The 63,579-nt window shown below is 36.9% G+C and overlaps 3 protein-coding genes across 3 annotated transcripts; 1 reads left to right on the top strand and 2 right to left on the bottom strand.

Annotated features, from left to right (window-relative positions):
- The first annotated feature begins 5,560 nt into the window (after window positions 1-5,560).
- Window positions 5,561-14,623, top strand: si:dkey-229b18.3 (uncharacterized). The gene is made up of 7 exons (XM_007227733.4): window positions 5,561-7,738; window positions 8,925-8,998; window positions 9,105-9,339; window positions 9,546-11,815; window positions 11,908-12,108; window positions 13,315-13,417; window positions 13,611-14,623. The coding sequence occupies exons 1-6, from the start codon at window positions 7,399-7,401 to the stop codon at window positions 13,414-13,416; spliced, it is 3,222 nt and encodes a 1,073-aa protein (XP_007227795.3). The 5' UTR covers window positions 5,561-7,398; the 3' UTR covers window position 13,417; window positions 13,611-14,623.
- A 3,645-nt stretch (window positions 14,624-18,268) lies between these two features.
- acp6 (acid phosphatase 6, lysophosphatidic) lies at window positions 18,269-33,269 on the bottom strand. Its single transcript, XM_022665656.2, has 11 exons — window positions 33,146-33,269; window positions 30,947-31,179; window positions 30,360-30,488; window positions 29,179-29,309; window positions 26,203-26,282; window positions 25,046-25,133; window positions 22,208-22,340; window positions 21,449-21,549; window positions 20,995-21,087; window positions 19,744-19,909; window positions 18,269-18,906 (listed from the first exon to the last, which is right to left on the bottom strand). The coding sequence occupies exons 2-11, from the start codon at window positions 31,166-31,168 to the stop codon at window positions 18,748-18,750; spliced, it is 1,302 nt and encodes a 433-aa protein (XP_022521377.1). The 5' UTR covers window positions 31,169-31,179; window positions 33,146-33,269; the 3' UTR covers window positions 18,269-18,747.
- Window positions 33,270-34,863: 1,594 nt separating this feature from the next.
- gja5a (gap junction protein, alpha 5a) lies at window positions 34,864-51,000 on the bottom strand. Its single transcript, XM_007227731.4, has 3 exons — window positions 50,833-51,000; window positions 38,756-39,143; window positions 34,864-38,515 (listed from the first exon to the last, which is right to left on the bottom strand). The coding sequence occupies exons 2-3, from the start codon at window positions 39,129-39,131 to the stop codon at window positions 37,632-37,634; spliced, it is 1,260 nt and encodes a 419-aa protein (XP_007227793.3). The 5' UTR covers window positions 39,132-39,143; window positions 50,833-51,000; the 3' UTR covers window positions 34,864-37,631.
- Window positions 51,001-63,579: the final 12,579 nt, after the last annotated feature.

The following is a 63,579-nucleotide window of genomic DNA, read 5'->3' as shown; positions in this document are numbered from 1 at the left end:
TTCTGAGCTTCTTGGGCTCTAAAAAAGTACTTTTAGGACACTTTTTTTTTTTCTTTTTTTTTAGCAAAAATTGTCATTTAGAGCTGTATTCATAGTCATTTTGTATAATTTTTGGTTAAACATTTCTCTAGAACAGTATTTTGCATTAAACCATTTAAAATGACATGGTTTACAGCTCACATGATTGTGCCAGTTTGTTGACCTCAGCTCAGTAATTCAGTCTGTCTGTTTACGGAAAAGAGAAGCTGTGGCGGGACATTTAGAAATTGAAAACATTTCTGTAAATGTTTCACTTCTCTGCAGAATTCGGAGTGCTTGAAATTGCAAAATTTCTTGTATTTGTTAACTACAATATGCAACTTTGAATTGCATATGATCTGGCACACCCCTCACTGAGATGTTTAAATATATAAGAATTTAATCAGTTTGTAACACAAGAAGTAAATGATCCAGAATGTCATAATAATACTAATAATAATGCACTTCAAATATCTCCATATATCCAGAATTAAAGTAAAAAAATGATACTGGACAGATATATATATATATATATATCTCTCTTTATATAATATATAATGGGAAATAAGAACAGTGTGAATTTTTCTTTTCCTAAAAACAGTAAAAAAGTAGAATCCTGATGTGATAATTAGTGGTGGGTACCATATTTTAGGGTATAATATTGTTCATGATATTTAAAAATGTTGGCGATATTATTGCGTACAATACGATATGGCACAGCCATTTACTGTATCCTGGTTACCCAGCATCTCTTCTTTGTGATGCTGTTTAAAATGTTGGTCTTGAAGCCACTTATAAAAATGACCGACATTAAAATCATCATCACGTTCACATGAATGTGAAGCTTATTGCATGAAAAATGAGTCAACCAATCAGGTGAAGTGTTTGGTGTGAGAAGCATCAGTGACTCACGCTGACTGAATGAGGTGGGGGAGGGAGATTAATGAGCAAAAGGTAGTTGAGATGGTGAACATTGTGTTTCTGTGCGTATGCAAGTGTTTTCCTCTCTGATGAGTCAGTCAGGTGTTTGCCAGAAACGGCATCTGCAGTCAAAGTGCTGTTTCTCTCTGATCCTCTGATCATAAAAAACTATTATATTAGTTATTATTATATACCATATATTTTTTATCATTTTACTTTGGAACCACACTTGTGTCCTTTAAAACATTGACCATGGAAAATATTTTTTTAAACCATATTTTTTCCATTAATAGCTGAAATGTGTTGCTTTGAAGTAATAAAACAAACCAGTCTTGTTTCTAACCTGTAAAAACACTTTTATTGTGTAATTTCTTCAGCACCCTCTCAGGTTCAACTGTGTTATAGGTGAGGATAATGTTTTCATGTACTTTGGTGCGCAGACACACCACAATATGCAGATTAGCCAGCCAATAATACTGCCTCTCCCTGCTGACGTCCAATCATCTGCCTCTTACTCAGAAGCACGCTGCTGCAGCTCAGCCAATCAGCTCTGCCTCCTGTCCCACTCCTAAACCCATACATCACCAAGTGCCTCGTCCAAACTACCCCTCCCATTTTTAAGCCTTTTTTTTTTTTTTAAATCATTTTCAGGTAGACGCCAAAGGTAAGTGAACCATATTCCACAAACTAAATCAGTCCTTGCTGTCACAAAAATCTAACTTTGTTTAACTGTATTTACCTCAGCATTGCTGAATAATGCGTTCAACCCTAAAGACTGCTGTGCCATAATTGAAAAGAAGATTAATTTACTATACATAATGTATAGTTAAAAGAAAAGTAAGACTATTATATTACTTATATTACTAATTTAAACAATTATAAGATAATTCAAAATGCAATCAGTATAAAAAAAATCAGTCATGTGTCAACCCCTTACAGAAACACTAATGTATTCTCTGAGCCAAAGCTCATTTAAAATGAACTCATGCAAAATGGAAAATTGTGGTCTGTGGTTAGAATTAAATTATAAAAATTAAATAAGCTTTGGTCCACAGCTTTTCTGGATTGTGTTGATGTGTGCCTTTTTTTTTAGCATGATACAGCTTTTTAATTTACATCTGTGTAAATCACTGTGCTCCCAAACAGTGATTTCTGGAAGTGCTTGTTTTTAATGCAGGGCAACCTGAGGGCCCAAAGATCACCAACATCCTATATTGACTGTCAGCCTTTTCCCTTAAAAACACAGATTGGGGAACCTCTGTTCATTCCTTTCTTCTGACACTTTGTCTCTCTAAAACGTTCATTTTATACTGGGTCATGTGATTTAGTTTTAAATTACTCCTATTGCAGCTGTTTATTAGTTGTTCCACTTATTTTTTTTATCCTTTTATTGCACTGTCCTAATTTTTTGAGATTTGTTCTGAATATCTCAAGTTCTAAATGAGTTAATGTTTTCCAAGAAAAGGTAAAATATCAAATTTTCAACAACTGATATGTTTCCTATTGTGTTCTATTTTGAATGTGTTATGATCTAGTCAAGCCTGGCAAAGCAGTTAAACATGACAGCCACTTTCACGAGAATGTGGTGGTGTTGACACGTTTAACACTAGTACAGGCCTCGTGAAACACACCTCAGGACCACAGCTTTTCCTGAGTCAGTGTCTGCAGAACGGATGCTGAAAGGTCAGACTTAGCGCCTGACAAAGCAAAGACTGAGGGAGCTAATGGGCATCTAGGCTAGGCTAAATGCTAACACTAACCTACCAAATTTAACTACTTTTTAGCAACCGGACTACTAAATTAAAAAACTTTAAATGTGGAAAAAATAACAGATTTCTTTGCTGAAAAGACGAGACTAAAAATCTGCGAAAGTGAGCTGGTGCAAGACTTAAAACTAGGCAGGCTACAATATCTTAATTTTTCTAACAACACACTAGGATGTTGTGACCAGGTAGGCCTTAAAATTGCATAACCATGACAGTGTATTTGTGGACATCTGTGTGGAAACTTTAAAAACCTCCTTCCCTCAGTAACAGCACTGAAGATGGCTTATGGCTGGGTCTTCCAGCATGACAATGACCCGAAGCACACAGTCAGGACAACTAAGGAATATCTCAATGTTGCCCAGCGACAGTCCAGAAACCTGCAAGATCTGGAGAAGTATGCAAACTTGGTCAGAAACAACAAGAATTGTCTGATTTTATACATTTTTTAGATTCCTCTAACAGATGAAATGTACCTACGATACAAATGAAAGATTCTTTGTAGGTGGAAAAACTTGGCAGTGTATTAAATACCTAATTCTGCCACTGTATACTTAGGTGTATAATCTATGTAAGGTCTAACTGTGTGTATCGGCATCATCATCATCATTGGCAGATATATACAAGTTTCATATCGGATATTGGCTTCGGCCCATAATTTCCACATTGTTGCATCCCTAAATGGAACTATATAAATAAAGATAAGTATATAAACATTTACTCATTTACCAAGCCTATATTGCTGAATCATCTTCTTTTATTTCAGCTAGAGTGTCTTACAAATAAATTAAATTACAGTTGAATAAAAGCCAAAAACCTATTTTACTTTTGCATGTTTATTTTGATATCAATCCAAAACAAATAGGTACTACAGTTTACAGCTGAGACTGGTTGGTTGCAGTACATTAAACCTCTTAGAGTATGGAAAAATTTGTAGACACTAGTTTATTTTTTACTTTTTTTTTTCAGTTAAAAGTCATATTTCCAAAAAATTTAACACAAAAAGATAAATAGAAGCTGGACAAACGCAAACATCTCCTTTGTAAAAATAACAAACACATTTTTTCTCTGTGACAATGAAGTGAAGCACTATTGTCTAATTGTCTCAAAGGCCAAACTGCAGGTCTGGGTTTGTGTCTATAGAGGGGCAGACAGTGGCAGAGGGGCCCATGCAGGCGTACCTGTCGTACATACTGGACCAACCACTGAAGTTTCTAGTAAAAATCTTTTCCTAGTTTTAAACATGTCATCAATAATGATTTGTTTGACATACAGTCAGTTTAAATTTACAGTGATACACCATACCATTCAGTACATGTTAAAAGCCCAGTAGGTATGTCTGCTTGATGTTATATTTAGTTTTAAATAATGAAAGTCATTTCTATACATTTTCTTACAGGTTTACGTCAAATTAAACAATCTAGTAATGAAGACAAAACTATAGATAAGTATACATGTCTGCCCATAATTCAAAAGCACAGGGTATCTGTTGGTATGGGGAATTAAATGTCAGACTTTTACAAACTTTATAATAACACTTAGAAACTAAACTAATTAAGAGCACACAACACCAATACTGAGTACAGATTATTCAGTATTCTTTCATTTAAAAAATAATATACTAATCTGCACAAGCAAAATAAAACAGTTTGTACACTGAAAATAAGCTTCAGTGCAAGAATAGCAGCTATCCATCCATTAAATCTACACTTCTCTATGATTAAAACCTACATGAATTTGGCACATTTATATTATGAAATAATGATGTTGATTTGTGTGTAATGTATTATTTAAAGGTCTCCTTTCACTAAAATCTACTGGTTCTTTGTGAAATAAAATAGGTCTTTCTAAACTGTATGATGCTGCTCATGAAACTGTTCTTTAACCTCCGTTGTCTGCAGTACCTAGTAAAAGAAAATGCATAGAAAAAGGAACCGATCAGAAAAAGCATTGTGTCTACAGTACATCAACGTGTGAGTTCATGGCATTAATAACATTTCTTTTGGCTCGCTTTGGGGCAGAGAAATGCTAAGAGTCTGACGTTAAGCAAAGTTAAGGGTTTAAAACTTTATATCTTTATAACTAAGGTAAGGTAAGGTTGTATCTCTGAACACATTTTGTCCTTTAGGTTTTAGAGCTGTAAAATTGACTGTGGGGGAAGGCAGATATCGTTTCGGCAAGAGCAGAAATCCTGTCTTTCATCAGAGACCACTAATTCAGTGAACCAAAGCAGGGCTAAAAAGAAACACCTGAGCACTTTTTTTGTTTCACAAGAAAACACAGAGGCACACATGGCATTTATTTAAAATCAATCAAATCAAATTTAATCAAATCAAATCAAAGAGCAGCTACATGTAAAACGATGACACTGATTTAATGTTAAATCATGAAACAAATCTGACTGGCGAGAACAACATTTGTTTTAAAGCATAAGAGATGGATAAATGAAGGTTGATTCAACATACTTTGCTCTCTGTGAGGAGATTATTATTATTTGGGAGTGTACTATGTGGACAATTAGGTAAAATCATGCAAAATCAGGTGAAATCAGACAAAATCAATCGAAATGATATCAAATCAAGCAGCTAAAAGCCCTGGAAACGAATTGAACCCAACACATGCTTCTCCTTTCTCCAGTCCGTAATGATAAACTTAACAGGGCTGGTTCACTTGGTAAAGCAGCGAGCAGCGCTGACGTCAACAACCTATCTTGATCTAGGAAAAAAAAGTGGAGGGGGGCGGGAGGAAAAAAAGAGGAGCCTGATTGACAGGTGAGCAAACCAATCAGAACGCGGGTAGCAGCGGCTCTTTAAAGAGTCTACTAATAGAGAGTGAGTGGGGGCGGGCGAGGCGCTGGGCGTCGAGGAGAGAAGTTAGGTTGACAAAAAAATGGTAAGCAGCAGAAGGTTAGCTACGAGTTACAGCCGAACTGGAGTGTTTTTGATCTTTTGAGTGGATTTTAACGGGCTACGCGGCGAAGGAGAGGAGCGCGGAGGGTCGACGGTGCTTCTGTTGACGATCTGTTGTGTTTTTGGCGGGGTTTTTTTAGATGCTGGAGAATAGAGAGAGAGCGCGATAGTGAGAGAGTAAGTGAGGGAGATAGGGAGCAAGTGAACAAGGGATCAAGTGAACGAGGGAGCAAGGGAGCGAGTGTGAGCGCGGAGGTCGTCGGGCTGGCGATGCTTACGACGGTGCTCTGTATGGATGCATGTAGTTAGCAGCTAGCTAACCTAGCTAGTTTATTTATTAGTTAGCTAGTTAGCTAGCGAGTTAACTAGCTAACAAAAAAAGACAAGAGCTGGACTTGGACACAGACGCACTTCTTCACTTAAACACGAGGATTATGTGCTGTTTTGCTTGTTGTGTAGATGGATAAACGCAAGCGTTAACCTGGATAAAAAACGTAACGCTAGCTATCCACAGACGCATTTACGCACACTGAAAGACAGAGAGACACAGCACGCGGCTGATGTAATTGAAGCTGACAGAAAAAAACAGGCGGCCAGCACGAGCTTCAATCTCTAACGTATTTGGTTGTTGTGTTTCAGCCTCGCCTGGTGGAGTTAAAAGTGCTAAGCTAGCTAAAGCAGGAGCTCTCTAACTTATATTGATAAAGTAATACAATACACGAGACGTTTCATCCATCTGCTAAAGCTGGAGATGCAGCTTTAGTCCCACGCCTTTTGGTGTGGTTGCTGGGGAAACCTCTAACCCAGCTAACTAGCTATTCTAGCTAACTAGCTAGCTAAACTGGCTAATCTCAGTTTAACTTATTACTCATCTAGTTAGCTAGCTAGTTAAGTAGCCAGCACGTGTCTTTTTCACATCTGTGCTGCTCTAGTCTGTAACTAGCTAAGCTAACTTTTAATAGGTTAGGTTACTCAGCTAAGTTAACTAGCTAACTTTAGTTACCCCACCAGCCTTGGTTAGCTTAGGGTTCTTAGAGCAAAGTGTGCAGACCTAACCTAGCGTTAGCCTCTTAACTTACAGCTGACTTGTATCAGGTGTGCTTTAGTAGAACCAAACACAAACAATTTAGGTAAGATATATATCTAGCTAAATAGAAGAATCTGCCCCTTCAGGATTGGAGTTTTTGCTCAGCCTTGAACTAGAACATAGTGAACATAGTAAACATAGTTAACATGTTCATTTAAAGGGTCCTGCAGCTGCTTCCTAGCTGCTAAAACCACTACTACTATTAAAACGTTCTAACATAGATTTTCTGAGTCTTGCTACGATGCTACAATGGGACAGTGCTGAGGAGCATCGTGGTCTCCAGAGCAAATGGAAAGTGCAGAGCAGCATCATTGGAAGTGGGTCTGCCTGCTCAAAGCTGTTGATTATTAGGTAGATGTGGATTATTTTTTAGCTAAAACTCTCCTAAAACAACAACCACAACGAGGAGCTCGTCCTCTGGATAGCAGAGCCTGCATGAACAGCTTTGCTTTGAATCTAGGATTAATCTGCTGCACTTTTACTGAACTTCTAGACTCTCTAATAAACTGGACTTTTTGCTGCAGGATTATGGGACGTTGTTTGGGAGCATCCCTGTTTTGTTTTTCTTAGCCTGTGATCTACCCTGTGTTGTTGGATCCTGATGTCCCCTCCCCTGATCTCTCTGTGGAATCGAATATAGACCAAGTTACTTTGCTTTAAAGGATAAAGGCTTAAATAAGGAAGCCGGTGGAGGAGAAATATGGCCGGTGAGTGCACATATAACCCGCAGTGTACCGGCGATGACACTTTGTGCACTGGGAAACACACCGCGGGTTACCTCAATGGCGTCCACGCCGCCAAAAGCTACTCTTCTTCCTCATCCTCATCATCCTCCTCCTTCTCTTCACCCTTGTTCGAGAGCATTGGCGGCTCCATGTACCGTAAAAAGTTGGAGAAGGGCTGCGTGCACTACCGCGAGGTTCTGGCTGAGGACAAGAGGCTCAAGTCCATAGAGGCTTTTCACTCCAGGACCAATGGAAAGCCTCACCACACCCTGGAGGACACCTACAGATTGGTAGCTGAGCATTACTGGTGGGAAGGTATGTAAAACATAATTATAGCTGTATTATGTATGTATATGTCCAGTATTATATTGTCTGTTATATTTCAATATCAACAACAATACCTTTGCTGTTGTGGCAGCCAACATTTGAAGCAAATAAGTCATCTTCTGGATGAACCACTTGCTCAACTTTTCCCTTGAACACTTATATAACGCCTTTCTAGAGTTACACTAAGTTACTAACTAAGTTACACGTTTTACACACAACCATTCATACTTACTCATCCACACACTGGTGAGAAGCTGCAGCCAATAGCACACAGCGTACTCTTAACCGGAAATGACTGTCCACCTGGAGGACTGCATTGGTCTGCACTACAGCATTTTACAATCCATATCTGGGCATACAGTCATGCATACATTTTATATACACACAATACAATCCTATAAGTACACATGCAAAGCTTATTACATTTTCTGGGCAGTTTAGAGTATCCAGTTCTCTGATCTCCATGTTTTTCATAATATTGTAGCTAGTCAAATAGACTAAGTCATCTTTTTCTTTGACTGTCATAGGATGTTAACTGTGTGCTGTAACCTTACTAGGAGGTTAGCAATGAGCAAAGATAACAGGCAGTTGTCATGCCCCTTACTCTTCTGTGCACCACATACGTCAGGGCTCAGGATTCAGGATTTGTGCAGAAGTTACTTGGCACAGTTCACTAGTCTTACAAAGTGCCTTTTGGGACTTGTCTTTCCAGTGTGATCAACTTTTCCTTTCAGTTTGTTGCACTGTGACAGTGTGTGTAAATTACTTCTCCTTTAGACTTTACATTTTGTGAGTCATTTGTGAACAATCTGTAGGTTATATGCTGTTCATGGTAATATAGAAAACTAACATTTAAAGTAACTTACAAATGTGTTTAAAGTCTTCATTACATTACATTTGGTAGACACTTGTTCAAAATGACCTACAGTAAAAATGTACATTTAGCAATAGAGGGTGTAGAACATTTTTAGACAAGTCCTTCAGGAAGTCAGATGGGCATCAGTGGTATGAAGAAAGTAGTTCATAGAAGTAATGAGTTTGTTAGAGGTGTTAGGAGAGTATGTGAGCTTTGAAGAGCTATGTATTGAGCACCTTTAACTTTAAACTCCTCTCCAGACATTGATTCAACATAATGTATTTTTTATTTTTTTTTGGTTTGTGTGTTTGTTTTTAGGGATGTACTTTCAGGTCCGGGACTTTGTTTTAAGCTGTGATGAATGCCACCTATCCCTGACTAAAAGAGCAGAGGTAAAATATTGACTTTTCTAACATTGCTTCCTGTCTAGCTGGTCTAGTTTATAGGCATATACAATTGTTTATGTTCACTCTCTCTCTCATTTTCTCTCCCATATAGCGTTTGGACGCAGGGAACATCTCTAGGATGGTGAGATCACACAGCCATGAAGTTCTCAGCAAGCTCAACAGCCAACGAGAGGCAGGGATGTTTTGTGACATCACACTGAAAACAGGCAATGGCCACTCATTTGTTGCCCACAAGGCAGTTTTGGCAGCTGTAAGCGAGTATTTCCAGGAGTTATTTACTGAAATGGACTCTGCCACTGACCCTCAGCCTCAGGTTGACCTCACAGGTGAGCAGTTTTTATACAACAGTCAGTTTTTTTTTAAGACATTTCATTGAATGGTGTGTATGTTCTAATAAATCCATGCCATGTCTTTCTCTGATCTTAATTTTTAAAACCTGAACTGGTGTCGAAGACCTATGATTTGGAAATAAATGTGTCCAGAAATTCATTCATTTTAAGGTGATTTATCATTCTTCATTAATGTTTTGTAGGTTTCAGTGAGGAGAGCTTGCTGTCTTTGCTTGAGTACTGCTATACTTCCACACTGACTCTGACCCTGGACACTCTGACGGAAGTAGCTACAATGGCTCGCCACCTCCGTATGTGGCATGCTTTGGAAGTCTGTTCTGTTATCCAAAGGGAGCAAGAACCTGGCCATCAGAGCTCCAAAGCACAGAAGCTCCAAACGCACTCAGAAATGCCAGGATCTTCCTCAGTGAACAACTTGAGAGACAGGTTCTCTCTTTCAGGAAGGACAGTGGGATTTAAGAGGAAGCGAGAGGAAGAACCAGGGGCAGTCTCAGGGCCTTCCTGGAATAGCCCCATGCTGAGTAAAGCACATTCTTTAGAAGGGACAGATGAATCTGGCGTTGAGGGTTTTGACTATCCAGTATCAACTCAGCACCAAAGCCAGGTTCTTTCCAGCCTTCATTCAAAAGATGAAAGCTTTCCTTGCAGCCCAACACGCAGGATGAAACTCATGGACTTTAAATCTCCATCCAGTAAAAGGAAACTATCCCCTCGCCCTTCATCAGTCATCTCAAGTTCTCCCTCCACTTCCACTCGATCTTCTTCTCCGTCCCGTCGGCTCCTTCGCTCCAGCCCGGGAGCTGCACTCGCCCTACGTAGACTCCTGCCCAAAATCGACCTCACTACCAAGAGGAAAAGGAAGTGCTCCTCTTATCATCGGATATACAGGGCAAAATCTGATTTTTCCTCAGCTCAGTCTCAGGTGACTCATGCAACACCTGTGAAGATAAAGCAGGAGTCAGCGGAGGACGAAGTGCGTGGTGCTGTACCACAAGATGAAGTACACAGTCCTCGTGCTCAGGAGAAATATCGGCTCCTGAGCTTTCTAGGCTTGCAAAGAAAGTCTCTAGTTCCTGGCCCAGAGGAGATGTCAGGCTGGGGGCAAAAGAAACGTCTTAGAAAGTTAAAAGTTAGCGACTACTCATTAACAACCCGACGCAAACCCCGTGCACAAGGAATAGGGGGCTATGCATCTGGTCTAGGAGAATTTGTGGGAGTCAGCTCCTCTTTGTCTCTCTGTGACATGACCAGAATGGATCTTCTGAAGAAAGTAATAAAGTCAGAGCCCCAAGAAGCTCCTCTGGATAGGAGGATGAAGAGAAAGAGGGATGCAATTGGACAGATGGAGCCTTTGAGTATTAGAACTACTCGTAGCCAGTCATCATTGCAGGCAGATTCTAAAGCATCTCCTAGCGATCGTCCACTGAGAAGACAAGCTGGCGAACCAAGCAAACCACTAGGTCGACCTCCAGCCAGAGATAAAGGCACAGTACAAGGAGCCCACGCTGCTCAAAAGAAAGCTACACTAGGGAAAGTAACCCCAAAACGCGAACCAACCAAATCTGTCATCACGAGTCAGCCAGCTGTGACTCCTACCAAAACCAAATCAAAACCTGTCGGGAAAAAGGGTCCACCAGTTGAACGCCAGTTAAGAATTACTGCCACAAAGTCAAAGCGCACCTTGCGATATGATATTGCACCAGCTACAACAAAGAAATGCAAAAGTACGAGACTGAACAAGCCAGTCAAAGAAAATACTAAGCATAGCTGTAACCGTCCGTCAGCCAAATTAGAACCTCAGCAAACTAAAGTAGGTAGAAGAGATCAGGTCCATCAGGACAAGAAGAACTTGGCACGTGGAGTAAAGAGAATGGAAGAAAAAGCTAAAGTTCTTCAGGGTGCAAGAAGTTGGAGTCTTTCTTCTACCAATCACCAGCACTACCACAACAATCCTCTGTATAAAACCATCAAAGAAGAGCCAGCAGATCCTCTACCCCTGACACAGCCCTTCCCGACCACAGATGTTTCTGATCTGGGTAAACGTCAGAGCAAACCTCCCGTCAAACTTTTGGACCAGGGCTTTCTCTTTGGACTTTGCCGTCCTCCGGGTGGAATCAAGAGAGAAGATGAGAGCGTGGATATTTGTTTGACTCGCTCTTTCTCCCACAGCAGTGCTGCATCTCCTAGCAATACGTCGCCTGACCGACGGGACAGAATAGCGGCTAGACTTATGCCAGACCGGACTGGTCTAAATGGCCCTCACTGGGCTGGGCTTGGCAGCAGGTCGCCTCCTTTTTCTCAGAGGACTCTGGTACGAGTGAAGAAGGAGGAAGAAGAAGGCACAAGGGTGTCCCAGCGGTCTAAAGTTCAACAGAAGTCCAACAAAAGTTCCACACAGCACAAAGTCAGCAAAAAGAACTGCAAAGTTAAGAGAGAGCCACCAAAGACAAAGGTATTAGAGACTATGTTCCTAGAGTACATTACTAAATTCCCAAAGTTTGGTATCAATTATATAATCAATTGTTTTTTTTTTTTTCTTTAAAGAATGTGAAGAAATTGTATCCCAAGAGCAGCCGACGCACCGTTATTTTGGAATCTATCCGCCGGGTTCGCCTCAAGCAGATGAAGGGTGCCCGGTCTAGTGGAGTTCACTCGTGTCTGCAGTGTAGAGCATCTTACAGGGACTGTGATTCCCTCCTCATGCACCGTATGAGGCACATTGAAGGCAAACACTGGCCATGTCCGGTAAGTTAATAAGCTATTTAAACACTATTTATTTTGCAGTGGACCTCCTGGTTGGCGAACAGACCCTAGCTTGCCAATTCTGTGATACTCCTCAAACTATTAAAAATATCTTAGTAGACTGTGCTGCACTTTTAACCACCAGAAATAATTTTTATAGGGTTACAAATATGAAAGAACTTTGAAAGGATTCCACCAGCTAAAATACTTCATTTTCTGGAAGTCCTTCATATGAAGACACTGATTTAAGTCTGTGATTTTTCAAGTCATGAACATTGTTGATGCAATAAAATAGCCAACATGTTGCTGATATGTTACAAAACACAAGAAAATAAAACAAAAAGTGCAGTGGGCCTCTGTATTATACACAGACATGCCAGAAGTCAATGTAGAGCTAGATAAAAAAATGATCACGAAGTGTTACCTCAGGGAAACAGCTTGCAAATGAGCTGATTCTTAGGTCACAGTATCACATAGTCTGAAAATAAGATCATAGAAATTAACACCCATAGTGCACAGCGCAGTGATGAAGTTCAACTTGTATAGCGCCTTTTTAGAAACCCAAGGACGCTTTACAATTTACATGTGTCACACGCAAACATTCGTACTCAGTACTCATCCACACACCGGTGAGAAGCGTCAGCCAATACCGCACAGCATACTCTTAACCGGAAATGACCGTCCACCTGGAGGACTGCATTAGGCACTACAGCATTTACCCAGGACAGAGTGCCAATTAATACCTGGGCACAGTCATACACACATTTACACACATACAAACTTGCATGCATACATACATACATACATACCACACATTTTACACATGCACACCAAATCAATTTAGAGTATTGGGTGGGTGGGTGGTAATAGCCATGACCAGTGATGTCTGGTAAGAATTATCTCCTCATTCAGTGCAGATGCCCTACAGTCCTACTTGCCATACCTGCAGGACACCGCAGCATTTTTTTTTTTTTTTTAGCTTTAATGGATCATGACAATCATGAAACTACTACAGTACTACTCTCCTGGCATGCCATTACACTATACTTATCCTCTTGTTACAATACAGTACAATACAATACAGTCAGTGAAAGTTTGTTCATATACTGTTAATTCTGGCGGTGTTAAGCTCCTGGTTTCTGTATTATATTTGCTTTAGTATATTTTTTTGACAATTAACTTACCATCATTTACCCTTCTTTCCAAAAGCTGTGCAGCAAGACATTCTTCCGGCAGAAAAATGTGAGGAGTCACATAAGAACACACAATCCATCCCTCTACAAATGCCGCCAGTGTATTTCTGCCTCGTAAGGTAATGCTCAAGCCTTAAAAATGCTCAAATATTCATGCACATATTTTCATTTTCAGGACTGTGGACCAAATATGTGACTGACTAAATCACTGATTGATTTAAAATTGACTGAACATATATTTTATATATATTTTTTTCAGTTCAATTTGTAAACTTATATTAAACGTATCTTTAATTTTGTCTTACTTTCTAGGAGGAGGACACAGAGCAGTGTGACGTAGCAGCGAGGAAGGAGGCTGTTTTCTTGAAATATCACAACTGTAAATACCAAGAATCTGTCATGAGAATGAGGTTCAGTTTGTAGATGTAATTATGGTTATTGGTATTGTGTGAATTTTCCGTACAGTAATCGTAATTGTTATTTAAATTACCAAACAAAAGATGTGTTTCAGTTGCTACAGATGGGGACTTGAATCAGTCATGTTTCTCTCAGGGGTGGAGCCTGATGGTCATGGTGATATTTGTAAATGAGGATTGTGTAGAATGCTTTAAAATTATTACTACTATTGTAATTACTGCAATTATTATATTATTATTATTACAATTTATTTTTTATAAATAGCGTAATCTTGAGTGCACTTAAAACGGTAGCTTTGTTTTTAAAAACCTAAGAATACTTGTTGAGTGATCAGGTGAGATGGACTGGGACGTACTTGAACGACTGCTGAGGTGGAGCTTATGATCCACCTTTAACTCGTGGTGATTTGATGATAATGTATTAGAAAATAGACCAAGGCAGATGTTAGTGGCACTGAATCGTTTTCTGAGTAAAGAGGGATGGTTAGGAGAAGCTGACCAGGAAATTGCTGATTAAGGGTTAAAATGCCATGCTTTGAACATAATCTCTGCTGATTGGAGGCAGGTCTCTTAAGATGCATCTTTCCGTGTCATCATTCAGACTTTTAAGTAGTTACTGTCTCTGTTTTAAAATAAGGGAATCTCTGCAAGGCTGAATGTGACTTTTCAACACGACAAGTTTTCCGTAAATTTACTGTTTTTGGAATTTCTTTTTAAGGTTGTCAGAAACCGTTTTTATAGTAATCAGAAACGTCCTTTTCAGATTCAGCTTTTTTAGACTTGAAACTTCCACAGGGATGTGATGGAGTGAAGTTATTTGAAGTTTTAAATGTGATTTTAAGTCTCAAACCACAAATGAATTCAAACTGTAAAAAGACCAATATCAATATGAATAAATTTTACATTTTACTTTGTGATTGTGTGATCTTTTACACTGTAACACTGAATAAATGTTTTTGCACATGATTCTTTTCAACCAATGCAATAATATTGGCACTACAAACCTCATTAAAACTATACTTTTTACAGACCGTCTCCATAGCAATCAATATAGGTAAATATATGCCTGTCACAAAAGCATTTTTTTGTAGAAGATATATCGTCTCAGAAATTATTGCGATAAAAAGATATTGTCATTTTAAGACATTTAAATATAACTGACATTAATACAAAGCATTTATACCCTTTTAAATACAACACAATTTTAAATAAGCATAGTTAGCGAAATGTATACTCTTTTCTTTACCTGCTGCAGTCCACATTGTGTGAATATAGTTGCAGTTATTGAAGACATTCAAACATTCAAATGAACACAATATATATCACGATTAACAAATATTATTGAGGTAGTGTCTATTTATTGTTTGATAAGTCGATATTGTAATTATTGTGACAGGCCAAGGTAAATCTAGATCTTTGCCTGGGCCACACTAATGCTTTAGATTTTTTTTATGTTTTGATAGATGAAATAGGAGTAGCATTAACATTTGCAGTGTTTTATGGAACATTATATGAAAATGTGCATAGTTGTGCAGAAATTCTATACGCATTTTGCACTGACCTGCATTTTCACTGCCACATTAAAATGATTATTCAACGCAGGCTTTATATTTTTGTACAGTTTTTGCCACTATTTTATTTATGCTTTTAATACATTAGTGGCTGTGTGTTAAATTATTTTCAGAGGACAGTAAATCTACACACTGACTACTCTAAATTATACCCAAGATTTATTCATATGAAAAGATATAATAAAATACTTGCAGAAATGTAAAGGGGTGTACTCAGTTTAGGAACATACTGTAAACACATTTCTATGAAAATGATCGTGTCTACTCCATTCAAATGTGTCTCAGTCTGTTTGCATTTGTCATCCTGGATCGTGGTGGGAGCTCAGACACGAAGCACAGAGTTAATGGAAGAGGGGCTGAAATCTCCAGAGACCGTTGTAATCTTTACCTGAACTGATGATGATTTACAACCATGTAAAAAAAAAAAAGAGTGCAGTTTTTAGTTTAAAGATTTTAGTTAAAAGGGGAGAGAAAGAGATATCAGTGTTATTTATGTATTAATCAAACCTGTAAGAAATCAATTTGATTATTTGAATATAATGCAAAAACAAAACTTTTACAGTCTCCATTCTTTGCTTGAGCTGTTATTGAATATGAATATGAAGTTAATTCAAATAATTTTGAATTATTATGTCATTTGGCTCAGACTTAAAAATACCCCAGACTCTGCTCTCTTGATTTCCAAATGAAGTGTGAAATTTACTATTAAAATATGCTATTTAAACACATAAAATGCACTTTAATTCAAGCTGAAAGATAACTTTCCTCTACATTTGTAATAATGTGTTCATTCAGAGTAAATCTTAAGAAATTATCATTTTACAGTTTTCAGTCTTTGCTGAGGTAAAGCTCGAGCTGTTGTTAAAAAATATGAAGTTAATTCAAATAATTTTAGAAAATCAAAAAGTATCTTTTAAAACAGAACAGGGTCATTCACTGAACACAAACAGACATAAAAAAAACAAAAAGCAACTAAAAAGAGGCCTGCAGTAACAACTTCAGTACAACAGAGGAAGCAGAGGAAGAGGAGCGAGTAGAGATAAATGAGCAGGTTGTCACTCAAGGCTTATATACTAGTGCATCTCAAAAAAGACCAATTGGTACTCCTGCTGGAAAATGAAATCCACATCTCTATAAAAGTTGTTATCAGCAGAGGGAAGCTGTAAGATATGAAGTGCTGTAAGATTTTGTGGGAAAACAAAACTGCACTGACTTTAGACTTGATAATAAAACACAGTGGATCAACACCAGCAGATGACAGACATGTCTCTCCAAACCATCACTGATTGGTGGAAACTTCACACTAGACCTCAAGCAGTTTGGACTGTGTGTCTCTCCACTCTTCCTCCAGACTCTGATCCCTTCATTTACAAATGAAATGTAAACTTTACTGATGATCAGTGATGGTTTGGAAATACTTTAAAAAATATGCTGTTTAACCACTTAAAACATATAAAATGCACTTTAATTTAAATTTTAAATTGAAAGATTGAAAGTTAACGTTCCTGTACATTAGTAATAATGTGTTTATTCAGAGTAAACCTTGAGAAATCATTATTTTACACTTTCCATTCTTTGCTGAGGTAAAGCTCGAGCTGTTATTGTAATATGTCTGTGTAGTAAATATTATAAATAGTCAAAAGCAAATGTTTGTCATTTATTTGCCCAAAAGTACAGTATTCTGATAAAACCCATCCACAGGAAGTTCCTGCAGGAAGTCTGCTGATCAGCCCAGAATCTGATACTTATGAAGAACTTTAAATAAACAGAACTATAAATAAAGAACTTCTGAAATGACACCAAATTACTTCTTCATACCCATAATGCATCATACATTATACACACAGTGTGCATTATCTGTTGTGTGTTACAGTGATCATTTCTTCACCTATCTTGTCGACTACAGAGAACTATAGAGGTATTTTAGATGTTAGCGTGGGGATGCTGATGTGGGCCATTTTTGGCCAAGATATGACTCTGCTGGACCACTGTTAGAGCTGGCAGCCAGCATGTGAGCCAAAAGTGGTCCACATATTAAAAAACGAACATTTAGCCCACATGTACTAAAACATACAGCTCTGAAAAATATTAAACAACCACTAAAAATGATAATTTTCTTTGATTTTACCAAATTAAAAACCTCTGGAATATAATCAAGAGGAAGATGGATGATCACAAACCATCAAACCACCAAACTGAACTGCTTGCATTTTTGCACCAGGAGTGAGAAGCATAAAAGTTATCCAAAAGCAGTGTGTAAGACTGGTGGAGGAGAACATGATTGCCAAGATGCATGAAAACTGTGATTAAAAACCAGGGTTATTCCACCAAATATTGATTTCTGAACTCTTACAACTGTATGAATATAGAACTTGTTTTCTTTGCATTTTTTTAGGTCTGAAAGCTCTGCATCTTTTTTGTTATTTTAGTCATTTCTTATTTTCTGCAAATAAATGCTCTATATAACAATATTTTTATTTGGAATTTGGGACAAATGTTGTCTGTAGTTTATAGAATAAACTAGTAGTCCAGCAGTCTAAAATGCTGCCACTATTATTAGAAGCAGCTTGTCATCAGCTGCTGGAGCCCTGAGAGAGCCCAATTGGTCTTGCTCTCTTTCTCTGGGTGGGTACAGTACAGTAGATGGCACTCTCTCTTTCCCCTCATCACTCCTAGGGTGATGTGGATCAGCACAAGGCTGCGTCTGTGAGCTGATGTATCAGAACCGAGTCGCTGCGCTTTCCTCCGAGCGTTAGTGCTGTGATGCTACTCAGCAATGCTCAAAAGATGCGGTGTCTAACTTCACATGTATTGGAGGAGGCATCTGCTAGTCTTAACCCCCAGGTGTTGGAGCATCACTAGTGATAGGGGGATATACAGCTGAATGGGTGGGAAAATTGGGCAGATAAATTGGGAGAAAATTTCAATTTAAATCAGAAATCACTTTTTAAAATGTTAAAAAAAGAAACACAGAAACACTAAATTATCCAAATAATCTTTTAAAACACTAACACAAACACACACACAAACACACACACACACACACGCAGTAAAATGCCCCCTTTTGGAGGGAAGTGCAAAATGTGAGCACAAGTCCTGTTGCATGGACAATCAAATGTACATGAAATTTTTTGCAGAATCCTGAGTGAGAGATTTCTGATTACCATTAAACCTTATCAATAAAGAAAAATCACTTCTGTTTTCATTTCCTGATCTGGCCTGCGATGAGATCTTTATATCATAGTTTCATTGTTTTAATTGATTTATAACATAATAAAAGTATCTTAAATTAGTCTAAATAAACACACAATATTCTCAGTTCTCACAATATTAAGGCCTTCTGGCCTTCGTCTCAATTAAGTTCTTAATAAATGCTGCCTGTTTTCCACCACAGCCGTCCTGAACTGAAAGGTAACAGAGCAGAGCAGGTGTGGGTTTAGCTGGACGGATGGGAGAGAGTTCTCAGAGGCGGGAGGTGGCGCTGGATGAACGCTCCGGGACGTCCTGGGTGCTGTTGCAGAGGGTACGGTAGCTCTCCTCAGGCAGAGCGTATTTGGACATCGCCTGCTTAAACTCCTCCAACGGACAGTAAACATCACTGCAGCCCGGAATCTTCTGATCCTGCAGAGAAAAACATGAACATTAAAAGGACGAACGAAGAATGAATTAATTAATAAATACAATGAGCATAAACAACATACTGTAAATTAGGTTATATAGCTGAAAGATATATACTAGTGCATCTCGCATATATTATATAGATATATTAAAACATACAGAGTGATCTATTTTAAGCGTTTATTTAATGAAAAGCCAAAAATCAGTGTCTCAGTAAATTCGAATATTATATAAGACCAACTGATACTTTTGGCAGTGTGGGCAGTGTGCCAAGTCCTGCTGGAAAATGAAATCTGCATCTCCATAAAAGTTATCAGCAGCAGAGGGAAGCTGTGAGATATGAAATGCTGTAAGATTTTGTGGGGAAACAAAACTGCACTGACTTTAGACTTGATAATAAAACACAGTGGATCAACACCAGCAGATGACAGACATGTCTCTCCAAACCATCACTGATCATCAGTAAATTTTACATTTCATTTAAAGTAAATCAAGGGATCAGAGTCTGGAGGAAGAGTGGAGAGACACAGTCCAAACTGCTCGAGGTCTAGTGTGAAGTTTCCACCAATCAGTGATGGTTTGGAGAGACATGTCTGTCATCTGCTGGTGTTGATCCACTGTGTTTTATTATCAAGTCTAAAGTCAGTGCAGTTTTGTTTTCCCACTAAATCTTACAGCACTTCATATCTTACAGCTTCCCTCTGCTGATAACAACTTTAATAAAGATGCGGATTTCATTTGCCAGCAGGACTGAATTAAATATTAAGTAACTAACCGTTAGAGTATATTAATGCTTTTAATATTGTATATTAATATTAGTGTATGAATTAAGGCTCTTACCTGACCAACGTAAGAAACTTTAACATAGTGCTGGTTGGTTTTGCGGTGTTGGTACAGCTCTAAAGTGATGTCAGCAGCATACGGAGGCCATCTCATATCAAACACTCCGAGCGCCATCAGGCACGGCATCAGCGTGGTGTCGTGTGCCGAGTACAGGAACAGCTTCCTTATTCAGAAAACATACAATGGGAGTGTACATTTCTGAACGTTGATTAATGGAACTTAATTCTGTAACGATTCTTTAGGAAGTATTTCAACACATTAAACTCTTTTAACTTTCACATACTTTAGATTTTGGTACAATTAAGGAATATTAAATAAAGTGATTGGGATACGCTTAAATCAGATTAACCAAAAAAATACAAACTCTGTAAGTGATATTCTATTGTTCAGAAAATAACAACAAGAATTCTGAGTGTGATTTGGGCACGTACACTGCTCTGTGAAAGAATGAAAACTAACAGTTAGATTCTGGCTGATAATGAGATCACTAAAAGCACTAAGCATAAATGCATAAAAATCCAGTCTAATCACAGGTTGCATGTCCACGGTTATTTGATCATTTGTCACATTAAGGTAAAAAAATAAAAAAATGAATAAATAAAAAAATGGTAAATGTGAACATAGCCATAAAGACAAATGGGTACCACTTTAAAATAAGACTACCTTTATAAAGGGTTTCTAAATGGTTTACAAGGAGTTTATTAATGGTTACTAATTAGGTTGTAAATGCCTTACAAATCATTTATAATCAGTTATAACACATACGTAGAAAGGGCAACAATGACCTGTTGTTTGCCAAATAGTGAACCCACAGCCGTCTATAATGTTGCCTTTTCTACGTATGTGTTATAACTGATTATTAATGCTTTTTAAAGCATTTACAACCTAGTTAGTAACATTAATAAACTAAAATTGCAAACCATTTATAAACCCTTTATAAAGGTAGTCTTATTTTAAAGTGGTACCGACAAATGCAATTCTAACAATTCTGTTGCTCTGGCATTTTTAGTCTGTAACACTAGAGGGCTGCAGCTCTCAGTTAATACAAATCATGCCACTAATCAGGTAGATAAGATATAAAAAGAAAAGACGAAAAGACTGCTCTCTGTTGGTTTCAGCAAACTAGGAAGTTCGGATCTTAAGACAGGTGAGACGGTGCTTTACTGTTGGATTATTTGCTGTAAGATTAAAGATTAATATACAGAGGTTGACTACACCTTCATACACCTTCACAACACGTGCACTCACCGGTCTTTAATCAAGGCGTTATTCTGAACATTCATTTCCATGTTGTTGAGGAATGTGTGAAGGAGAGGACCAACACACAGCTGTAGATTCACCCTGGATATAAAACAACCACAAAATAAATTATTGAAAACTCGTACACCCCAAAAAGGTGTGCATATGCACACCTGAACGCTGTTACACTTTATAAATCACAATCTGCTTCTACTGTATATGTGCACAGCTGACCTAGCCTCGTATTACAACTCCATACAAATGCTTTATCAATAAGGCCCCTGATCTTTAGAGAGCAAAATGTAAATTTTAAATTGTGCCTAGAAATGAATAAATCATATATTCAACATTCATTGTAAACATTCATTGACTCATGCCACAAGTCATGGGATAGAAAGCACACCATAATCTCTAGGGGTGGTTACAAATCAGTTACATATGAATATAAATCAGTTTGTTTCACCTGTTGGCTGGATCATAGATGTGGTAGATCATATCCACAGCCCTCTGCTCTACTCTGGCCCTCCAGCTGTGCAGCACTGCAGGACACGGCAGCCCATGAGTCTACAGAGAGAGAGAGAGGGATGCAAACAGAGAAAAGTAAAATAAAAAGAGTGAAAAGACACCAGCAATGTCTCCCTCGTATTTGTGGTTTTATATTTTGCATATATGGAATTAATATGGTAGTATGTAAGTGTGTTAATATTTTTCTATGTGACAAAAAGTACAGATCCTCAAGATAGGAATAGGAAACTAATGCTAGTTCTTCTATTAGACAACAAGAAAGCGATAACATAAAGATGGTTAAACTCTGAGATATATGTAATGGAAAGCTTAAGTTCCTCTCTTAATATGCAAAAAGGTAAAATCAGATATGGTAACGATTATTAAGTACATTGAACCAATAAGATCAAATTACTAATGGTCTTAGTAATAATATCCCTATATTTAATGATGTAATGCAGTAAGTGGTAATGCAGGTAATGCGTGTTCATGTCTGAATATGAGTCTAATAATCTTTTAAATACAGGGGAATGCCTTGTATTAAATGTTTTAGAGGTATTAAAAAAGGGGCATGAACAAAGATTGTCTCCAACATAATAAATTAAATTCATACATTGATTTAAAATGGTCAATCAAAATGTAAGTTTGGTCTGAGATCTGCTCATCTCTAACAAACTTCCACAAAGTAACAGAAGGTCAGTGTGGTGTTGTTTAGAACCTCTCTGGCCACCATGTCGTCTCTGATGAGGATGAAGTCAAGGTGCTGCTCAGGCTGGACCCCCAGTGCGCTCTGAATGCTCTGAAGGTCTGAAGCGATATCTGGCAACGTGGACGACTCTGCCCAGCGATAACTGCAAGCACAACCACATCACAGCCAATCAGAATCAGACTATGATCAAACGGTAATCAGACAAGTCAAATAGTCAAATAGAGCCAGTACAATAAAGCCCAATCCCATTTCACCCCTTGGGCCTACCCCTTACCCCTCGTCCTGATTCTTGTAGCCTGGAGGGGTAGGTTAGTCAGAAGGGATAGGGGGTTGTTAGCCCTTCATACAGAGATTTATCAGATTTAGCACATTTCAAACTGAGGGGTATGAGAATCACTTGTAAGATGACGGAAGAAGCGACCAAAGAAACCCTATATTACCATAGTTTAATGCATAGTTTTAATGTTTTATGCCAAAGCATAAAGAAGATCTCTGGTAGTTAATCACAGTATGTAACTTGCTACCTAACTTTAACATTTCCGTTCCATCTTAAATGCTGCAACAGCCAGCTGAAGGGGCTTCAGCATTTAAGCAGGAACGGAAAAATAAAATAAAAGAAAATAAAATAAAAGAAAAGCAAATCAAAGCTAATTTCAGCTCCCTATCACAGAGTTAAGAATGAAGGAATGGACAAAAGTATGATTAATTTCTGCACCATCTCCCTCCTTTTTGAAGACATCCTAAAGTTTAAACTAGTTAACCAGCAGCAGCAGCTAGGTTGCTGAACTTTTAGCGCTTCTGACGTATCAGGTGCTTGGAGCAGGTAAGATAAGGTAAGATTTAAGCAGTTTTCAAGCATTTCAAGGCCCATTTTCAAGTTCTCCAAGCACCGTTCAGCTGTGGAAAATGATGACTGATTGATGATAACAGTGATATCTCAAAACTGCGATTCAACAATATTCAATATATCGCAAAATTATTCTCCACACTTCACAGCAACTATGCTACTGAGAAACAGAATACTCCTAAGTAAGTAAATAGCAGGAATTATGGATTTATTTGTGTCAGTTTCACACAATTTAAATACCAATGTTCTTCACCACATGTTAACCTATTCATTTGATTGAGCTGATTGAGTTACTGTAGTAATGCAAATTCAGGATGAGTTGAGATAATTTTGAACATATATATATATACTCAAAATTATTGATTGTTTTTTTGTCACACTGCAAGAGATGGTATTATGTTACGTAAACACAACCAGAATTGTGTTTGTTAACAGCAGAAGGAGAAGCAATTAAAGCCTTTTTTATTTTACACTCTTTAAGCGGATTTATTTAGACAGATAGTTATTTATTGTAAAGTAAATGTAGTTCGTATTTCAAGCATTTTCAAGCGCTTTCTCTAAAATTCCAGCACTTTCCAGGCCTGGAAAACAGAATTTTAAAATTCAAGCATTTTCCAGGATTTCACCCCTTCCCCTTCTTACTCTGTTCCAAGAAGAAGGGTTACATTAGAAAAAAAGAGGGTAGGGCCAAAGGGGTGAAATGGGATTGGGCCTAGTTGCTGTATAAATTCAGATAAATTCAGATTTTACATAAAAGACTCAAACATGCAAAGGTTTTACATACTACTAGTGTTTTTTAATAGTGAATGGGCAGAGATAGAGACACTTGATTTAAAAAATGAGCATTCACTGCCTGACCCACTTCACCCAGACAATGAAATTGATAAATTGCGCTAAGACAACCAATGACCTAATTTATTCTGGCACGCAGCTCACAGGCCCAGACCTCACCGAGCACATTCACGAGTCAGAGTGTGGAGAGACTTAAAGAATTCTGAATTGTTGAATTATTAGATTAATAGCACAATAGAAAAGTAATTGTTTAATAACAATAATAAGAATAGCAACCATTGTGTTCACAGACAAGCAGTGGTCTACACTGTGCTAGCTGTGTGCATTGTCTCACAGAGTAACATACAGAGGTTCTGCTGTTAGCAAACTGCAGTTGAATGAACACTTTATGAACATATGTTTTAAACATATGTATATATTTTAATATTTGTAAAGACTGAGGTAATGTAAATAAACAAGCAAATAAATATATATTTTTTAATACATTCGAAATTTACTTTAAAAATAACTGTAATAGTATTTAAATTATAAATAGCCTGCTTTATATAAACTTCAGACATTAGTTTAGTTTGACTGTTTTAAAAAAAATATTCATATAAATTATATGGTGACTTACATTCTGCATCTATTTACTATTTTCTATTTACAAAATAAATCACAGAATCTATGAATCAAATTATTCATGGTATCAGCAGACGCTTAAAGAAAATTTAAGAAGAAAAAATTCTAAAGTCTAAAACTGGAGCCAAAATGGAGATGGATCATGCAACATGGCGATGACCCAAAACTGTCCAGTCAATCCTCCAAGTAATGTCTCCAAAGACATAAATGTTGAGTTCAGGAATAGCCAAGTCAAAGCCTAGATCTTATCTTAATTGTGTTAAGATGCTGTAGGGTGATTTGATACAGGCTGTGTGCACACAAGAACCCCCTTATACATAACACAACTGAGAGAATTCTGCATGAAGGAGTGGGAAAAAGACAGTATTTATTAGGGCATATGTGTCCTATCTTTTTCTTTTTTCTCTTTCTCACATAACAACTACATTCTTAAAAAAATAATTGCAATTATTTTTATTATTATCTTTATCTCTCAATACTGTTCAATAAATTTTTGGCCTTTTCACAAGGTTGTAGGTTTTTGAGCAAAGTTAAAAATTAAACATTAATTCACAGGATGTACTTTCTCAGCCTTCTGAAGAACATACCCACTGCGCAGCTTGAGCTGTTTGCATCCATGGTAGTTCGGGTAGAGGATCTCTCTCTCCGCCTCCTCTGTGAGGATAGAAACTACATCTGAAAAAAATAAAACGAAAGAAAATAAAAGACAGGATGTTTTTATGTAATAGGGGTATAATGAGGGACTTTGAGATGGCGCATCATGGGAACAGATGATTGTACATTCTGTTTATTAGACCATCTCTAGCAGCCGCTTTATTTGAACACCAGAGGTCGGAATAAACTAGTGCAGGCTGGAGAACTGGTCAACATAAGCAAAGGGCAAAGGATTTTTCCATAATTTTTGAGCGGAGCCAGTATTTTTTTATTAATCCAATCATTATTGTTAACCACTGTGTGACTTAGACATTATCTCAGATAATAATACTTTCATTTTAGATCACTTAATAAACAAGTGATTAATTGAAAAATTATACAACACAATAGTTTGCTTAAGCTTAAAGCAGTATTTATAAAATAATAAATACTGTATACTGAATTACGAGGCACATTTTAAGCAACAAACAAGGGTGTCGCTATGTTTCCTTTTTAATTTAGCAGGTCTCGTAAACACATTAAATTTTTTACCAAAAATCGTCAGTGTGCCTTATAATCTTTATGTATGAATTCTACCAGTCAGTTATTAAGTAACAGTAAAGCCACTCCACTGAAGTACAGAGTTATACAGGAGTTTCAGTAAAGTTTCTCCAGAAGTTTCTATCTGACTTGTAGCCTGCTGCTAACCTCAGCTAGCACTGCTGGAGCAGCATTAGCATTAGCCACTAACTGCGCTAAATGTTAGCTCTTTTGCCATTCAGAGGTGAATATATTGGACTGAAGTAAACACGTTAACAGTGTTAAAACACAAGCTAATATCGCCCTGGCCTACAAGAACACTCAGGGTTCCTCAGTGTAAAGCTCTCGGGCGGCATTTAATGCTGCTGCACCCAGCCTTAGAGTAAATCTGGAAATCTAAGCTTACTGTACAGAAACAGAAGCAGAAGCGCTTTAATGCAGGAGAGAAATCTCAAGATTAGTGTAGATTAACATCCAGCGCTCATTTGACTTTAAAAGCATATGTTTTTTGATAAGAATAAAAAAAAAAAATACAAACATACACACAGACACACACTGAGTTTGTACTTACCTGTCTGTTTCTGCTGATACAGCCCCGCCACCAGACATTTGGCCGACTCGATGGTGCGAATAATGTTGGTTGAGCGAATGCTGCAGACAGAAAGACTCAAAACTCAAACAGGCAGTCAACAAAACTCTTACAGAACTGTATTTTAAAGTAAAATATAAAATATAGGGATGCTCACAGAGAATTTCAAGACTAATAATTACAATAACACTGTTTTTTTCACCAGTTTAACCCTCAAGAATGAGTGAGTTCCCCACTTAAATTGCTTAAATAGCTTTTTTGACATCATGCCTGTGCTTCATGTGTTTTCACCGCATCACATGAAGCCAGTCAACTGCATTTTTCACCACATTGCTGCAAATGCTGACCATACCAATTCTGTCCACAAGTCAACTTAAAGATGCCTGTGTTGGCTACCATTGTGCTGAGTCATCAGGAGGTCATACTACCCAGTCAGACACAGGGAGGCCAATTATGCGCTGTAGTATATATATATTTTTTACGCAGTAAATGAACAGTGAAATAATTCAAACTATGAAGGAACTCATAAGGAATCATGTAGTAACTTAAAACAAGTGTTAAATAAACCAAAATACTCTCTGAAGAAGTATTTAGATGCTCTTATCTGGGGGCTGTTTGTTAACTTGAGGTTTCTGAGACTGGTAACTCTGAAAAACTCATCCTGTACAACAGAGGAAACTCTCGCTCTTCCTTTCCTGTTGCAGTCTTGATGAGTGCCAGTTTCATCATTCAGCATTTTTGATGGTATGCTGATTGACTGACCAAATCTACCTCTTCACACCTTTACAACTGATGCTCTCAGTAGGCCTGTCACAATAACTGCAATATCGATTTATCGTACAATACATGAACATGACCTCAGTCATTCTTGATAATGGTGATATCTATTATCTATTGTCTATTGTCTATTTATTTGTATTTGTATGTTTGTACACATATATCAGGGGTGTCAAACTCATTTTGGCCGAGGGCCACATTGGCATATTGGCTGTCCTCCGAGGGCCAGATGTAACTTATAAATGTAATAAAATGTAACCAAATGTAATATATGTAAATGAATGTAATTACTCCTTAATGTTAAATAACTCTCAATATATTATTTATTCAATCAAATATTACAGTTGCATGGAAAAAATGTTTGCTTGTTGCTCTATTAACATAAATCCTTTTAATTTGTCATGTCATGAAATCCAAAAACTCCATCAATCAAGAACCAAACTATTCAAGTGAATAGAAATGACATCAAGTTATATTAACTTTGAAATTATTAACTGAAATAAGGCTTAATAAATATAAAATCAAAAATTGTGAGCTGTTAAGAACATAGCATTTCCTCAGATTTAGCAGTTCCTCATCCAACCACTAGTGGGAGCTGCAGCAGCAGCACCACAAGTCCGCAGTCTTTACTGAGTCAGAGCTACAGCCCAGCCACGGGCTACAGGGCTCAGCTCAGCCAGTCTGGAGCGTTTTTAAAAATTTTAAGTTCTTCTGTGTATGAAATAAAGATTTTTGTAACCGAATAATACAGCTCTCTACAGTTCATCTTTCAGCCCAATCAGCTAACAGCAGCCGTTTAGAGCATGAATCACTGCTGGGATTACATTATAAACAGGTCAGTTATCGCGCTGCTAACCTCAGGATGTTTATAACTACGGAGTTTAGTGGACACACCACGGCTGCAAGGTTAGACTGTTGAAGGCTACTGAAGACTATTAAAGGCTATTGGAGGTTATTGAAAGGGTTATTGAGGGCAGAAATCAGTAAAGGCTGGTTAGATAAGTGATTCACGTCCTCGTACTTTGCTGCGGTGAAACTGCGACTAGCGCTGTCACAGTGATGTTTATTAACGTCATTAAAACAGATTTTGTCAGCTATTGTCTTATAAATATTTACACAGAACTTATATCTCTCCTAAAAAGCGTTTATTTTGGTCAGTAACACTCTTCGTAACACAAAAGGCATACCGGTCTTTCGCCTTGAAGCACAGCCGTCCGTCTGCATCAACTTCTCTTTTTCTGGACATTATGGGATAAACATTTATATGTGTCAATTCCACCCGCGAAGTTACACCTTCCCTCCGGCAGGGTTTCCACATCAATGACTACACTGCCGTGTAGTGGCAGTAAGCCGTAACTTTGCGGGTAATACAATCGACAAGCATTGTGGGAAATGTATTTTTCGGTCAAAGGACGCTTCTGACCTATTTATTATAGACACTAAGATCTTACAAGCTCTCGCGGGCCACATAAAAAGACGTGGCGGGCCACATTTGGCCCGCGGGCCTTGTGTTTGACACATGTGACATATATATATAAAACCGTGAACAGTATTTTATCCAGTCATGCTTTAATAACTGTGACACCATACACACACTTTGTGGACTAAAGTAGGTAAAGAAATAAGTATATAATACCTAAATTAATTATAGTAAATGATTAATTCAAATGTTGTTGTCTTTAAAAAAAATATTTTTTTTCATTACTTTTTTTATGCTAATCTGTTATCTATTATCATTGTGTCAGTGGCAATATATCGTCCACAAAAAATCTTATCATGACAGGCCTAGCTCTCAAACACATTAAGAGACAAGATTTTTTTTTTATTCCAAATTAACTCTTGATGAGTTCAGCACAGCTGTTAACTGAAAGCCTGAATTTCAGGAGACTCTACCTCATAAAACTAACTGAGAAAATGCTGCCAAGATGTGCAAAACTGTCTAATCCAAGCAAGAGATGCTACTTTGAAGAATGTGAAATATAAAAATACGTATTTCTTCATAGTTTAAATGACTTTATATTAATCTAAAATGCAGAAACGCTTAAAATAATGGAAAAACACTGAATTTTAGTGTTGCCCAAATGTTTAACTGGTGAATAAAAACAGTAACTAAAATACTGGTGTTCATGTCATACAGTGGCATCACATAAGAAACGTAAATAAAGGTTGTGTATAACTTACTAAACTTCTTTATTGCTGAAGGACGGTGTAAGAAAGGCCACATCCTGTATATATCTCTTCCTCAGCCTCACCCCGAGATCATACAGCTGCTGCATGCCCACTGTGGTCAGCTGACCCGGATATGTGCCACCCTACATGAAAAAGGGGTCAGTAGGTCAATTATGTCCTTAATTAGCCTGAGGATTGTGCCATTATAACCTCCATTATTATTATTATAATCACATCCTCCAGAGCACTAGCTAAATCACTGCACACTGATAAATTTATGATTTTTTTTTCTTGATTTATCTTGATTTAACCATGCCTATTCTAGCCTGCTCACAACCACAAAACCTAGTGTACCCCCTGCTTCTAGCAAAACCCGCCCACAACACTCATGTGATGTATGGCTGAACAGGGGCTGCTTATTGTGGAAAAGCTTAAGCTGTGAAAAGCTTTTGTTTTATTGTTTTGAAAGTATAGATGTATTCATACAATATATATCTGACTTGTATGGTTTTACTTACAGAGGTGTTTTCTTAAGTTTACCCAACTAAAAACTAGTATATATTTATCATTCATTATACCTCAGTTATTTCTGACCCTGCAATGTGATTAGCTGAGAGTGCCATTATCAGCCGGTAATACACTGCAACCGAATCTATCCATGTATTACTCCGCCACATACAGGTAACCTAGCAACAATGCAGCGCTTACAAGCCAAACAGCACAGCTACAAACAGAGCAGCAATGGAACTATTTTAACTGGCGGAGTGTTTATAACCAAACAGACTGTATTTTCTCGTCTTCTTTAACTCAAAATCTTTCAATAAAAACAGCAATAACAGAACTGATCTCAGCACAGCAGTGGCAATATTACACGTTCCAGCATGATGATACATATTTTGTGATTTTTTAAATCCAATTAATGAAAAGAAAAAAAGGAATTTTGTGTTTTTTAATATATATATATACATATATACATATGTATATATGTATATATGTATATATATATATTGAACCTTGCGATTATGTTATAGGGTTATAGGGCAAGACGCTAAGATGCTTATTAATGACTCATTTTCTATTCTATTCGACTCTCTGATACAACTTGATTTATACTTCTGCTTTAATCCTAATCTAAACTTTTGTCATTAATTCAATTCTGCTACTCTGTTTAATAAAAGCATAAATGCATTTACCGACAGTTTTTTGGATCTGTAATTATCCTCCACCAGTGCATTGGGTCGAGGGCCCCCCTGTAGATCTGTAACCACATAATCAATGTTGGTATGATTTGGAACCTCCAGTAGGTCAGGAACCCACTGCGCCTGAAAAAAAGAACACACACAATAATCTGTTTTAATTTTATAATCAACCTAAACAATATGTTCCCCTTGAATCTCCACTGGTCTCATTTTTAGACTGACAGGTACCTGATTCAGAAACTGAATTGCTCTCATATTTTTTTCCAGAGCTGTATACTTGCTATATATATTTTTTTACATTCACTTTTTCCTTTTGATACCTATTTTTTTGGGTATAACTTTTGGCACAAAATTCACTCCATGAATAACCACATGAAAAAGTAACTATCATGACAGACTTTAAAAGTAAATTCACAAAAGCAGATAAATGCTATACTTTAACCATATAGTACCATTATCTGTTTTTTTTTATGAACTCTTCATTATGGTCTGGAACTGTATTCTACAGAATGAATATCTAACTCTACAGGATCAGGGTCACCTATGTTAGCTAAGCTGCTTTTTCTGAGCTACCTTCTCACCTCTAAAACATCCGGTATAGATTTCAGTGGTGTTCTCGCTCCGTGTCTGAACAGAACCTGCACCAGCTTGAGCTCGTACTGAGAGGAAGACTGCTCAGAGCTCGGAGGATCTTTGCATGAATCCAAATCAGTCTGAACAGGGTCAGCTTTTTTCTGCCACCAGAAAGTCGAGCCGAGACCTGCTGTGCTTAAAACACTCAGCGGCGCCCACCAGCTCCTCATGATGATCCACCCTGTGGAGAGAAACACCCGGTAAAACACCCTGAACACAGAGAACCAATATTTTTCACTTTTCATTACAATTTACAAAACTTCAACCCAACCGGCACAATTCCTCATCCTACAAAATAACATACTGCAACCAAAACTACATACAGCTTTAGCTTTAGATTCTCTGATTTTGTTACTTACTTTTCCTTTTTTATTCCCACCCTCTTCCTCTCTCATTCTCTCATTCTTCCTCCCTCTCTCATTCTCTCACTTTTCCTCCCTCTCACTCTTTCTCACTCTTCCTTTACCTCACTCTTCCCCCTCTCTCATTCTCTCACTCTTATTTTCTCTCACTCTTCCCTCTCTCTCATTCTCACTCTTCCTCCCTCACTCATTATCTCACTCTTCCTCCCTCACTCATTCTCACTCTTTCTTTCTCTCTCTTCCTCCCCTCTCACTTTTCCTCCTTCCCTCATTTATTCTTTCACTCTTCCTCCCTCTCTTATTCTCTCACTTTTCCTCCCTCTCTCATTCTCTCACTTTTCCTCCCTCTCACTCTTTCTCACTTTCTCATTCTTCCTTTACCTCACTCTTCCCCCTCTCTCATTCTCTCACTCTTATTTTCTCTCACTCTTCCCTCTCTCTCATTCTCACTCTTCCTCCCTCACTCATTATCTCACTCTTCCTCCCCCTCTCATTCTCACTCTTTCTTTCTCTCTCTTCCTCCCCTCTCACTTTTCCTCCTTCCCTCATTTATTCTTTCACTCTTCCTCCCTCTCTCATTCTCTCACTTTTCCTCCCTCTCTCATTCTCTCACTTTTCCTCCCTCTCACTCTTTCTCACTTTCTCATTCTTCCTTTACCTCACTCTTCCCCCTCTCTCATTCTCTCACTCTTATTTTCTCTCACTCTTCCCTCTCTCTCATTCTCACTCTTCCTCCCTCACTCATTATCTCACTCTTCCTCCCCCTCTCATTCTCACTCTTTCTTTCTCTCTCTTCCTCCCTTCTCACTTTTCCTCCTTCCCTCATTTATTCTTTCACTCTTCCTCCCTCTCTCATTCTCTCACTTTTCCTCCCTCTCTCATTCTCTCACTTTCTCCCCCCTTCACTCTTCTTCAACTCTCTTTTTCCCTCCCTCTCTCACTCTTTCTCCCTCTTTCATTCTTACCCTCTTTCTCCTCCTATTTTCTCTATTCCTCCCCCTCTCACTCGTCCTCCTCTCTTTCTCACTCTTCCCTCTCTCTTCCTTCATCTCTCACTCTCTTTCTCTCTATCACTCCTCCTCGCCCTCTTCTTCTCTCTGCAGTGTCTTTCACTGTTATTGTAAAAAGTTGCTGACCTGTGATCTTTTTATCATACAACTTTTTTTTCCTGATTAAAGTGGTAACTTTTAAGCATTGAGTAGTTTGTTCAGGTGACACATATATTTGCTCATCTTGTGTGTCTTTTTGTGAATTGTAAAATGTGTGTAAAAGCAGAAAAGTAGTTTAGAGATTTGGAGACTAGAGTAGAGTCTCCAGTCCACTCCACTCTTATCGTTTATCAGTATAAATAACTGTGCTACACATGTCTTTTTAGCGTGTTAGCAATTGAAAAAAAAACTGTAAATACAGTCAGTATACACTCCTACACTGTTATACTGTTACAGGTCCGGCTGTAGTTGGGTAAGATCTGCTGTAGTTGGATATGATAGGTAACTAGATAGTTAAACAGCCGCCATAAAGCCTGACTGTCATCTCTGTCATCATCTGGCCTTTTCTCACTGGCTGGAGTCCAGTATCCTGTTCCAAAGTACCAGAGCTGTTTAAAATTCCTCATTTACCACCAGTTTAAACTAATAAATAGACTGGTTAGTATACTGAGCCGGGTCAGGCTCTCATTCGGGTCTGCTGTTCTGGATTATTCTTATTCACAGCTCTAATAAAGACCCGCAGGCTGTAAATATTCAGTATTATTAGAGAAATGCTGATAAAAGCCGGGTTACTCACCGTTCCGCTGATTAATACCGTGGATCTACTTCTGCCTCTCAGCGCTCACAGACACATTCATTCCTGTTGCCAAACTTTGGGTAGTTATTTTGAAAAGGCATGACCTGACTGGATTACAGAGTTCACTGGAACATGTAGTTCTCATACTGTGTTAAACTCGTGCGTGTATAGAGCCGGTAAAAGCAGAAAAAACTACAATTCCCAAAAATACTTTCTTACATCAGCAAGGCGTCATGGTTTACCGTAAAGACGGTATAAAATGCGTCGTAAACATGACGCATTTTACTATTATTAATATTATTTTTTGTTGCACAAAATAACATCTAAAATACAGAAAAAGTACAAAACAAACAGTATATATATAAAATACAAAAGCAAATATAAAAAAATGGATTCATATTAATTGAAAAGCAATAAATTATATATGGATTAATGACATTTAATTTTTTATTTGTCGAAAATTAGTTAATATGTGTATATAATTCTATAAGTCTCAATAAACAAATGTTTTTAATAAGGGTATTTCGTTTTGTGTATATAAAAAATATTAAATTAATTTAAAAGTATGTAATTGTGTATATAAAATTAATCAAATTTACTATAAATCTCTCCTTGTGGTCAAATAAAGGGTCATCAAAATATATATAATATATAATGGACTTTGAGGGAAATCTCCTCTTCAAGTCTAAAAAAAGATCAATCAAAAAAAAAAAAGAAAAAGGAAAAAATACACAATGAAAAAATAAATGTTTACGGACTGACGATACAAATAAGCACATTTTTGGAGTGTACTCATTCAAAAAATGAATGAGTACACTCCAAAAATGTGCTTATTTGTATCGTCAGTCCGTATAATAATTAAAAATGTGGATGCTGCAATGTTTAAATAAACAATAAAATTGATTGTTAAAGTATCATAATTTTTCAGGCTTTTAGCAGTCTTAATTCTTGATACTGCACAGTAATTCCTCAGTGATATTGTCTTAAAACTGACATTGTGAAGTTTTACCTTTTTACAGAAAATAAATCCACTCAACAACAAATCAGTTTGACCACTGGCAGAAATGATTTTATTTTGACCTGAAATACAGCAGTAGCTTTTATTGTCGATGAAGATATGATATTGCAGTTGTGAATATTTGCTGAAATACGGTGGCCGAGAAAGCCCTGCGCAGTGCAAATTGAAAAGCGCTGCAAAAGCACAAAACACATCCATCAAAATTACAACACAGGCGCAGCAAATAGAAAAACGCGCTGCAAATAGAACCACAACACAACGGAAGTGAGTCACAACACAATGGAATTTTCCCGGGGGACCTTAAAAGATGCTGTACCAGCTGTATACAAAGGACAGTAAGTGGCAAACAAGCTTCTGAAAAGTAAGTTATGTTTATTACCTGTGATTGCCACGGTTGTGTGCATATTATTAAAAGTTCTGCTTCACAAAACGCCTTGTTTGCCACTTATTGTCCTTTGTACACATTGTGAAGTCCGAGACGTTACTGAAGACGCAGCTTAGCTGGTACAGTATCTTTTGAGGTCCCCCGGGAAAATTCCGTTGTGTTGTGACTCACTTCCGTTGTGTTGTGGTTCTATTTGCAGCGCGTTTTTCTTTTTGCAGCGCGTTTTTCTATTTGCTGCGCCTGTGTTGTAATTTTGATGGATGTGTTTTGTGCTTTTGCAGCGCTTTTCAATTTGCACTGCGTTGGGCTTTCTCGGCCACTGTAAGGCTGGATACATGAAAAAATAAGTGTAATCTGGAAAGCAAAAACAACAAACATGTTGTCCTACATACAAAACACAGCCTATAGTGCCTGTAATCTCCCACTCACATAGTGCTTTAAAAGAATGACCTCTAAAAATGAAAAAGAAAACACATTAAATTATTGCAGTGTAATAGTGTGTTCTCCAGGACATCCTATCATAAAATCCTATCCTTTTACACTCTTTAACCTTTGACACACAAACATACGCACAAACGCACACAGTTTTGTTCAATTGTTTTAATGTGAAAATACTATTTGTTCTGTTATCTCCATCATATCCATGATTTGGACATGCATATTAACATTCCCTTTCGAGACTGTACTCGTATGTCATTTTTAATCCTCTGGGCTGCCATATTTAATTGATAATGTAAAACACAACAGAATACAACTGCCATTGCACCATTTGGGATAGGAACAACTGTGGTCAATGTGACACAGTGGATAACACCACTGCATGCCATTGAGCTACAACATCATGTGGGAGACTGGGGTTCAATTCCCAATCTGGGTGACTGAATGCTGTATTACACCAATAAGAGTCCTTGGGCAAGACTCCTAACACTTCTCTGATCAAAATCTGTAATAGAAATAACATTTTACCAGTCACTCTTTATAAGAGCACCAGCTAAATGCCATTTATGTAAATAAAATGAACTTTATTTAGTTCTTTTCAATCAATTTCTAGGAAATTAGTCCACTAGAGGTCACCAAATATCTAGGAACGTGTGATGCTGCTGTAAGTTCCTACTGTTTAAAGGGAAACACAATGTCATTATTATCTGTATTGGTTTCTTGATCTATCTAGAGTCTGTGTAATTTCATTTTGGCAGTATAATTAAATGTTGAACATAAACTGAGATATCTAGTTATATAAAAATACATGTAAGCTATGTAATTTATGCTGTGAAATACTGAAAAAAAGACATGTTCGCCTTTGAGCAAATGTTTTATTTTTATAATTTGGGCAAAATATCTTTCAGTGCATCCCTACTAAAGGCACAGACAATCTTATATTAACCTGATATCACTGAGCTGAGTTGTAGGGGTGGAAAGCTGTTGCTTTGTCCCTTTGTTTGGCTTCACATATTTGGCCTGTTCCTTTTTACTGACAGCAGTCAATGTGACACCTGTCAGATTGCCAAGTCCATCACATTACACGGCAAACAACCTCTCTGCAGGGTGTCTGCAATTATTCGTCTCCACAGGAAACGTACAGTTTGTCTGAGCGAGGCAGATGTCCTCTCTGCGTGAGGTACGTTCTCTCCTTAAGCATCTCCTTAATCTCTTTGGTATTCACAGTAGCGCTGGCTTTACTGCACCTGAACATTTACTAGACATTCACAGACCTGGGAAATGTCATTATTGGAGATATTTTAGTTGATATTGTGGTTTAGATATGTCAGACTGTGGTTTGGTTTGACTAAAGCCTTATCTGGATGGGATTTCCTGGGGTAATTTTCTCTTTTATGGGTGTCCTCTGTGATTTTATTCCCGTCCAGTACGATCATGTACGTGTTTTTCTCAGACGTCCTCTGAGAAGAAAATTACAGACTGAATTATCTACTGTTTTTCTCTAGACTCCGTGGTCCACCAGTAATTTTAGTCCCGTCCAGATGCACATCTCTGAGTTTCGTCTCCTCATGTTTAATATATAATAATTTTTTAATTAAAAAAATTCTGTCCACTGCCACGCACCATAATAACACTTTGGGTGCTTGGGTGTCCACAGAGATCCATGTTAAAAACACAACATCAAGTGGAAATGGAGGAGCTACTGAACTCAAAAAAGCAAAAAAAGCAAACCTCACAGGTCCTCCTGTTTTTTCAATTGCAGTCCGAATGCAAGAGTTTTATCATTGAGTAGAAGTGTGAAATATTGAACTCAAACCATGCATTTGTGTTTTGCAAGCAGAATGCCAATAATGTAGTTATGCTTACCTTTCACATTTCACGATTAACAGGGAATAAAGTTGCGATGTGCGTTGATTTTTTTTTCAAGGTTTCAGTTTGTTTATACAGTGTAATGGAAAAAAATATATATCTATAGTAACTTCATAGTGTTCCTCAAATTTTGATTTCTCAACTTCATACATATACCTATTTATCCATCCATCCACCCACACACCCACCAGTCTTTATGGCTAAATTTACTTTTACGTATCTCTATATACAATCTCTAGATCTACCCTGTCTTTATCCCACTCTTAATGCTGATCAACAGTTTCAATGAAACCAAATAAAGTATAAAGTGCTCTGATACAGATTCTCTCTTTCTCCACTCTTCTTCTTCTTCTTCTTCTTCTCATGTTGTCCTCACTGATGCTCGAAATTAATCTGAGAGAAGATCTAGCTAAATTAGGGGCATTTTCACATTGATTTCTTTCCAATCTCTTTTTGTGTACGTTCAAGAAAGCTTAGGCTGTTTGCTAGTTTTTATTGTTCTATTTGGATAAAATCATGGTGATTTTGGGATGTGTCCGCTTGAAGTAAACCCCAGACCGCCCATTTCAGTAAGACACCGAGAACTGGGTACTCTGGACCACTTCTGGGCTCCAAGGACACGTTCACACTTGACCAATCTTACCGGGTCCAAAAAAAAAAATAGTGTAATGTGAAAATGCCTTAAAATTTCAATTTACTGCTAGTACCAAGGACTCCCACATATATCCACACTCCAAACCAATGCATGCCTCCAGATGCCTAAACCCATAGCTGGCTCATACTGCCAGGTCATCTGGCCGGACCCTGTTGCTGCTGGAGCCGCTGGTCTTACTGAGGCGCCGCTTGTCTCTGATGAAGCTTGTGCTGCCATTGGACGTGGGCGTGGACGGAGCGCTAGGTAGCACTTCAGGTGGGCCGTGACCGCAGGACATGGACACTGCGGCTGACGGATGCCCGTAGCTCATCCGCAGAAAGTCTTCACACACCTCCAGGTTGTCGTGGCTGCAGTGGTGGCGCTCCGTTGCCAGATTGGCGGAGTTCTGCTGGTGGGCTAGGTGGTTGTTGAAGGGCTGGTAGTTGGAGTGAATGGGGTGAAGGTGATGATGGTGGTGAAGCTGCGGAGGTGACGTTGGCCCTCGTCCGGATGCAGCGAGGCACTGGTTGAAGTCTGGAGGTGGGGTGCAGGTTTGGGAAGGGCGTGACTGGGGGGTATCTGGCAGCTCCATTCTGATGGCCACCTTGGCTGTCGTTGAGGTGGAAACGGCCTTGCCGCTTTCGTCGTTGGCATCACCGATGCTCTTTGCGTACTTCCTGAAGTAGCGCTTGCATTGCTTCCAGCCCAGGTGGTAGAGCTCGAGGACGCTGAGGAACATGGACACGGCCGCCACCACCAGCATAAAGACGATGAAGACGTTCTTCTCCGTCGGGCGAGACATGTAGCAGTTGACGGGGTTGGGGCAGGGCAATGCATTGCAGTGGTAAAGGGCATCCAGGAAGATCCCGTACATCATGTACTGGACCACTATGAAGGTCACCTCCATGACCAAGCGAATCAGGATGCTCAGCACATAGGTATGCAGCAGCGCCCCCTTTAGATGGATCCTGGTTGGAGCATCAGGCTCTTTCTCCTTCTGCTCCATGTACTCCTTCTCGCCTCCCCCTAGGAGTGAATAATATGTTTTTAGAGAGGGTTGGCATGGAAGAAATTGATTAATCTTTGATTAACCGATTAATCTGACAAAATAATCGGCAAATTAGTCGACTACTAAAATAATCATTAGTTGCAGCCCTACTTGAAGACACTCAGTCCTCCCAGCCTCCAAAATCTAATCCATGAAAATGCCACATTCCCAGTGTTCTCTTTTTTAAAAACACTATATATTTACTATACTAACATTACCTCCTCCTGCTTCTCCTCGTCCCTCCTCCACTTCTCGATCCTCATGCTCCCTCTGTCGTCGTTTCTCAGCCATGCGCACTGTGTGCATGGCGTGGCCCATGTAGATGAGCGAGGGCGTGGAGACGAAGACGATCTGCAGGACCCAGTAGCGAATGTGGGCGATGGGGAAGGCGCGGTCGTAGCAGACGTTGGTGCAACCGGGCTGCTGTGTGTCGCACAGGAAGTCAGACTGTTCATCGCCCCACGAAGACTCGGCGGCCGTGCCCAACACCAGAATACGGAAGATGAAGAGCACAGTGAGCCACACTTTACCCACTGATGTGGAGTGTTCCTGCACCTCCTCCAGAAAGTTCCCTAGAAAACTCCAGTCCCCCATGACTCAATAACTCTTACAGAGAGAGAGAGAGAGAGAGAGAAGGAAGATTCATTAAAATTAATATAAATAGTTGTAAATTGATCATCATGCTTGATCTAAAGCGCTGCCACTATGATTGGGAGATCCCTGGGTCAAATCCCGGACATGCAGCTTCATGTAGCTTCCCATCCATCAGCTGCCGGAGCTCCGAGAGAGCACAGTTGGCCTTGCTCTCTCTGGGTGGGTACAGTAGATGGCACTCTTTTCCCTCATCACCCCTAGGGTGATGTAGATCAGCACAAGGCTGCATCTGTGAGCTGATGTATCAGAACCCAGTCGCTGTGCTTTCCTCCGAGCGTTAGCGCTGTGATGCTATGCTGGCAAGCAATGCCAGCAGCAGCAGCTCAAAAAGAGGCGGAGTCTGACTTCACTTGTGTCGGAGGAGGCATGTGCTAGTCTTCTTAACCCTCCTGGTGTTGGGGCATCACTAGTGATATACGGACTAGTAATATACAGCTAAATAACATCTAAATGTGTGGGACAACTGGCCAGATAAATTGGTGGAAAATGGGAAAAATATTTTATTATAAAAGAAAGTCATTAACTAATACACCTCTGTGCAATTTTGAGAAATCCTATCAGTGTCAGACCTGAATTAAATCACATTCTATAGGTCTAAAGGTTTGTTCTTTTACTGAAGTGGAGGTCTATATGGAAGGTTTTTTTTACTGGAATAATACTATACACATATTATACTATGGTATCTATACTTTACTTTAACTCACCTACTTTGCCTACCACTGCTTAATGCTTAGTATTAGTTGATATACATACTGATATACATATTTTCTCTTAGTGTGTTTGTGTAGTGGTACACACTCTGATACACACTGATATTTATTGTTGTTTATCAACTGCTGTGTAAAATATGTTAAACAGCTGTTTTATAGTTATAGGTGAATGTGCTATCATTTAAAAAAATCTCCAGTAAAGCATAGTGTTTTTGCAGCAGTTTTATATAGTTTTAAATATTATACAGAATCTAACAAATCGTGGATCAGATGATTATTTTGTTTGATCATTTCTTTGTTCATTAATTGTTTTAATACATCTTTAAAAAATCACTGTATTGTTTTTAAATGTGCTTTAAAAATAAACTTCACTGTACTTCACTTTGTCACACCTGTTGTTGGAACCTGTGAGATCATGCTGTTATATTTGCCGTGCATGTACTGTGTGTGTGTGTGTGTGAGAGTGTGTGTGTGTAGAGTGGAAGAGGCAGTATATGTATACAGTGATGAATGTTTCTAATCCTGCCATGGCTTTGCCCAGTTGCTAGGTCAGTGGGGGTGGTTGCTGTGGCCTTGGTGGAACAGGGGCAGGGCAGGGTGACGCCAGGGGCCTGAGAACTGCCCCTCTATCTGACCCGTGCAGCCTGAAGAGCACGAGCGCGACGCAGCTGAGCCCTGGATCATGTGACGTGTTTAGCTGCTGTTTTTCCCTTTTTCTCTGTGTGTAAAAGTGTGATTTAGTTGAGTTAGCACAAAACACATCTACACTGAGCTACTCAACATTTACACAAACTATATGTGGACATAACGTCTGTGTCTCTTTTGGTTTGAGAGAAATATTAATGTTGCTTGAATCAACTCATAAAAACAAACTTCAAACTCTGGCTATCTGTAATGGCCTGAGAAAGTGGATGGCATCTGGAAAATGTGAGCTCACTGTTTATATAGAGATGGGGCACTGCGAATACATACTTCAAATTTCATGGCATGTGATTCTCCTTGGTATTTAGGATTGTATGTCATATACAGCGTCATTAAAACGTTTAGACACACTTTTAATATAATTTTCTTTATTGTAGTTTGATACTAAAGTCATCGTTCAGGCTTTCAGTTAATAGCTGTGCTGAACTCATCAAGAGTTAATTACTTGAATTTCTTGCCTCTTAATAATGTTTAAGTTTGAGACCATCAGTAAAAGTAAAGTAGTGAAGAGGTAGAGTTATAGGTATACAGTGAATAGCTCTATTTGAGTAATGTTCGAATCCAGATTATGAGAAGCAACAACTACTCAACTAAATAAAGAAAAAAATACTTTAAGAAATGAAGGTCAGTCAATCTGAAAATTTCAAGAACTTTAAAAGTATCCTCAAGTGCAGTTATATCAAGTGCAAATACCATTAAAAATGTTAAGATGAAACTGGCACTCATCAGGAACGCCCCTTAGAGTTACGTTAGAGTTACCAGCCTCAGAATCCGCAAGTTAACAGCATCTACATATTTCCTTATGTGTTCCTTCATGGTCTGGATGACTTTAGACCACCAGAACCACCAGAATATTTTCAGCATGTTGTCCAACACAGCTGATGCAATAACTACCTCAAAACTGGCATTGCAATATTAAGGCAAAAAATGATCTGATTGGATAAAATTATTGTATTGATTAAACAGAGCAAGCATGATTAAAGCATCTAAAAATAAACCTGTGAATATTTTAAGTAAAACATTTACATATAGATATATTAAGAAAAGTTTGTATGCGCTAAATACCATTAACTACATTAAAAGCTATTATAGTTATATGATATATGGTATTTAGTTTTTTAAATGTGGAGAGATGCAGGTATTGCACATGGCTGCCTCTATAGAGATCAGAACTCAGGAAATATTTGGTGTTTTGGTAATGCCATGTGAAACGGATGAAGGAAAAAGAAGGATATGCTGAACAATGCTCTCTGATAGGTTTCAGATGCTCAGAGCACTTATTTGTTGCGGAAGGCATTTCCTTCACCATCACAATTAACAACCTTCACACACTCTAATGAACATGAATGGTACAGGCATTGTGCCAGTCACCCTGCGCCAAAAACAACGTTATTGATATGTGGAAAATGTGCTCAGTTTATGAAGTAATTGTACAACTATGCCACATTTAATATAATGGTGATAATTAAACTACAAAACTGATTTATAATTTATAATCGAAAAGTTTATATTCCTCATATATGTGTTTTTTAAAGCTTTTTTAAGCCAGTCCATACAATTGATTTGTGGAAGTTTGAAAATGGAATAAAAGTATATACCATTCCTTATTCATTTTTGTCATCCTGTGACTGCTGACTAACATTCGAATAGAAAACCTCTGAAATGTAATCATGAGGAAGATGGTTTGTCAAAAGCCATCAAACAAAGCTAAACTGCTTGAATGTTTGTGCCAGGAGTGGCAAAAGGTCACCCAAAAGCAGTGTGTATGACTGGTGGAGGAGAACCTGCCAAGACATATAAAAGCTGTGATTAAAAATCTATGTTTTTTCTCCGAATAATAATTTCTGTACTCTTAAAACATTAGCTAACAGATGCTAACAGAGAAAGAAGTATAGGCCAATTATACTCTCTCAGACTCCAGCTGCTGATGGCAAGCAGGACTTGAACCGGTGATCCTCAGATCACAGTGACAGTGCTCAATGTTTTTTTGTGATATATATATATACACATATCTGAGTATCTAGCATTTAGCCATTGTTTTTTGTTGCCCCTTTATATTATTTCTGTATGTTAATCATTTTTAAAAAATGGTCAAAAAATGGAATTTGACTATTCTATCTATCTATCTATCTATCTATCTATCTATCTATCTATCTATCTATCTATCTATCTATCTATCTATCTATCTATCTATCTATCTATCTATCTATCTATCTATCTATCTATCTATCTATCTATCTATCTATCTAATTTAGCCTGTAATGTTCGTATCCAACGTTGTGCATGTATGAGTGTGTGTGTGTGTGTGAGAGACAGGGCTTGTTTAGAGTGGCCTTGGTGGGAACGGAATATTAGACACACAGAAAACAGTGGGGGGACGGAAATATCCATCTGATTCACTGCTCTAGCGACCCCAGCCTCCGTCTCTCTCTCTCTCTCTCTCTCTCTCTCTCTCTCTCTCTCTCTTTCACTCTCTCTATCTCTTTCTCTCTCTCTCTCTCTCTCTCTCTTTTTCTATCTTCCTTTTCTTCTTCTGTTAGGAAGCAATCTCAAACAATATGATTTCCTCCAGTCAGGGTACTTTAAAGGAAATGGCTCTTACAGGACTCACAGCAGTGTGAGAAGAAGAGAGAGAGAGAGAGAGTGATGTAGGGTCATTTGCACCAGCCATGTTTCACTCTGCCAAGAAATGCCAAGACAATGCACCTGACACTGCAGCAGACAGCTCAACCTTATCCCCAGACATTTATGAGAGTTTAGAGTTGAGAGTAACAACCGCTGCTGTTTTCTTAAAGCTATGAACAATGAAAGGTCAACACTCACACACCGCTGATTATCAGAACTATATCACCATTTAGTTACAGGTATTGTTTTTTTGTTATAACATGTTATCCTTATTCTCAGGAAGATCTGGGTGGGTTTTACATAGTGTTGTATTTTACTACTATAGTGTTAGTGATGCTGTTTCTACTTAGTATGTATCACTTTAGTATGTATATAAAATTTGGGCCCTGGTGATGAGTATTAGTTGATACTGATCTGATCAGATCTCTGTGTTTATATAAATAAATTAGACATACAATTTAGATAAGATATGGTGCTGATTAATACTAAAGTAAAATAAATTATGTTTTTGGTTATAGTTCATATAATGATATGTTTTGGACTGATTTATTTAGTTAGAAGTAAATAAAAAAAAAAAACGGTTTTACAGTGTGTTTAATATTTTCTAATTCCGTCTGACTGACCTAAGGCCTAGGCTATGTTTAGACTGCACATCCAAATGCCAGTTTTTGGCATATTCAGATCGATTTTTAAACTTCTAAACAACCAGAAACCACATAAAATCAGATTTGCACATTTGGAGGTGGAAAAATAGTTTCTTTCTTTTTCCAGTAAAGTCTTACATACAGCTCAGTCAGGGTTACAGCCACACTCTTTAACACTCTAAACTAGAAGTCCTCTGTGTGTTTTCCATCTGTAACCGTATTGTTTTCCGTACGTTGGCAGCTGTTGGTCAATGAAGGATGCCCAAGCTGTTTTTCTATAGCTTTCTCTCCAAGGTTCAGAGGCTTATTTAGATATTGTGTGATTCCTCTAAAATCACCAATATGTCATGATTTGTAAATCCATGTCTCAAAATAATGAGATGGCATCTCAAAATAATGACTTAGTATCTCAAAATAAAGATATAGTTTCTCAAAGTAATAAGATTTATTTAATAAGAAGAAAAAAAATGATTGATTTTTTATTTTTTTTATTTTAGGTGGCAGGAATGGGCTTCCATATAAAAGCATATAAAAGAAGAGATGTGTCAGAAAAAGTAGAGAGCAGATTACATTGAACTTTAATGTAGTAAAGTAAATTTTAAAAAATCCTTATTCACTTCAGTAGGAGAGGTAATGTGGATTATTGTGGACTATGATGTGCTATTCTGTAATGGGATTTAAAAACGTGTGTGTGTTTTTCTGTGTGTGTGTGTGTGAGTGTGTAGAACTGTAAGTGACGTAGCAGTATTGAGTGTGATGGTAAATGATGATGGGACTGTATTTAGACTTTTAAGGCAGTGGGAACTGATTAAACTCATTAGATGTGTAATGTCATATATACGCTAGTTGTAAGTGATGCCGGGCTGTTAGTAATGTTTGGTATGTGGAGTGAGTAATGCATAAAGACACTCAGTCTGAAGCTGTAATTTCTTTCACAGCAGATTCCTGACTTCAGCTAATTTTAGACTATAGAAATATTAGGGCTACTCGCATCATAGCTGGATGGATCCCGGTACTTTCTTTGTGGCTAAAGCTAATGTATTGTCTCACAGAATATTGGAGAGAGGCTGCAGTGTGCAGGACTTCTCTATAAAACTTGATTTAGGTGCATTGGGAGCAGATGGCAGTCTTTTTTTCACATCACATATTCAGCTCTGTTTCTGTGTTTCCGTGGTATTAACAGTGGTAGTGTGGTAAAGTGACACATGACTGACGGTCTGTATTAACTCAGGTGAAGCTCAGTCGAGTGTGAGCTACATTTCCTATGAATCTACGCCAGTGTCAAACTTCTGAGTAATGGCAAAAATAAACTAAAGAAGCAGACAATGCTGCTGTAACCGATCTGAAACGCTCTGCTGACGCTCAGTAAAGGTGCCGTTCTGCGCTGGCACCTCCTGCCCTGCTGGTTTTCCTCACAGCGGTCATGCCGCCGCGGGCACGCTCATGCCCACACCATAAGAGGCTCTGTAGTGTCCGCAGATGGCCCCTACTCCCCCACCTCTGAGTAAATATTTACACAAGCCCATTCCCCAGAACCACAGACCAGCGACTACCATAACCAGTGTCGCACCATGGACTGCAGTCACAGCACCTCTAAATGACTGCAGTGTTTGAATTAGACTGAGGTTAGGGTCTGGCAGTGCCTCACTTTTATTCATTTGTTTATTCCCTTTCCTTCTGTTCTACTTTATTATTGTATTATTACATTCAGTTTTATGCCTCGGTTCCACAGTGGTTGTATGATAGTTTCTCAGACAGGAACTGGAGGTGGTGGAGGACAGGAGGTGGAGTCAACCAGGAACTACTTAGTGTTTCTTAAGCTTTAGTGTAATTCACTAAATAATAAAAAAAAAACAATAAATGGTATTGGAAAAATCTCTCCACATCATATATGATAAGGTCCAGTAAGTAAATAAGACCTGGATGTTCAAATTAATAAGCCAATGAAATTAATTGTTCCTTAAAATGGCAGTCCGTATTATTTTGTTTCTAAATACGTTTGAGAGGAGAAGGGATAAAATATAGTGTTTAATGGTACCAGTGTGCTGAAACAACCATCCTTGCTAAGCCTAATAATATATTCATTCTAAAAACTGGGGTGTCGGTTCAATTTTCGTGTGAGTTCTTTTGGCCACGTACAGCCTCTAAAAGAGGATCCGGCTCAGTTTTACTGAACGCGAGTGGCTGATGGAGCAACGGGGACTTCAGAAGGGGAAACTCAGAGCTGAGTAGCTCATTCACTCATAGTAAAACCAAAGAAACGAAGTAGTGAAGTTTCTGACTGAGCTCTCTCACTCTCTCTCTTCCTCTCTCTCTGTCTTTCTGACTGAACATAACCTGGAATCGGATTCATCTGCTCTGAAAGAAGACTGCATCACACCCGCCCAGTTTAAAATGATTCTTCCGCATGCTCGGTGCAATTACCCATTCTCACCAGAGAGGCACTAAATCCCCCAAATCCCAAAACTTGCAGACATCTGCTTTAAGTAATCCATCAAACTGGTGTTCTGGTGTGAGACCAGCAGGACGTAGAGAGTTTATACTTTGTCAGCTGTTGGGGGAGAATGGTAGTTACCGGTCTTCCATAAATAACTCCCTTTTACTGGACAGACAATCATCACTTTCAGCTGGAGCTTAAAGCAGAGCTCAGGGAGGGTTCTGAACCTGAACTTGAACATCACAGTGACACACATACTTTAAAGCTTAAGGGAGAGCAGTTGTTTAAGTCAGGAATTCCTGGGTTGATTTAGGCTGGTCTAGGTGCTTTGTTCAGTGACAGGATCAAGGATGAAGGTCTCTGTTTGGCTGGGTCAAATTAGAGGAGGCAGGATTAGATCATCTCCTCTTAAAAGAACAGAAATACATATTTAGGTAGGAGTCATTTTCATACTGTTAGTCTGCTGCTGGTTTGATATTCCATTATGTCAGATTGTTGGGAGAATAAAGCGTTTACCATACAAGGCTGCACACAATCCTGTACTGTAATGATGCTGCCTCCCCAACTACAGCTCTGGAAAAATAAACTAGTTTCTTTAATTTTACCAAATTTAAAACCTCTGGAATATAATAAAGAGGAAGATGGATGATCACAAACCATCAAACCACCAAACTGAACTGCTTGTATTTTTGCACCAGGAGTAAAGCAGCATAAAGTTATCCAAAAGCAGTGTGTAAAACTGGTGGAGGAGAACATGATGCCAAAATGAATGAAACCTGTGATTATCAACCAGGGTTATTCCACCAAATATTGATTGTTTCTGAACTCTTAAAACTTTATGAATATGAACTCCAGTAATTAAAAGATATATAAATAAAAGATGTTTCGTTAAGAAAATAATAGTTTTGCTAATTTTTTCACTTTTAAAAGAAAACATACAACACTAATGAAATAGCTAGATGATGAATAGATATACATATAAAATAGAAAATAAAAAATAACATTTTGGGTTTTCTGAGGCTGGTAACTCTGATGAACTCCTGCTCTTCCTTTCCTCAGGTGGTCCTGATGACTGCCAGTTTCATCATCCATCAATGGTTTTGATGGTCTTTGCTGTGACTGCACTTGAGGATACTTTTATTGTTCTTGAAATATTTCGGATTGACTGAACTTAATTTCTTAATTTCTTAAAGTATTTTTATTTTCTTTATTTAGTTGAGTAGTTGTTTCTTCTCATAATCTGGTTTCGAACATTACTCAAATATTAATTATTCACTGTATACCTGTAACTCTACCTCTTCACTACTTTACTTTAACTGATGCTCTTAAACACTTTATTAAGAGACAAGAAATTCAAGTAATTAACTCTTGATGAGTTCAGCAGCACAGCTGTTAACTGAAAGCCTGAATTTAAGGTGACTCATAAAACTGACTGAGAAAAACCAGCAGAGATGTGCAATTTTTTTTTATTTAAAAAAATGATAAAAAATGAAAAATCACTGAAATTAAGCTGTGTCCAAACATTTGACTGGTAATGTATTTGCTTATTGCTGCACACCTCTATCTACATATTTTACACATTTACATCACATTAGTTTAAATATATATAAATGTAATTTATTGCTGTTAATTGAATAATGCTTATCTTTATATTTATATTTATTTATTTTAAGGGGTTGAGAGGTTAGATTGAGGATGTTTTTGCTGCAATACTAAAAATGCAAACAGTTTGTTCTTAGACATACAGACACACACACACACACACACAGATTTATCGTTTGCTTCTGTGTCCTCTCTAATGACCGACCGTGTCAGAGTCCTTTGTGGTGTTGCCATTAGAGGCAATGGAAAAAAATGAATGGATTAAAGTTGCATAAACTAAGAGGACAGACTGTGAATATTAGCGCTGGAGTGTGATAGGAAGTAGTTTACGCTCTTTGTACACAGAAAGCAAACTTCGATAATCCACAGCATGCACTTCTCCTCGTGATGGATCGCCCCCGGACACAGAATAGAGAGAGCAGCAGAGTCGGGAGACTTGCGGAGACTTAATGAGGCTAATACTCAGTTCCAGCTATTGTTGTTGGGTCATAAATACACACATTTTTCTCAGTGACGGCCAAAGATGACAGAAAAAGGAAGGGTGAGGGTAAGATTTGGGCTTCAGCAGAGGAGGTACAGTAAATCTGCTCTGCACTGTACTGTTCTGTACTGTACTTGCACACAGTATCTATTCACTAAGTGCTATTAGAGCTTGGTACAAGAATTTATGGGAATGAAAGGGTTTTATTTTTTTATCTATAGTGTATGTCTATTATAGAAGTAGAAGTATTCACACCTCTTGGAACTGTCAGATTTTTTTTGTGGGACAAAAATGGTTCATGGTTTTCAAAAAAGTGTGATGTGCAAAATTATTCAGAGACTGTAGAGATTTTTGCTCATTCTTCTTTATAAAAGAAGTCAGGTTGGATGGAGAGCGTCTATAAACAGCAGTTTTCATGTCTCTCCACAGAAGATCAATAGGATTTAGGTCAGGACAGTGCTATTCTAGTGCTATTCTAACGCATGAATATTCTTTGATCTTAACCTTAACCTATTAGCACTTCTTTTGTCTTCCTTTCAATAATGGTTTTCTTCTTGCCACTTTTCCATAAAGGCAAGGGATGTGGATTGAACAACTTATAGTTGTCCCATAGACAGATTCTCTCACTCTCACTCACTTGTAGATTTTTATTTGATTAAAATGTTAAAAACCATGTATCATTTAAATCTCAGTAAAATACATTTAAGTTTGTGGTCGTATGGTGGCAAAATGTAAAAAAGTTCAAGGGGTATGAATGCTTTTGCAAGCCAACTGAAAAATAGATGATGTATTACTATTACTGTTTTTTTGTGGTCACAATAGAACAAGTTCTGAGCTACAGTAACTCTTTTATGACTTCAGTATAAAGATTTAAAATCTTCCTAATATTTTAGATGTAGTTTAATCACCATCAGCATAGGCCCTAAAATAGAGCCCAGGGGGTTTAAAGCTTTCCCTGGTCTGGCTCTGAGCTAAACTTCTGACCTTCTCTGTTTTCATTCCACCGGACCTACAGCTCTACATACAGCTCTACATACAGCTCTACATACAGCTCTACATACAACTCTATACACAGCTCTACATACAACTCTACAGTCCTTCAACAAATTGCTCCTAAACATCCCAGTTCTGTTTCTGCACCAAGACTCCGGAACAGTCTTCCACCTTTTATAAAATAATAACCACTATAGATACTTTTCGAATGTCGAGTCGAATGTAAAAATGTATTTATTCTTTCAGGTGTTTGAGTCTTATCATCAGTTCCTCTTTCACTTTATGTCATTTTTAGATTTGATTTGTTTCTGTATGCATGCTTCCTTATAGTCTTAAAGTTTTTTTGTGTAATTTAACTAGTATTAGGCGGCAATTTGCCTGATTCAATATACATATTGAAATCACAACTGATTCTGTATACGGATTAATAACTGAACTGGGCGTTACATAAATTACCACTTTTCATTTGTTTTATATTTAAATTGATGTACTGTTAACTTTTCAAACTGTGAAAAAATTGTGTTATATCAAAGAAAATAAGGGAATAAGGGAGCTAGCAATAAGGGTGACACTTATATATAGAATATAAGCAACATGTGTTATATTTAAGGTATGTATAATGTGTTTCATTCTGAGGCTTAATCTTATATTTAAAGATGTTTTATTTGTCTTTATTATAAAATGTGTTAAAATTATACATATCATAAAAACACTTTTTTATATTTTGTTACAGGAATTAATTTAATATTTAATTTCTGTGAAACCTAGAGGGGTATGGATAATAAGACAATAAGGCAAAAAAACATAAATCAACCATTTCTCCATTTTTGGGGAAAGAAAGTCTGTATTTATTTTCTGTAAGTTATTTAAAGTGCCTTCATGTGTAAAGTGTATTGTAAAAAAAAAAAGTATATATGTATATATATATATATGTATTAGTTAGATGAGCTTAAATCATGAGAATGTAAATAAGTATAGGACACTTACTTAATGTTAATATAAAAGTCTGTGCTGGATGAACAGTCAAGTGCACGGCTATGCAGTGTTTAGTGTAGTGTGGATGAATCAATGCAACGGATAAACTATAGCTACAAACTATAAATCAGGATTATTATTATTATTATTATTGCTATTTTGTCGTCATAAGAGCAAATGCCTTTATCTTATATTTATTGTTGTGTAGATGTTTTATAAACTTTTTAAAACGTTTTTACACTGTACAAACATCCATTTAATAATTTTTAGGGGAGAAATAATCATTCTTTCATGACTTTTCTATAAAGAGCTTTTTGAAAATCTACTTTTTCAGTAGTTTCACTAAACTAATTAAGCAAATTACATGTAAATCTTCAGAGACTGGAGAAAAGAAGAGGAATTACCCGTCCTGCTGCTGTCCTGAGAAAACTGATGAGTGTGTGAGAGAGAGGAAGAGAAGGAGAGAGAGTACCTGAGTGTCTCCTGTCCTGTCCTTGTCCAGAAGATGAAGAGGGTCCTTGTCCCGCTGCTTTGGGGGTCCTGAAGTTCACACACTCGGGGAGAGCAGGGCCCTGGTGGATGTCCTGCTGTGGGAATGAGGGCAGGAGTGTGTGGCACCACACAGAAATACCACGCCATCCCTGTGAGTGTTTCATATCAAACACCCTTAACACACCCTCCCCCTTTACCCCCCAAGACATGCACTTATACACAAACACACACACACTACACACACATCCTCCTCCTCCTGTGTTCCTCCCGCCCCCCTCATTCGCTGCCACTCTATTTTGGTGAAAGAATACACAGTGTTAGAAAAGGAAGTGAGAGAACACAATAGACGTTCTGCTCGAGCCGCTCGTACCTTTTACTGCTTATGATCCTCTATAAAGTGGAGTTTGTGTGGTTGGTATATATGTACAGTATGTAATACCTTTTTAATACATTTTTAAAATATGCTGGATGACAGCACTTCTCTAAAGCTTAGCTTTCTAAAGTTTAGATGCTACTCAGATGCCATTCCTAAAAATTAAATACTGCAAAGTCAAAATTTTAATGTGATTTTATTATTTTAAAAAATCAGTACATGTATGTTGAGCGATTAAAAAAAAAGTAACTAATTAATAATAATAAAAAAAAATTGGTGTCACTGTTCGTGATCAATACTGAAACTTTGGCACCACTTTAAAATAAGGCCTAGTTTATAAATAGTTTATAATTTATACATTATAGTTCTTTTAATCAGGTTATAAACCAATAATAAACCACTAATAAGCAGTTACAACACATAAATAGAAAGGGTATTCATTTATACTCTTAAACCTCAGATCTTACTAGATGTTTATCTTAATTTATGGACTCTGCTTTTCCAACAGACAACTTTAACATTTCTGTTATTAATATTATTAATTTATTTTTAAAAACATATTAAATGGCTAAACTGAATTTTTATATAACTGTATTACTGTTAAAAAGTTATTTTCACTGTTGTATTATCTATTTATGTGTTGTATGTGCTTGTTAATGTTTTTTAAAGTATTTATAACTAAATTTATAATCATTAATAAAGCCCCTTTATAAACTATTTATAAACATCTTCTCTTCTCTTCTCTTCATCTCTTCTCTCCTTCTCCTGTGCAAGACTTATATAATGCGAATCATTTAGTTTAATTTCCACATATATATATATATATATATATATATATATAAATATATATATATATATATATATATATATATATATATATATATATGAGGAAATGAACCTAAATTATTTGCATTATATAATATATATATATTTGTTATAACATATGTTTATGTTATATATATATATATGTTTGTTGTATTTTCAGGACCAGACAAAATCCTGGTCCAACGGGACCATGACTTTGTTTGGAGCTTTAAACTACATGGTACATTTTTAATTTTAAACACATTTTATAAAAGTTACTGAGTTAACATTAAGGCCATTTAAAGAAATCTAAAAAAAAAAAAAAACCTTACATATACGATGCATATAATATATTATATTCATGTCCTCCTTGCTGAAGGGTCAGTGTGTGTGTGTGTGTGTGTTTGGTTCCTCCTTGCTATAGGGAATGTGCTGTATGTGTTCAGAGGCTGTCATTCATTCAGTGTTAATTTAGTGAGCTGGACGGCAGATGGAGGTAGATGAGGACAGTGGTGATGATGACTTTGTACAATTATAATTTACCCCAGTTTTTGTTGCACTATAAAATCTAAAGTCTAAATAAATATGTGCAATCGTTAAAAATATAACAAACACATATTTTATCCAAATAGAATTCACAGTACACATCAGATGTTAGAAGGGAGACAAAGAACCAGTTTTGTAAAAATCCATAAACTCATTTAGTTCTTGATGGCAAGATCTTTAGAAATATATGTGTTTAAAGGACAAGGTTGACGTTCAAAATTGGATGCTGGTGCTCTTCGGGCCCTCAGGTGGCCCTGCATTAAACAGGTATGTTGTTTAGTTAGGGCCTCTTAGTTTGGGGTTACTTTTTCACCACTCAGTAACTTGTACTGATGTAAACTCACTTATTTGTAGTGATGATCTTGGAATCTGTTGCTTACACTCTAAAAAACAGAGGTACGATATGAGTACTTTTTTGTACTCAGAGGTACACTCTTCATAATAGTTTCCTCAAAGGTACAATATTGGTCTTTACAGGGTCAGATTTGTTCCCTCTGAAGTACAAAGTAATTTGTAACAGCAATAAGTACAAATTTGTACCATTTAACCAACCAAAAGGTACATTCAGTATTCTGTACCACTGCACTAATAAACAATATATATTTTAATTTCACATTTTTTATTTGAAAGCCAGACAATTTAGGATCATCAAGTTTTTGAGCCATGTTTAGTTGATGATGATGTTTATAATCTTTATGATCTTTACTGGCACAAAAGCCATGGGTACAAAAAAGGACTTTCACTGAAAGGTACTTTTTTGTACCTCAATATAAGGTACAGCCCCAGAGACAAGCTTTGTACTCTTTTAAGTACAAATCTGTACTTACTTTTCTTAGAGTGCAGAAATGGGTCTAAGAGATTTTCCTGACTTGTGTAAATCTATAATTGTTCCCCTCAGAGCTCTTTGGAGTTTCCCAGTGTAGCGGTTCTGTGTGTTGATCATTCCAAAGAGTGCCTTCAAACAAACTGTTTTTATGAGGGCAGAGAGACGCTACCAGCTGTAGTCAGACATGATGACTAACAGGATCAGTGCAGGACGTTTGGAACTTAAAGTACCACTGAATTCATAATAGTTTTTTTTCTTGTTTTTTTTATTGGTTTAACATCTAGCCACCTTTAGACAGCCTGTAACTGATTTACTCGAGTTTTTCTTTTACCTCGTTATTTATTTTAATTATTTTGTATTTTTTATTTATCTAATTTTATCTTTTACCTTTTATTTCATTTATTTTATTTTATTTTTGTTTTGTTACTGCTTTTACTTTTGGCCTTTTTATTTCTTTTTTTATATAATTTTCTTTACTTATTATTATTTATTTTAGTTCCATCATTTACTTTTTTCTAATTGTGGATATTTTAGACCTTTATTTCTTTAGCTGTGTCTATATTTTATTATTCTACATTTGCATATCCATTTATTTTGAGTTATTGTTTGCTTGTTTTTATATTTTAAGCTTAATTTTCAATCCCATTATATGTAAGCTCAGCTACATTGAAAATGAGGGTTTCCCTCAATGTATTTACAGAGTGGAAATTAAGAATGATTGATTGATTGATACTCATCCTTATTTTGCCCTAGTTTACAGAAATCATTAAAAGCCCAGAATTTTAATATGATTCAAGTTCATGATGAATGCATGCAAATTAAAAAAAATATATATTAGATTAGATTGAATTAGATATTATATTTAAGCAGAATTAATTACATTTAAATTCCTTCAATATCAGATTCATTGTTTCCTGATAATTCTGTCCATCTTCTTCAGAAAAACTCACAGAATTTACTGTGTGGATTCTCTCTTTTATTTTAAAGTACATTACAGCTCTTCATACAGATAGAATCAATAAAATTCTGAGTTTTCTTCTGGACTCTGAGCAGAGAGAGAGAGAGAGAGAGAGAGAGAGAGCAGTGGTAGGAAAGGAGGTGCTGAGCTGGAATTGCGTATAATCGTTAAGTGAGTGATTAGTCTTCTCCGCTGTATTAATGACGCTGCGGACGCGGCGGATTAGTGAGTTTGTTTATGCTGCAAAACGGTGTGAAGTGATTTGAAAAAGAAGCCTGACATTTCCAAAATTCAGCCTGTAATCTGTTCGCTGTCGGAGTCGGGAGCTGCTCTACTGAGGGTTTAAATGTGTGTTTGTTTTTGCACTATTTTAGGCCACGACTTTGCAGGAAAAGCAGAAAAAGAAAGTGCTAACTCACAGATCCAGCAGGGTTTTTCTGTACCTTAACCTAAACTTTAAATCTAACCCTAAACCCAGTCCTAAAATGTTAATATTAGAGTTTGGGTTAGAGTTGGATGTAGGGTTACAGTCAATTTACTTTCACCTTTCAGTTCAATTGCATTTAATAGACATGCAGTTAAATGTTAGTTGAGCATCAATAAGACTGTCCAAGTAAAGTGTTACCAAGTTTCCAAAATGCTAAGAGAAAATGTTATTTTTTTTTTGTAAACATTATGAATTGCTAGAAGTTGTAAAGAATTATTCTTTCATTAAATCAAAGTTTATTTTTAACTAAATAAATTTGAAATGTGTGAAAAGTTGTTCATATTATAATAAATGTGTTCATATCATATAAATGTGATCAAGGTAAACTGGTTCATATTAATGTTTCTGAAAATACATTTGAACAAAAATGAAATTGAATTCATTCATAGTGCTGCATGAAAGTGTGTTTACTATTGTTGAAAGGGTTATTACTATTGTTTAAGCTTATAAATACCTAATGTGCTTATATTTGAGGAACAAAGTTAAAGACATGTAGTGTTGGCTGTACTGTGAGGAAAGGTATATGAAAACTCACAGCTGTACTTTTATTAAATAAAATCATAATTTAAAATTTTATTTTTGGAAGGATGTGTGCCTGATAACAGACTAGAGCCTTTATGCTTTATTATAATGTTTTGGGGTAATTGAATACTTTTTAAATTAGAATATTTTAATATGCTGAGTAAAAGTTTAACAGGAAGCTTAAGAAGAAGAATTGTGTGCACGCATGTGTGTGTGTGTGTGTTTGTGTTAATGTGTTTATTTTACTAGCTATTTCATTAACACTCCTATTTTACTTTTATATGCTTATGTAACTAACTTATAAAACATGACATCATCTATATTGTAGATTTAATTACTCAGTTTTCCATACTGATAGCTACATCCATATTCTTTATAAATGGTGATTACAATCCAGAAATTATAATAAAGAATTTCTCCTTTTTATTTCTTGGATCATATCTTGGATTGTATTATTTTATTGGCTTGGAATTTGTTGTGCTTTTGTGTGTGTGTGTGTGTGTCTCTTAAGAAAATTATGGGTTCCACCTCAAGGAAGTTTCCTTTCAAATATCTGTCATCAGTTATTGCAGGGAATGTACTAATCATTGAAGCGCTTAATGTAAGTGCTGTTACACAGAGAGCACTTTTAACTGCTTCAGTATAAACAGTGTATAAAGCTCCAGTTTTATATAGCCTGCAGTAAAACACAATACATGTTTTATACAGAGCTATTGATGGATTGGTTTAATTTGTTTTTATGTGTTTGTGTGTGTCAGTTAGTTCTTACACTGCAATGTGATTGGCTGAGAGGCATTCTATGAGTGCTGTTATCAGCCGGTAATGCACTGTACCCGAAGCTCTCCATGTATTACTCCACCGCATACAGGTAACCTAGCAACTATGCAGCGCTTACAAACCAAACAGCGTATAGCTACAAACAGAGCAGCAATGGAACTATTTTAACTGGCGGAGTGTTTATAACCAAACAGATCATATTTTCTCCTCATCTTTAACTCTTTAAAATCTTTCAATAAAAAGTGATATAGAACTGTTGTATAATCGCAATAATACACTCGAGGTTTGTGCCGTAATGTGATTACGACTTCAGCACAGCAGTGCCAATATTACATGTTATAGCACAAACCTCGAGTGTATGATTGCTTAAATAATTGTCTTTTTTCCACTCATATCAGTCCAATTCTAGTATATTTGCTCCCATAGCAGGAATATTCTTATTCTTTTTCCATATCCTCATCATACTGAGAACTTCTGTTATTCAGTATCAGCCCAGCTGGACCTGCTGACCTTTCCAAAGGAGGGGAGAGAATGAAAGAGAGAAAGAAAAAGAGGGAGGGAAAGAGGGAGAGAAGTGGGGGCTCATGGGCTCTGACAGGGTGCCAGTTAAGGAAATGTTGTTGTGGGTATGTAAACATGCACATTGTGGTGCTCCACAGCTATCGCCCTGACACTGCAGAGAAGCTGAACTCTCTACTGATCAAGATCTACCAATCAGTGTATTAATATCATAGATTTCAGCAGTGTTACACAAAGTACCATAACTCTGTATTTAAAATTAATATAATTAAAATAAATCAAATAATCTTTTCATTTTATACGTATAATTGAATCTCAGATCACTGGGATCACTGAATCATTTTAAACACAGGAAACCTGTGACTGTTTTAAATGAGTTTTCAAAATTAGTTTTATCTTTTTCTTATTATTTTATTTTTTTCTATTTATTTTATTTATTATAGCTTTTTTTATTCTAATAATATAATTTTATATTTTGATTCTTATGTTCTTAGTTCATTATTGCTCATTTTATCATTTCTTATCATTCTTATCATTTTACTTTACTTTTACTATTACCTTTTATTTATTTGATATTTTATAAATTCTTTACATTTTATGTCAATTTTGTTTTTAGGGTCTTCTAGAATTTCTCTTTTACATATATATATTAAATGTTGATTTAACAAATAAACAAATTACAAATAAAATGTTGTCATTTAGAGCATTAATTTGCAGAAAATTAGAAATGGATAATGCTTAAAAAAGTTCATATTCATAAAGTTTTAAGAGTTTAGAAATCAATATTTGGTGGAATAACCCTGGTTGTTTTTAATAATAGTTTTCATGCATCATGTTCTCCTCCACCAGTCTTACACACTGCTTTTGGATAACTTTATGCTGCTTTACTCCTGGTGCAAAGTGCAAAAACTCAAGCAGTTCAGCTTGGTTTAATGGCTTGTGATCATCCTTCATTTTCCTGATTATATTCATTATTTTTAAGTGATCTCTTATTTTTTTCAGAGCTGTAAATGATTATTGATAGAGCACCATATAATACGGTGCACCTCATAGTGCGTAAAATACGGTAAGTTGATAAAGTTAGGAAACTGATTAATTTGGGTTTTAAAAATGTTTTAAAACACAAGTTCCAGACTAATCACATGCTTTAAAATCATCAGTAAAACAGCAATACCTCCTACATCGATGTACCTCTCTGCACTACTAAAGCACAATGTTAACACTGGTATATCTCAGTCCCAGAGGAGCAGCAGAGGAAGCTGGAGTGTGTGAGGTGCAGGTAGTGAACACTGCTGTACTGTGTGTGTTGCCAGGCTTTAGTTTCTTATATCCTCTGATAACATTGTGTTCCCTGCCGGCTGAGCAGTGGGATGAAATCAGCAGCTTGCCTGGTTGCCTCTATTGCACAAGACTTTTCTGCATTGTTCCTCCTTCCCTACTTTACACACACTTTATTTATGTCTATGCTGTTTATATTAATCTGTACCTGTTAGACTGGGGTCTATCCTGACCCTGGTGAAAAACATAAATGCTTAATTGTACTTAAAACATAATTAGAAATGTCTAAGCATGCTTAGATTTGTGTACTTACTTAAAATAACATATTAAAAGTACATTAATATTATGCTTTGATCAAACGTCTGAAAGTAAAATTTGATCCTACTTTTTAAAAATACTTATAAAATACTTATTTCCAATATACTTTTGAGCAACGTGTGTTAAAAACAACTGTTACAGTAGTTCACTTAAAGTATAACGTATCATGTAACTTTTTTTAGAAGGTCATTTAAATTGCTACATATATATATATATATATATATATATATATATAATTTAAAGTATATTTGTAACACGCTAAAAATTTTAGTACATTATTTATTTATTTTTTATACCCAACAAAATATACTGAAAGTGTGCTACTTACAAAATACAGGAACAAGAAGCGTATTTGTACTATAGATAATATAAATATATTTAACATCAATTCTTAGTACATTTCTAGTATACCTAATAAAATAGTCCCACTTTATCACAGTTAAGTACATTTAGCACAATTTAGGTGAGACTTTTATACTATTTTTATACTGTAATTAAAGTATAATAAGTACAAAAAAGAGTTCTATTTCAGCACTCTTTAAATATACTGATTAATAATAATGTGGCTACAATAACACTTTAGTGCACTATAGCATAATAATGCTTAGTATACTTTTATCTACTTTTTATCACTAGGGGTCACAACTAACATTCATAAGAAATCTGCATTAGAGAGAAATGTACATCTGTACAAGTGACAGTGAAAAAAGATTTTAAAAGAGTACAAGACCATATATATATATATATGTATATATATATATATATACATATATATATATATACATATATATATATAGGTTGTATCATGTTGTGATGCTTTACTATGTTGCCATAAAAACCTTCGGTCCCACTTTATAATAAGTGTCCCTAAGTACTATGTAGTTACATGGTAACAATCCATGTAACTACAGTGTAACTAGTGATGAAGTACACATTGTTACAGATTAACTACAGAGGTACAGGTTATGTAATTACACATGTGTATTACGGTTAAGTGTGACTTGTGTAAGTACACATGTGTACCAGGGTGAGTGTACTTACACAAGTGTTACATTGTGTGTGTACTTACACATGTGTAATAGTGTGTGTAGTAGACAATAGCTGTTGGATAAGTTTATACTCAACTTATCACACACACTATCACACTTGTGTAAGTACACTCACCCTGGTACACATGTGTACTTACACAAGTCAAAATTAACCGTAATACACATGTGTAGTTACATAACCTGTTCCTCTGTAGTTAATCTGTAACAATGTGTACTTCATCACTAGTTACACTGTAGTTACATGGATTGTTACTGTGTAACTACATAGTACTTAGGGACACTTATTATAAAGTGGGACCAAACCTTCTGTTTTTAATGTAAATCATGATTTACCATAAATGATGATCAAATGATTTACCATACATTCTATTATATGCCTTTCTTTTTGTTTTTTGTAAATGTTTATATAATGTTTCTAGTTTTGACGTGATTTCTATCTTAAATTTAACTTTGAGTATAGACCTACAGACCACTAGAGGGTGCTTCATGGCCCATTGTGGTCTGTGGCCCACAGTCAATGTACATAATAAATAGGCATTCAAAGTAAACTGTCTATTATTGTAATGTTTCATCACAAGTAGTAAAAGTTCTACAGTATCCTGTAAATATCCAGTGATCCCCCGTTAATACTCACTTTCCCACACTCCAACCATTTCTCCTCATTCATGTTAATGCTCTCTCATTTTCTCCTCTTTTGTTGTGTTCTCTTCCTCCTCTCCTCTGTTGCTCCATTGTTTTAGCATCAGCATGCCACTGACTACGGCTCCGAGCGTATCGCTGACAGGAAGTCCAGCTTCTACTTCCTGTTAAGTCGCTGGGAATGATCAATCATTTCCTTTTCAGTCAGCTATTAAACTATTGGCTCCAGGGAATAGATTGTTTCTCCCATAGACTCTGCATTGCTAAAAAAACTAAACAAACAACTAAACAAACACAGATTCAAAAAGGGCAATCAACCTCCGTAGTTTAGTTGTTTTGTTTGGTTTTAGTGTTGTTTTTTTAGTATATATGACAAAACATCATTCTCATATTTTTCTGGACAAGCTGATAGATACAGAACCAGTATTTAAATAGAAAACAATGGAAACTGAAGCAGTATTATAGGAAATATATATATATATATATATATATATATATATATACATATATATATATATACACAATCATTTACATGACAGTGGACTACTGCTGTCTTCAAATAGTTTGAGTTTTACACAAAAAAATTAAATTTCTAATCAAAATTTGAAGAATCAATAAGGACAAAGTTTATGTTGCAAAATAAAAAAAATAAAAAACAGAAAATATATATATTATATAAATATATGTAAATATACTTGGTTACCTTATTATTCTTTGTAGTTATTTAGAAAATAACTTCAGTTTGGATTTTGCTTTTATTTTTGTGTTTTTTGTGGCTTTTCTTTGGATTTTGGAACTGAAATTGTTTTTTTTTTGCCATTTTAGCCCTAAAATACCAAACAATGAGTAATATATTTTAGGTCATATTACAGAAGTTAGCATAAAGCTAACTTTAACAGCAAGGAAGTTTCTTTATATCGAAAGGCCATGTAAAGACTGAGCCCACACAGTGACTTCGGTCTTGTCATCAAGTCAGCGAGCTATCCAGCTCAGAAAAACAGTGAGCATCACGCTCCAGCCCAGCTGAGGCTGCCAATACAAACATTTTTTTTATTAAAAGCCTATTTAATTTATTCTGAGGTGAAAAGATTAAAAAAATCAAATGAAAATCAGGAAAAGTCTTCAAACAAAATTTCACTCCCCACTTTCCCACTTTCCTGTCAGAGCAGTGGAAGTTGTGTTGTAGTGAATCATCACTTTCTCAAGAGAACTTTCACAGAACAACTTCCCATTCACATACTGACTCACTTACTCACTCTGAGCAGGTAAAAACTGGTTATGGATTATATAAACTACAAAAAGCTGAGTTCCTTCATTCCACCACTGAACTTTATAATAAATGTTCACCGCTCTGCAGCAGAACGGCCTTTTGATGCCTTTGTGTCACGGCCTTAGGAAGTGACTGACCAATCATTTAAAGGTTTTATATTTCAATATGAGGAAGGGAGGAATAGGAAGCTTATATCTGGCGGGTTCATATGTCTGACGCCATACAGCCCTGCCCTGCATTATCTTCAGCTGAACGAAGATTTAGGTTCTGTCTAGAAGTAAATCTAAAAGTAAATGGATCTACACTTTGAGAAGAGTCTCTTCAGTATAATCACTACTATCTAAACCATTTTTTTTTACGTAAAATCCATTAATATCAACTGGAAATGAAGATTGTAATACAATTGTAGTGCTATTAAATGTTTTTTCTCGCAATTGTTTAAATTGGCCTACTGTCAAACACACTGGCCTTATTAATAACATTAAAAGGGAATTCAAACCAAAATGGGAAAAAACAATTTGATCAATTGTGAAGATACACCTCTATATACACCTCTATATAGGGCAGTTACAAATACAAAGAATCCTAATGACTCTGCTTAGCTATTCCTCATAAAAAACATGGCAAAACAATCAGGCAAAAAAAAAAAATCTTGGAAATGTTTACTAGTGTTGTCAAATTTGACATTTATTTATTATTTATTTAAATTTAACCAAATATAGACTGTGAGCCTTATAATCTGGTGCTCCTTATGTATGAATTCTACCAGTCAGGTATTATAAGGAGCAGTAAAGCCACTCTGTACTCCACTCAAGTACAGAGTTATAAGGGTGAGTTATCAGTGAAGTTTCTCCAGCACTAAGGCTGGAGCAGTATTAGCATTAGCCGCTAACCGCAGCGCTAGCTCTTTCACCCTTCAGAGGTGAGTATATTGGACTGTAGTCTGCGTGTTTACCGTGTTAAGACAAGCTACATGGGACGAACCACTAGCTGATAGCGTCCTGGGTTTCTCAGTGTAGTGCTGTCGGGCAGCATTTACTAGTGCTGTTGAAAATAATTTAAATGTGCTGTTGAAAATACTGAAAATCTAAGCTTACTGTAAATAAGCGGAAGTGCTTTACTCACCCAAATAAATAAGTTTCAACAGAGAAATCTGTGTAGAATAACATCCAGCGCTCGTTTGACTAAACTAAAAAATATTTAGAAATGAAATAATCATAATTTGTTATGAAATTCCTTCTGCAGTGGAAATATGCAAATATGACGGAAAGCAATTTCTACATGATATTTGATTGTAATAACATTTGCTTGACATTTATTGCAACATGAATATATATATTTTTTATTTTTTTAAATAAATTACAGCGTATATTTAGACATTAATGGTGCATGTGTGTGCATGCTTTGATTGTGTGGTGCGCAGGTAAAGTAATCAGGTAAATGCTGGTTGTGCTCAGCGATTTTCATACATTTTCTGCAATTTTCTTGTAAAAAGCTCAATAAAAGGCTTCAGAAAAGTGCAATCTCTTGCAGATCTACGTGTTGCACGTAGCAATCAGGTCAGGTCAGCAGAGGTGAGGGTGTGTTACTCGATGTCGGGCCGTTAAAGGAAGCTCCAGAAGGCCAGAGCTTTCACCACCATCCAAAACCAACATTTTCAGCAGGGCACACACACAATGCCAGCTGGGCTGAGCCGGGCCTTTAAGGCTATCAGGGTATTCTTAATGACCGAATCGTTCGGCCGGTCCAGCGGTCAGGGCACGGCTACCTGCTCACACAAACACATACAGCGCAGTTATCAGGAGTTTAGGTTGGCCGGGCAGTGCTCCGCTCACAGCGCCTGTAAGCGCGAGTGTGTATAAACAGCCGCTGTCTGTTTGCTCGGCGTGGATTGTGAATGTGTTTGGTGGGAAGTGAACAGAATGCGTTTGTATATTCTGTTAAAATCATTGAACAATCATTGGAAATGAGCAGAAACTGGGTTCCCAGAGGATGTGAGGAACTGTTTTGCAAGTCCAGGCAGTGATGGAGTGACATGAACACACTGTAGGTGTGAAGCTTGTTAAAAAAAAGCCAGAAATACTGTTCTGTATTCGTCTTACACACATATATTACGTTTACATTACACGTTTTAAAATAAAAATGTTGTATATGATGAAAACGACATACAAACCAACTGAGCTTTTTTTCTGCATTAATTACAGTAGGTACACCTATGCACCTTACAAGCTATAACTCTCACCTTTATTTTTTTATTTGACCATTATTGACCAATTTTACCAAATTGAAAACCTCTGGAATATAATCAAGAGGAAGATGGATGACACAAGCCATTAAAAGCCATTAGAACTGCTTGAATTT

Source organism: Astyanax mexicanus, chromosome 11, assembly GCF_023375975.1.
Source record: "Astyanax mexicanus isolate ESR-SI-001 chromosome 11, AstMex3_surface, whole genome shotgun sequence".
NCBI classification, from domain to species: domain Eukaryota; kingdom Metazoa; phylum Chordata; class Actinopteri; order Characiformes; family Acestrorhamphidae; genus Astyanax; species Astyanax mexicanus.
The sequence above is the reverse complement of the archived record's forward strand: the minus strand, read 5'-3'. Positions and strand labels throughout refer to the sequence as shown.

Bases quoted from the DNA above. Each gene is read 5' to 3' on its own strand.
- acp6 (XM_022665656.2), bottom strand. From the start codon at position 31,168: ATGAGGAGCTGGTGGGCGCCGCTGAGTGTTTTAAGCACAGCAGGTCTC. The intron at 30,489-30,946 runs GTGAGAAGGTAG...TCTTTTTTTCAG, and splicing joins CTATACCGGATGTTTTAGAG to GCGCAGTGGGTTCCTGACCT. The intron at 21,550-22,207 runs GTTCTAAACAAC...CTCTCTCTGTAG, and splicing joins ACGACATGGTGGCCAGAGAG to ACTCATGGGCTGCCGTGTCC.
- gja5a (XM_007227731.4), bottom strand. From the start codon at position 39,131: ATGGGGGACTGGAGTTTTCTAGGGAACTTTCTGGAGGAGGTGCAGGAA. The intron at 38,516-38,755 runs GTAATGTTAGTA...ATTCACTCCTAG, and splicing joins ACGAGGAGAAGCAGGAGGAG to GGGGAGGCGAGAAGGAGTAC.
- si:dkey-229b18.3 (XM_007227733.4), top strand. From the start codon at position 7,399: ATGGCCGGTGAGTGCACATATAACCCGCAGTGTACCGGCGATGACACT. The intron at 9,340-9,545 runs GTGAGCAGTTTT...AATGTTTTGTAG, and splicing joins GCCTCAGGTTGACCTCACAG to GTTTCAGTGAGGAGAGCTTG. The intron at 11,816-11,907 runs GTATTAGAGACT...TTTTCTTTAAAG, and splicing joins GAGAGCCACCAAAGACAAAG to AATGTGAAGAAATTGTATCC.